General features: G+C 50.2%; 1 protein-coding gene across 1 annotated transcript; it reads right to left on the reverse strand.

Moving 5' to 3' along the window:
• Positions 1-43,946: 43,946 nt before the first annotated feature.
• On the reverse strand, positions 43,947-45,538 carry LOC144893930 (uncharacterized). Its single transcript, XM_078785156.1, has one exon. The coding sequence runs from the start codon at positions 45,460-45,462 to the stop codon at positions 44,227-44,229; it is 1,236 nt and encodes a 411-aa protein (XP_078641282.1). The 5' UTR covers positions 45,463-45,538; the 3' UTR covers positions 43,947-44,226.
• Between the last annotated feature and the right edge of the window lie 19,462 nt (positions 45,539-65,000).

Raw genomic sequence — 65,000 nt, forward strand, 5'->3', positions numbered from 1 at the left:
TCCCTATCTCCTCTCTGTCTCTCTCCCTATCTCTCTCTGTCTCTCTCCCTATCTCTCTCTGTCTCTCTCCTATCTCTCTCTGTCTCTCTCCTATCTCTCTCTGTCTCTCTCCCCATCTCTCTCTGTCTCTCTCCTATCTCTCTCTGTCTCTCTCCCTATCTCTCTCCGTCTCTCTCCCACTCTCTCTCTCCTTCTCTCCCCCTCTCTCTCTCTCTTCTCTCTTCTGTGCCACCCCTCCCTCTCTCTCTCTCTCTCTCTCTCTCACTCCTCTCTCCCTCTCTCCACCCTTCTCTCTCTCTCCTTCTCTCTCTCTCTCTCTCTCTCTCTCTCTCTCACCACCTCTCTCTCTCTCTCTCTCTCTCATCTCACCCCTCTCTCTCTCTCTCACCCCTCTCTCTCTCTCTCTCTCTCTCTCTCACCCCTCTCTCTCTCTCTCTCACCCCTCTCTCTCTCTCTCTCTCTCTCTCTCACCCCTCTCTCTCTCTCACCCCTCTCTCTCTCTCTCTCTCTCCCACCCCTCTCTCTCTCTCTCTCTCCCACCCCTCTCTCTCTCTCTCTCTCTCCCACCCCTCTCTCTCTCTCTCCCACCCCCTCTCTCTCTCTCTCTCCCACCTCTCTCTTTCTCTCCCACTCTCTCTCTCTCTCCCACCTCTCTCTCTCTCTCTCCCACCTCTCTCTCTCTCCCACCCCTCTCTCTCTTTCTCCCACCTCTCTCTCTCTCTCCCACCTCTCTCTCTCTCTCTCCCACCTCTCTCTCTCTCTCTCCCACCTCTCTCTCTCTCTCCCACCCCTCTCTCTCTCCTTCTCTCCTTCTCTCCCCTCTCTCTGTCTCTGTCTCTGTCTCTGTCCCACCCCTCCTTCTCTTCTCCCACCTCTCTCTCTCCCTCTCTCTCTCCCCGTCTCCCACCCATATCAAGTCAATGAAGCCTTTGTCACCCCTGTGTGAAGCGGGGCCATCGCCGTGAAATATAAAACACACAGGAAATGGTACATTGTGCCGAGGCGCGGCGGTGATGGTCATGGTTAACCCTCGGCCAGGCAAAGATCCCCGGAGGGTTAAACAGCACGGTGAAGTCTGCATGGCCGTTTTGTGCGTTGCTCTTGTGGGGATGGTAGCCTTCGTGAGGATGGTCACCCAAGAGGTAGAAATCTAACCAGCGACATTCATTTTGAGGCTACTCGAGTTAGATCTTTGCGATTATTGTCAGTTGTTCCTCCCCGTTTATAATCTATGATTCTGCGCAGTGCACTTTATTCTTCCAAAACTAAACCATAAGAGTGTATTTTTAGCATGTTTTCATGTTCCATGTGTTAGCTCTTACACGAGCCTAGATTCTGTATACAAAAAAAAAAAGAAAAAAAAGTGACATCATATATGTAATTTATACTGTATTATTATGTTTATTGTAGGTATTTTGTTTTGGCACAAGTGTTTCCTTCTTCAGGAGAATGGACTTTTAAAAATACAATACTGTTGTGAATTTTGGGGTAGAGTGATATATAGATCAGGTAGATCTGTGTCGATATCATGCTCCCGACTCATGTGAAGAAGAACAACCATTTTGATGTACATAAGTAGAGGACATGTCTAGCCCGGATGTCGGATTAAGCTCGTATATTTGTGGTCATACAAGGATGGCCTCGTGTTAACTAGAGTAAGGATTATGCTAATTCCCCTGTGTGTGAGACCTTGTGATTTATCCATTGTCCCTTATGGCACTACACCAACAGACACTAGGTACGCCCAATAGCAGCACACACACTAATTAAATTCCCCCCACAATAAAACTCACCGGAAGTGCAGGCAGGAAGCGCCCACACATTGCGCCAACATGGCGATAAAACATCGAGCAAGCAGGCAATAGACACGCCCAGAGGGCAGCGATTGGACGAGACACCACCAATTGGGAGATGAGGCAGGATGAAGCCCGCCGATTGGTAGAGGGTGGGGCAAGAATCCTCCCTCGGATTGGTGGAAGGAAGGCTGAGAAGGAAGCCGAGGACCGATTGGCGAAGACCACAGAGGACGTGAGAGGCGAGTGACAAGCGACGCACTGATTGGAGGAGAAGTGCCAGTGACGTGACGAGTTGACGTTAAAAATACGAGGAGACCAACATTTTCCCTCTTTCGCTGCACCCTCCCTTGTTCTGGACCTTCTCCCTGCACTTGACGTTGCCCCTTGCATTCTTGACCCTGGACCCTTGCTTGTTGGGTGAAGATGGACGGTGGAAAGATGGTGGAACGCTGACGAATCTCCTCCCCTGCGTTCATGTGCGGGACCTCACAAGCGATCACGCGGGGACGCGAGGCTTGCCACCGCAGTGTGCGCTGGCCTGGCAGCGCGGAGCGAGAGGTTCGCGCCAACGACCCAAAATTCAAGCAATCCAGGCAATGGAGAGAGTAAAAGCAGATATCATTCTATTGCAAGAGACCTATGCCACAAAGAATTTGGCAGCTGAATGGTGTAAAGTTTTATAGGACAATGGTGGCTGAGTGGGGTTTCCACACCCAAGGCTGGTGTTGCCATCGCTTTAAGTCCCAGGTTTCCCACTCAGTGTTGTTTATAGGGAGATCTGTAAGGCACATTTGATAGCGGTGGAGTTCTACTGCAATACACAAAAGCTTATTATAGTAAATGTGCATGCACCAAGTGAACATATAGAAAGAAGAATATTCTTTTCCACATTGCGGGACTTTGTAAAGGGACTGGATCCAGCTGCTGTCACCTGTATCGCACGGGATTTCAACTGTACAATTGATCCTTTAGTTGACAGGAATGGACATGAACCCCACGGCGCTTCTGCGAAGGTGTTAGAGAGCCTCATCAAGAACTATTGTTTTGAGGATGTGTGGAGGTTGCAGCATCCAACTTCACGGGCCTACACATGGTGCAGATGTCATGATGGCGTCATATCAAGGGCAAGGCTGGACAGGATCTATATCAATTTAAGCCAATGCTGAATGTGGTGTCCACCAGCCAAATACTCCCAACAGGGTTTTCAGAATATAATTTAGTCTCGATGTCCTTTAAATTACCCCTGACATCAGTAGGTAGCGCGTACTGGTCACTCAATACTCGTCTGTTAAGTGATAAGAAATTTAAGATGCCTTCCGAACCGTGTGGGGGAAAATTCGGTCCTCTAAGCTTGAGCATGCCAACCTTCGCATATGGTGGGACCTTGCAAAGTGTCAAGTTAAATCGTTTTGTCAACAGCATAGTTTGTATACTACTAAAATGCAACGTCTCTCAATTGACTCATTAAAGGCTGAAATTGCAGCATTGGAACAGAATCGCAATGGGGCTGGAAAAGATTTTGGATGTGATTGGTCACCATGGACAAAAAGGTGGTTACTGACCGAAATGGTGTGGCAGCGGGCAATGGGTACCTTGGTGCGTATGAGGATGAGTTACTTGACTTTGGATATGCCAAATAAGGACTTATTTAGCATGCAGAATTTGGTCAAAAACTCTCAGCAAACTAATAAGCTCTGTAATGCTAATTGGTCAACGGTTACCTCCCAACCGGAGATTAAGGCAGCCTTGGAAGTGTTTTACTCTGACTTGTACTCTGCCCAGAGTATCAGCAGTGAGGCGATACAGTAGTTGATTGCCAGGCTCCCAGAAGTCGAGGAGAACAAGAAACACACACTGGAATCGTTAATTTTGCCTGATGAACTTGAAGCAGCCATGCGAGGCATGAAAGATGGTAAAGCCTTGGGGATTGACGGGCTGCCTGGAGAGTTTTATAAGACGTTCTGGAATCTTGTGGGACTCAATCTGATTGAAGTCCTTGACGAAAGCGTTCGTGTTGGAGAACTTCCTCTGTCATGTAGAAGGGCAGTCGTATGCCTTTTGCTGAAGGCTAGGAACATTCAACTCATTGAGAACTGGCGACCTGTTTCCTTACTGTGTACTGCTACAAAATCTTGTCGAAAGTGTTAGCAAACCGGCTGAAAGAGGTGGTCAGCTCTGTCATACAGCCGGATCAGACCTACTGTGTTCCTGGATGGTACATGCATGATAATCTGTTTCTGGTAAGAGATATTATTTCCTGTAAAAAGTATGTGCCTGCCAGTTTTGGATTATTGTTTCTGGATCAAACAAAGGCTTTTGATCGTGTTGATCATGCATACTCATTTTCGGTTCTTAAGGGGATGGGTTTTCGTGAAACCTTCATAGTGTTGCGGTTTTGAGTTTGTACAATAAAGGTTAATTTCCCCCTCATAGTTTAGTCACACTACAACATGTAGCCTCGCGATAGTTCAGTTATGTCTTGGTAAATGTAAGCATAGTCCTTTTCCTGTTAGTTTTGCGTTGAATAGAATAATGAGAGTTAGGTCCTTCCATTGCTTATGCCGCCTCGATACTGTTGTTTTTGGCGCAAATTAACACGAGGCAGGCCTGACAAGTCGAGGCAAGACCGAAGGAAGGCAGAGGAGAAGCCGACAGTAAGCGTGAGCCGCCAATCAGGGCTCGAAGGGAGTGGCTTAGCACTGCGTCAAAAGGCGTGGTTAGAACATTCGATGAGGGTGAAGGGTGTGGCAATAAAACCCTTTGCGCAAAGCCCCCACCCCAGAAGTTCTGGGGAGAGAGGCGCTTGAGTAGTTATGGGAGAGGCGCTTGACAGTTGAACAAGTTCTGAGGAGAGGTGCGCTGAAAGAAGCCAAACGGGTTTTGAGGGAAGAGGCATTTGAACACGTTAATTGCTCGGTTGAGCTTGAGGCATATCCTCTCTCTTGAGTTACGTGAGTGAGAGCACGCCGTTGATTAATAGGGCTGTCAGGAACCGCCGAGCCGGGCGAGTGATGCGCATATTTTCCCGCCTACCTGCTCTGCCTTTGTTCGAGAGATGCGCTGCAAGGATCCCTCCCGCCGCCTGCTTGCCTTCATCGAGGGACGTGCTGTGACCGGGGAGGGCCACGCCGGGCGAAGCTGTTCCTGGACAACCAAGCCGGAGCGTTCAGTGCCTGAACACCATCCTTTCTTCATTTCCCCCTGTGAGTGTGATCGGGCCCGTGTCTGGGAATAAGCTAAGACTGTTTAAGTTCTGCTCTGTGTCTCTTCGCCTTGTACATAATAATAATTAAACCTGTGTTCTTCCTTTTATTCGACCGTCTCGTCCCTTCCATCTATTGACTAAGCATGGTACGAATACAACCACTCTAATCGGGTTCCAATACCAGGTAACTGCACGGACCACGTGGTATGCCATCCACTCGGACGTACTCAAATTACGCGTGGTTCGTGCGAGACTTGATCCCCGCTTCCGCGGCGATGTGAGTACTTAGGTACGTGCGAACATCATCCCGAAACCCTGTCTCGCGTCCGACCAGAAGTGGCGATTCAAGTCTCTCTGTTGCGATGACCCAAAAAGAACGAGGGGCTTAATCTCCCCTGGGTAAGGGCAGGAGGATCGCGCGTAAACTGTAACATTTGGTGTCAGGAGTGGGATTTGGAACCCTGGAAAAAAATTTGGACACCAAATTGTACATATTGGCCGTAACATTTGGTTTCCGGGAGTGGGATTGGACCTGGAGTGCGCTTCACGCACTCGAAATTACGAGCGAATGAAATTTCATTTAAAAAAAAAAAAAAAAAGACAAATTTATATTCGTGCCATGGCTCGCCAAGGCGGTCGAATGCTGGGGGTAGAAATAGAGGAAGAATTAATGACCCAGGACCTGCAGGAGAGACAGTTGGTAGTGGAGGAAGCCGAAGAGGGGGCGGTTGCTGGCGGAGAAAATGGCGGTGCCTCGCACGTGGCCGCGGCAGCCGAGCCCGCTGTGCGAGCCTCATCTGGCCTTGAATTGCTCCTAATCCAACTGATTGCGAAAATGGACAAATCAAAAAGGGAAATAATTGATGCCCAAAAGGACGAAATGCGGGGACTAAAGAATGACATGAATAAAATAATGAAAGAATGGACACCCAAGGGGAGTCATTAAAAAAGATGAGGGAGGAATCCATGTGTGACATGAAAAAGGCGGGGGAGGACATTGGGCGCATGTTGAGCGGGAAGGTCGTGGTGGCGCGCGACGAGGTGAAGCGATGTGAGGAACGCGTGGGGAGCGAGCTTGAGTGAGGCACAGCCAAGTTGATCGGGGGTCTGGAGGAAGCGACGCGGGGTGTAGAAGAACCGACGGTCGCCGAATTGGATGAGAAAATTTCATGGGCGCCGGCGGCGGCAGTCGTCGAGCTAGAAAAATAAATAATTGGGGCCGAAGAGACGGCAGAAAAAGTGAGCAAGTCGCGGGAGAAAGAAAATGGAATGCGCATAAAGTTTGCATTTACACCATGATGCCATGCTTGCTAACCCCAATAAAGGTTTGCAGGTGCTGGCGAAGAAGCCGGAAAAGGAGGTCCCCATGGTGAGTAGAAATAATGGCGCGAATGTGTTTGGCGCAAACGGGTTTTTGGCGCGCTTGGGACAAAGACGAAACCCGGGCGGTCGCGGAAGGTCCATTGTGCGGTGTACGAGGGTGACTGGTGCGCGGTACAAGAGAGAGTGTGCGCCGAGGTGTGAGAGAGAAAAGTGTGTGCCAGAGTGTGCGATGATTGAGTGTGCGAAGGAGTGCACACCCGAGAGTGTGGAAAAGGAGTGTGTAACGGGAGAGTGTGTTACAGAGTGTGTGCAGGAGTGCACACCCGAGCGTGTTGCAGAGTGTGTCCAGGAGTGCACAATCGGGGGTGTTACGGAGTGTGTAACAAAAAGTGTGCGCCAGGGGGTGCGATGATTGGGTGTGTAACAGGAGAGTGCACACCCGTGGGTGTTCGACTGTGTGCGGGAAGAGTGTGCAACGGAGTTTGTGAAAGGTGTGAGTGCGGTGTGTGAGGGAGAATGCACACCAGAGAATGTGGAAGGAGAGTGTGCGATGACCGAGTGTGTTACAGAGAGAGAGGGAGAATGCACACCAGACTGTGTGTGGGGAAAGTGTACAGTAACGGAGTGTATGGGAGGTGCGGGGGGGCCTGGGTGTGCGAGTGCGGAGTGCGTCGCGAGCAGTGAGGACGCGGCTCAAGCATCGACACCGACCGGGGTAGCGTTTGGCGGGACGGATAGCCGACGTGAGCCCTCGGTGAGTTGTGTGCAGCAGGGACCGGCGGGGATCGGTGCCGCGGCGGGTTCACAAGGACCGACGTGCATGATTCGTGCCGGCCCCGCGCACTGTATGGTTGGTGCCGTGCCGTGGCAGCAAAGGCAATCGGCGAGGTTCAAAGGGAGGTAGGAGATTTCGGAGCCGCGCACCTTGGCAGGTGCGGTGCTCCGGCCGTGGGCGGTTGGGTCACCATGCGTGGGACCGCGAGGCCCCGCGCAGGGATGGAGCCCTGAACGTCGGCCCGTCCATCCCTCCCCCTTCGGATCGAAAATGCTGGACGGACACCCCATACAGGAGACCAACCACCCGCATGGATCGCGAGGCCCTGCGAGGCCGAGCCGTGACAATGTACATCCACTTGGAGAGGCTCAAGTGTAGCGGACGGATGAGAGTTGTGTACCCTACGTGGGGGAATGGTAGCTTGACCATTCCTCACACGACCAGGGCCCATGAGCATTAGTTTACGGGGATGGCAGTGACAGGCTCATGGGGGTGCCGCAATGGTTACCTCCATGGGGCACCGAAGCTAGCCGAGGGAGGGCTAGGATAATGATAGGGAATTAGAAGACCTTAGGGACAGAGATTTAAGTAGTGACACTGTACCTATAGTGGGGACGTAGGTAGCTTAGGTGGTTGATAATGACGAAGGGAGTGCACAGTGTAAAGGGATGGCAGGGAAGCACAAGAGTAGGGGAAGCAGTTAGGTAGATGATGCTGTGTATGTGAGGGATTGTGTCGAGTAAGACCAATGGAATTGTGTTTGAGGTGTGCGAGGAAAGAGGTGTGTGAGCACAAAAGGGTGCGACATAAATGGTGTGTGAAAGTAAAAGTGTGGAATGCTTGGTGTGGAATAGAAGGTGTGGAATGCATGGTGCGAAAGAGTGAATGGGGGGAGATGGAACCCATTCACGGATGCCCGGGGTGGGTCGTGTAAAGCCAGGTAGAGGGTATAGGCAAGATTTGTATGGATATTGACACCTGTCGTGCAGGCAGCAGCAAGTAGTGCTTTGTAGGGTGCGTGAGACTGTGGAATGGCTGGGCGTGTGGTTTAATTGGTGCGTATGGTTGTTGGGGCACTCCGCCACTGGTAGTCTGTCAGCCAGGTGAGGCCGCAGGTAGGCTCTGGGAGCCAGTTAGAGTCAGAGTAGTGTTCAGTGGGGCCCGAGGATCCTAGGAGAAGGACCCGGGTAGCCCAATGCCAGAGAGGGCATCAGAGGGGTGAGAGAGCCAGGAGGGGCCTTCCCCGATTTAGGGTAGTCGCAAGGAGCAAGGTAAGCTCGGGTGGAGACTCCAGTGGCAGAGGTGCACAGGTAGTTGGACCTGCTCGTGGAGCCACACGACCCAGCCCCGAAATTGTGCAAAGGCACAGTAGTGAAAAATTGGGGAGTGAGACCCAAATTGGATGGCATCACAGGATGGCCAATGGGAATTGGTTTTTAGAACCACATCGTTTAAAGATGCCAATTGGCAGGGCATGACCCCCGGGTAGTGTAACCGAGTTAATGTTATTAGAGGATAGGTAGGATGAGAAATCTCTTCGCACCATCCACATCCACTCACCAAGGGAAACGGAACTCCACACCAGGTTTTGTAAACTGTTGAGTAAGTGAGACGCATCATGACGTGGAAGTGTGACATTGTGTGTAATTCCATCTCTTCCTTCTTGGGAGGGATTGGAAGACAAATTTGATTCAGAGGGGGATATGGGAGACAAGACGTAGAGACAAATTTGTAATTTGTAAATACATGGAAGGGCAAGGGTAGGTTAGGCTGACATGGGGGTGGGGGGGGGGGGGTACGAACGGTTAGGAACGAGCTTGCTCCGCTCGCTCTCCCACGCCCCTCATGTTGCATTGCCTTGTATTGATGTGTACCCTTGCATCCTTTCCTTTGCTAACTGTGCTTTGTCTTCCTACCCACCCATGGACCCATTTTGGAGGGGAGTGTGCAGGAACACTGAACTGCGCAAATGCACCTGGCTACACCTGTGCGGCACCCCTGCTGCATTTTGCTGCACCACAATACACCTTATGGACCACACATTCTGTGGCCTTGCCTTTTTGCTGAGCAGTCATTTGCTGCAAACTTACCTTGCACCTGCGGACCACTGGTCTTAAGTGGCGTCGATGTCATGCAGTCGGACCACATGAGATTGGCCCTGCTGGCAATAAAAATGGACACGGTTTGTACATTGTATTCTGATGTGCCAGGAAAGAAGACCTTTTAGTTTTTTTATTATTATTGCACACCGAAGATGAAGCAGGAAGCAAGAAGATGCAGCCAAGCAGCAAATCTGACATTTAAGTATGACATTTGAAATGTGAACTTTTTGTGAAATGTGTATTGGTGCATTGGTGCATTGCTGTGTTTTCTCCCCTCCAAACTTCTTTCCAAGAAGAACAGGTCCTGGGTTATATAAATGTAAATAATTAGGTTTAGTGTTGTAAATAAGATGCTACCCACTGGCTTTATGTTTAGTTTCAAAACAAATCCGCAATTCGGTTAGCTGTGGGTGTGAGTCGGTTAGAGTTAGTTACACAACGCAGTAGGTGGGACATATCTAGTGTTGTAAAACTGTCACATACAGGGAGTTAGATTAAATGTTAGAGGGGAACCACATCTAAGTGTCACACGTAATTTAAAAACTCGTCCCAAACCTTTCTCAAAACCAGTCGTTCTCACTTGTGTGGGTTCGACTCGGGGACGAGTTTGGCAAGGAAGAGGGGCAGTGTTGCGGTTTTGAGATTGGAACATTGAAGTCATTAAAGGTTAAAGGGTTGCGTGCCCCCCCCCGCCCCCCCCCTTGGTCACACGAGCAACATATAGGCCCATTTGTAGTGTAGTTATGTCTTAGTATGTGTAAGAATAGGCCATTTCCCCTCTTAGTACCTGCGTTGTGCAAAGACAGGAGAGTAGGCCCCATTCATTTTGCGTCCACCCTTAAATTCTACCTCTATGGGCGTGATCCATCCCGCGTCCCATTTGGCTGTCCCCGAGTCAAGCTAACACGAGGCAGGGCCTCGGAAGGTGAAGGAGGGGCGCGGGGTCGGGGTGAGCGGCGTGGGGGAGACGGTAAGAGCCACCAGCCAATCAGAGCTCGAGCGGCATGGCATGAGAAGGCGTGGTGAAACGCGTCTGGTGAGTTCCAGAAGGTTCGCGGGGCGTGCCTATATAACCCGCTGCGCAAAGCCCTCAAAAGGACTTGCTCGTGAAGGACTGGCAGAGGATAAGCGTGTTGCAAAGGACTTGCAGAGAGGGAGCTTGATAAGAGGACTCGCATGCATACGGCAGTGGCAAAGGACGGGGAGAGAGAGAAAGAGAGGAGAGACGGAGAGGAACGTGCATCACTCACCGTTGTTGAACTTTGACCTCGCATGAGTACGTGCGCGCCAGGAGATAAAAGAAGAGGCGTTGAACCGTACAAGTACGCGGGCGTAGCCAGACGCGCCGGTAACGCATATAGCGCTTTTCAGCCACGCGAGTGAGCGCGGCCATAGCCGCAAGTGAATAACCGCCAGCCGCACAAAAGTCCGCTCCCTACCATTCGCCCCGTGATAACCCGCTCAGTTCAGGCGACACGCGGCGAGCTCCTGCTTTCACCTACTTCCATCTCCAAGGGACGTGCCGGGGGCCGGAGAGAGCTGCACGGGAGCCATCCCTGGATTTACATTCAAGGTTAGTTACGACTGTATGCAAGAGTCAAGCCAAATTTGAAGCTTGTTACCTCCACCACCGAAGGTGGATGGAGCTTTTGTTTTCACCCGTCTGTCTGTTTGTTTGTCACATGCAAAATCGAACATTTTCCAAGTATATTTGTCGGATCAGATTGTCGGACCAGACCAGAATGACAGAGGACGAGATTTTTTTTAAGTGACTCTTCTCCATTGAGTGATGGGACCAAAAGTGAAATATCGCACGATGTTTCAAAAAGTTGTGAGCGAGTTGTGACAAAACTTGGTGGATGAGTTGGTCAGGTGACAAGAACAAGCCGATTCGATTTTGGTTCAGGTCCTAATCCAGACCCGACCTGCCAGTGAGATACAAAACAAACTGCTCAGTCTGGTGGAGGTACGTGTTCGACTGAGTGTATTTCTAGTTATCTCTGCCACTCAAGGTGGATGGAGGTTATGTTTTCACCCCCGTCTGTTTGTTTGTTTGTTTGTGAACAAAATATCTCAAAATGTTGTGGACAGATTCGGACGAAATTTGGCAGAGAGGTAGCTTATGTCACAAGGACGAAATTATTAGATTTTGGTGAAGATCCGGATTCGGATTCGGCTAGTGGAGTGATTCTTTAAGTGATTCTTCACCATTGGGATATAGGACCAAAAACGATACATAGCAGGATATCTCAAAAAGTTATGGACGGATTTGGACGAAACTTGGTGGACCGGTTGGGTGTGTGACAAGGACGAATCGATTCAATTTTGGTGAAGATCTGAATATGGATTCGGATATGAGAATTATTTAATGTTTAAAGTGATTCTTCACCATTGAGTGATGGGGCCAAAAACGACATATAAGTGACGAGTTATGAGTAAACTTGGTGGACAAGAACAAGCCGATTAGATTTTGGTTCAGGTCCGAATCCAGATCCGGTCCATCATTGAGATACAAAATAAACTGTTTGGCCAGGTGGAGGGACGAGTTCTACTGAGTGCCGTTCTAGTTCCAACTGTTCTTTAATCCTATTGAAGTGCGGTGCTATGCGCATGACTTGTTTGCCAAGGAGAGAAGCAACAACGCGGGTAACCAAAAAGAGTCTTTATTCGAAAGCTCAACTATAGCACTGAAGTGCTCGGGGCTGCGCGCCCCGTGTATATCCCGAGGCCACGCCTACCCCTCGGGCGTGGCCGACACCCTCTTGGTGCGCGCAATGATGTCACCGCGCTAGCGAGCCATCGTGTCCGCCACACTATAAACAAATGGTAAGTGGGAATTGTATTGTATTTGTTAATTCTAGTGTTGATCACTCAATTTTTCTCTGAAACGTTTGAACTTTTGATGATGACGATACATCTGTGGGATAAATTCTTGCCTCTTCCTTACAAATATTAAACTGCAGCGCGGTGCCATGTGCGCTACTTGTTTAGCAAGGAGGAAGCGGACAACGCGGTAGGTTCAAAGAGTCTTTTTTACAAGAGCTCCACTGTAGCACTGGAGCGTTCCGGGCTACGCGCCTGGTGTATATCCCACGGCCACGCCTCCCCCTAGGGCGTGGCCGCCGCCCACTTGGCGCGCGGAATGATGCCATCACGCCAGTGAGCTTTCGTGTGTGCCACACGTGCCCCCCCAGAATTCCCGCGCATCTGGAGGGCCAGTTTGCGGGGCAAACGGATGACCCTGCCGAAGCGCACTCTCGCGTCTGGGGTGCCTCCGGCCGCACCCGGGATGGGTGCCGGACCGGGGGGCAGTGGGGCTGGGCGGTGCCAGGGGTCCGCCCGCAGGGGGGCGGCCTCGACGCGGGGGCCGAGCCACCGGCGGTGGGTGGTCCACGTCGAGGTGGGCCGGCTTGAGGCGATCCACCGAGACGCGGTCGGGAGTACCGCCAATGTCCAAGGTGAAATGTTTCACCCCGGTCTCCAGCACCGGTCCCCGGTCTTCACCCCGGAAAGGCCCGTCGTACGGGGGCCACAGTGGTGTCCGATGGGCGTCGTGCCGGATGAAGACGTATTCCGCGTTGCGAAGCTCCGGGGCGACGTGCGTAGGTGGGTGCCCGTGGTGCGCCGTCGGCACCGGGGCGAACCTCCGGGCAGTCTCATGGAGCGCTCCTGCGCCGCGGACCATGGTGCCGTGGGGTCGGGGAGGAACTCGCCCGGTACCCGCAGCGGTTGACCGAAGACCAACTCCGCCGCGGATGCGCGCAGGTCGTCCTTGGGCACCGTCCGGAGGCCCAGCAGGACCCAGGGGAGCCTGTCGACCCAGCCGCCGTCGCGGAGGGTGGCCCGGAGCGCGGCCTTCAACGAGCGGTGGAACCGCTCGCACAGGCCGTTGGCCTGGGGGTGGTAGGCCGTGGTTCGGTGCAGCTGGACCCCGAGCCCCCGTGCGACCGCCCCCCAGAGCTCCGAGGTGAACTGGGGGCCGCGGTCGGACGAGATGTCTGAGGGGGCGCCAAACCGGGCGACCCAGGTGGCAATGAACGCCTGCGCGACGTCCACCGCCATTGTGGATGCCAAAGGCACGGCCACCGGGTGGTGCGATCCACCATGGTCAGGACGTGGGTGAAACCCCGCGAGGGGGGCAGAGGTCCCACCAGGTCCACGTGAACGTGGTCAAACTGACGTTCCGGCACCGCAAACGGGGCCAATGGGGCCTGGGTGTGTCGGTGCACCTTCGCGCGCTGGCATGCGAGGCACGTCCTGGTCCAGCCGCGGACGGCCTTCCGGAGGCCATGCCAGACAAACTTGTCGGCGATCAACCTCTGGGAGGCCCTCGTGCCCGGGTGGGACAGGCCATGGATGGCGTTGAAAATCGGGCGCTGCCAGCCCGCGGGCACGATGGGGCGAGGCCGCCCGAGGGAGACGTCGCACCAGAGGGCCGCGCCCGCGCCGTTGAACGGCACCTCGGTGACGCGGAGGCCCGTAACGGCGGTCCGCAAGGCCTGGACGTCGGGGTCGGCGGCCTGGTCCGCCGCCATCCGGGCGTAGTCGATGCCGAGGTGGACCGCGTGGCAACGGACCGGGAAAGGCAATCCGCCACCGGGTTGTCCTTCCCCGCGACGTGCCGGATGTCCGTCGTGTATTCGGACACGGCCGAGAGGTGACGCTGCTGCCGGGCCGACCACGGCTCGGCGACCTTGCCCATCGCGAACACCAGTGGCTTGTGGTCGACGAAGGCCGTGAACGCACGGCCCTCGGGCAGATGGCGGAATTGCCTGACCGCCAGGTGAAGCCCGAGCAACTCGCGGTCGAAGGTACTATAACGGCGTTCGGGCGGGCGAAGCTGCCGGCTGAAGAACGCCAGCGGTTGCCAAGCTCCGCGCACCCATTGCTCGTGCACCGCGCCCACCGCGTAGTCCGAGGCGTCGGTGGTGAGGGCGATCGGTGCATCGGGCGCCGGGTGCGCGAGCATGGTGGCATTAGCCAAGGCGAACTTCGCGCCCACGAACGCCGCGTCCATCTGCTCGGTCCAGGTAACGTCACCTTTGCCCGGCTTCCCTCGGAGGGCCTCGTGCAGGGGGCGCAGGAGCTGGGCGATGCGGGGCAGGAACCGATGGTAAAAGTTCACCATGCCCAGGAACTCCTGGAGCCCCCTGATCGTGCGGGGGTGCGGAAACCCCTTCACCGCCTCCACCTTGGCCGGTAGGGGGACGGCCCCGTGCCTGGTGACGCGGTGCCCCAAAAAGTCGATTTCAGCGACACCGAACCGGCACTTGGCGTGGTTCACGATGAGGCCATGCTGGCCCAGGCGTTCGAAGAGCGTGCGGAGATGGTGGAGGTGCTCTTCGCAGGACGCGCTTGCGACGAGGATATCATCCAGATAGACGTAGACGAAATCCAAGTCGCGCAAGACGCTGTCCATTAGCCGCTGGAACGCCTGAGCCGCATTCTTCAAACCGAAGGGCATCCGAAGAAATTCGAGGACAGACAGACACTCCTGTTTTATTATGTAGATAAATGGATGAGGTGTGTGTGTGTGTGTGTGTGTGTGTGTGTGTGTGTGTGTGTGTGTGTGTGTGTGTTTGGTTTGTGTAACTAATCAATGAAACTAATCTATAAATGCTTGAAAAACTACCATGAAAAAGTGAAGTTTTATTCTGGTATTTAGAAATTCTGGATCATTGACAATTCCAAACCGATAAATCGACAGTGTCCACAACATTAATAACAAGGGTAAAGCAAAATGTCTTTCAACTTTTGATTTTTCCACATTGTAAACAAATATTCCACATGACAAGCTAGTAACCGCATTGGACAGAGCAATAGATGAAGCATTTGCAGGAGGTAATAGAGTATACATTAATGTATGTCAAAATAGAGCACACTGGTCTGTAAAGGATAATCAATATTCATGCAGTTTTTCAAAAAGTAAACTCAAAGAAAGTATTCGATTTCTGCTAAATAACAGTTTCTTTACATTTGGCAACAAGATACTCCAGCAGACAGTGGGCATACCCCATGGGTTCAGATCCCAAGATACTCCAGCAGACAGTGGGCTACCCCATGGGTTCAGATCCCAAGATACTCCAGCAGACAGTGGGCATACCCCATGGGTTCAGATCCCAAGATACTCCAGCAGACCCTGGGCATACCCCATGGGTTCAGATCCCAAGATACTCCAGCAGACCGTGGGCATACCCCATGGGTTCAGATCCCAAGATACTGCAGCAGACAGTGGGCTACCCCATGGGTTCAGATCCCAAGATACTCCAGCAGACAGTGGGCTACCCCATGGGTTCAGATCCCAAGATACTCCAGCAGACAGTGGGCATACCCCATGGGTTCAGATCCCAAGATACTCCAGCAGACAGTGGGCATACCCCATGGGTTCAGATCCCAAGATACTCCAGCAGACAGTGGGCTACCCCATGGGTTCAGATCCCAAGATACTCCAGCAGACAGTGGGCATACCCCATGGGTTCAGATCCCAAGATACTCCAGCAGACCGTGGGCATACCCCATGGGTTCATATCCCAAGATACTGTTACGGACCCCAACGTCGGCCTCTCTCCCCCTTACCGAGGGGGGATTAATCCCCTCGCTTATGAATGACCGACGTGGCCCCGGGGGTATGACGCCACGCCTCATGGTCCCGGGTGTGTGTGTGTGTGTGTGTGTGTGTGTGTTCCGTATATTAATTAATTACGTACTATTCAAATGTACCTTTTAACTCTTTAGACTGCTGAGACCCCTTAGAGGCTTAGACCTTGGAAGACCCTTTAACACTTGAGACCCAAAAGTCCCAGATAACCCAAAAGTCTCCGACGACCCAAAAGACCTCCCCTCCCCCCACCCGAGGACGCAAAACACCCAGATAACCCAAAAGTTATTGACCCAAAAGTCCTCAATGACCCAAAAGACACAAAAGCTCCCGAAGACCCAAAAGTCCCCTCGGACCCAAATTACCCAGATGACTCAAAAGTCTTTAATGACCCAAAAGTTTCCGAGGACCCAAAAGTCCCCAAGGACCCAAATTACCCAGATGACTCAAAAGTCCTTCATGCCCCAAAAGACCCAAAAGTCCCCGACGACCTAAAATACCCCCCTGAGTCCGGCAGGCAGGTATGTTACAAGGTCATGAAGACCAATGAAAATTTGGACCAACGGACCCCCTAGTCAGTTGAAAAAAATGGGTTCCACAAAATATATATTTCTCGATTTTTGATATGAAGTTCCTTGGATATTAATAAATGAAATGAGACCGATCTCATTTGCATTGCAAATTGTGTTAACTTCGGCCATATTTCAGCGCAGTATAACCGGACTAGTAGGCAAAGGAGGTGGTGCCACCTCGGAAATTGAAGCAAAAGATCACGAACTGAGCAACGATCTATTTACCTTTATTTGCATAAATATTATTTTTCATTTTACCCTCAAGGTACTCTGCGGAACGTAGTCACGAGGAACATCATCTGAGGGACAATGTCACTTCCATGTTGATGAGTGCAGGAGGCAAGCCACGCCTCTGGCACCATGATTAACCAATGGGATTCCTCCATACTGTCATCGCTCAAGCTCACGCACATCTATCTATAATTCCAGTAATCTCTGTGTGTATGTGTGTGTGTATGTGTGTCTGTGACCGCTGTTTCTCGACAACCACGGGTCCGATATACTTGAAACTTGCCAGATATATTGCTGGGGACCTGAGGATGTGCCTTTTCAAGGTTTCATATTAATCGGAGAAGTAGTTACCGAGCTATGTCCAAAAAACGATTCAACCAATCAGAGAGCAGCAAGCTATCACGTGTGCCGAACGTGGCGAACAGACTCTGCCTCGGACGGCACATTTGAGAGCGTATTAATTTATTTCACGTTGGCAAACTATGTTGGCGCTATGTTGGCGTTAAACTATGTTTTAAAACTAATTAAAACTAATTTGCGATTCATCGTAACTGCGATATGCGACCTTCCGGACAGTCAAATGAGGACGTCACTTCCGGACTTACGGATAGTCATAGTGACGCTGAACGTGGCGAGCAGCCGCTGCCTCGGACGGCACATTTGAGAGCGTATTCATTTATTTGACGTTGCAATCTGTGTTGATTGTTGTAAGGTACGATCGATTGTAGTACACGTTTATAATAACTCTGCCGATACAGGCCCGATTAACTGCAGCGCCATCCGAGCTGCGGCGTCGGGACGATACATTCATTGTACGGTCACATCACGCACTTACGGGCACGCCCATGGTGGGCGAAGACATTTTTTTTTTTTTTTTGGCAAGGAACGGGCACCCACGTACGGGCACGTCCTAGTCTATCTATAATTCCAGTAATCTCTGTGTGTATGTATGTGTGTATGTGTGTGTGTCTGTGACCGCTGTTTCTCGACAACCACGGGTCCGATATACTTGAAACTTGCCAGGTATATTGCTGGGGACCTGAGGATGTGCCTTTTCAAGGTTTCATATTAATCGGACAAGTAGTTACCGAGCTATGTCCAAAAAACGATTCAACCAATCAGAGAGCAGCGAGCTATCACGTGTGCCGAACGTGGCGAACAGACTCTGCCTCGGACGGCACATTTGAGAGCGTATTCATTTATTTCACGTTGGCAAACTATGTTGGCGCTATGTTGGCGTTAAACCATGTTTTAAAACTAATTAAAACTAATTTGCGATTCATCGTAACTGCGATATGCGACCTTCCGGACAGTCAAATGAGGACGTCACTTCCGGACTTACGGATAGTCATAGTGACGACGTACTGATGCTGAACGTGGCGAGCAGACGCTGCCTCGGACGGCACATTTGAGAGCGTATTCATTTATTTGACGTTGCAATCTGTGTTGATTGTTGTAAGGAACGATCGATTGTAGTACACGTTTATAATAACTCTGCCGATACAGGCCCGATTAACTGCAGCGCCATCCGAGCTGCGGCGTCGGGACGATACATTCATTGTACGGTCACATCACGCACTTACGGGCACGCCCATGGGCCCATGGGCACGCCCATGCATGCATGGGCGAAGACATTTTTTTATATTTTTTTGGCAAGGAACGGGCACCCACGTACGGGCACGTCCTAGTTTAAATAAACACAGGAGAGGAGGCCACGCAGTTGGAAAGTCCAATGCTGCGGGTAAGAGTTGAGTGGATGATATTTTGCTGTTTTATATATTTTTTTCTTTGCAAATATCATACAAGAGCTGTAGTAACGGAAGGAAGTAAATACAATAAACATTAAAATCACTAGGGCATGCCCGTACTATATATATATCTAAAATTATATCCCCCCCCCCCCCCCCTCTATTTACATGAAATGGTTTGGTCCATTCGCAAAGCCAAAGCGAACGGCTTGCGAGTACGGTGACAATCCCCCCCCCACCCCCCCTCTATTTACATGAAATGGTTTGGTCCAAAGCGAACGGCTTGCGAGTACGGTGACAATCCCCCCCCTCTATTTACATGAAATGGTTTGGTCCAAAGCGAACGGCTTGCGGAGTTTGGTAAAGAAATCGCCATAGCGTGCACAAACGCGCAGGAAAGCGAAAGAATCGCAAATTAGTTTTAATTAGTTTTAAAACATAGTTTAACGCCAACATAGCGGCAACATAGTTTGCCAACGTGAAATAAATGAATACGCTCTCAAATGTGCCGTCCGAGGCAGAGTCTGTTCGGCACGTTCGGCACACGTGATAGCTCGCTGCTCTCTGATTGGTTGAATCGTTTTTTGGACATAGCTCGGTAACTACTTCTCCGATTAATATGAAACCTTGAAAAGGCACATCCTCGGGTCCCCAGCAATATACCTGGCAAGTTTCAAGTATATCGGACCCGTGGTTGTCGAGAAACAGCGGTCACACACAAACACACAGACACACAGAGATTACTGGAATTATAGATAGATACTGTATTCGTTAAAATTGAAATTTATTCAAATCGAGTGTGTAAATCATTTCCACAGTTTAACTCTCGGGTCCCTGAGCAAAACCGAACTTCGAGCCTGAAAGATACAGGAGCCTTCACCACGGGGCTGGGCGTGCTCTGCGTACGGGCTCACCTGTTCCCTGGGTTTCAGGCTCACACCTGTTCCCATTGAACAGCTATCCTTAGTTACTATGAATGGCACCTGTTCTATTTCAGTCGGCCAAGCCAGTCCAGAAGTGACGAAAATAAACAGAATGAAAAGTTTTTTGTTTTGTTTTGTTTTTACAAAGCTGCACATTATTACCTCCGCCACCAAAGGTGGACGGAGGTTATGTTTTCACACTTGTCTGTCTGTCTGTCCGTTTGTCTGTGAACAAAATGTCTCAAAAAGTTGTGGACGGATTCGGACGAAATTTGGCAGAGGTGTGGTGTATGTGACAAGGACGAAATGATTAGATTTTGGTGAAGATCCAGATCCGGATTCGGATTCGGCTACTATAATTTTAAGTGATTCTTCACCATTGGGAGATCGGGCCAAAAACGATACATAGCAGGATATCTCAAAGTTTGGGACGGATTTGGACAAAACTTGGTGGACCGGTTGTGTGTCTGACAATGACGATTCGATTTTGGTGAAGATCTGAATATGGATTCGGATATAAGAATTATTTAATTTATAAGTGATTCTTCACCATTGGGAGATAGGTCTAAAACCAACATATAGCAGGATGTCAAAAAGTTATGGATGGAGTTAGACGAAACTTGTTGGACAGGTTGTGTGTGTGACGAGGAAGAATCGATTCAATATTGGTGAAGATCTGGATCCAGATCCAGCTAGCAGATTTTTTAAAGTGATTCTTCACAATTGAGTGATATTGCCAACCAGTCGGAGGTATGATCTCTACTGAGTGCCAGTCAAGTTAGTTATGTAGTTAAACTACAAAGGATATGCAAGCCTGGTGCTGGCTTAATGATTAAGGTGGCTGCCCTTAGATCTTAGGGTCCTGAATTTGAGCCCCTGTCAAAATCCGTTGAATAACACCAGGTGGGTTGATTCAGTCTGCCATCCTGCCGAGGTTGGCAAAATGAGTACCAGCTTACTGGTAATGGGGAGCACTGCATCAGTGGCAAAGCCGCACCCCCAGACAAATGATGCAGCTATGCGGCCATAGGCTGCATACGAACCACCACCAAAGGATATTGTTACAGACACGACTTTGATGTTATGGTGGGCCGAGCGGAATGGCCGCCGTGTCCGCACAAGTTACCCGATTATACTCGAACCTTGGCCGAGTCGCGCTACGCTAAATCAATTGAGGAAAGGACACAACGGCTGGGTTTAAAATGACACGACACCAGGGATACGGTTCTCAAGACCTCCGGAGGAGGTTATAATATTGCGGAAGGTTAGATTACAGGGATGATAGAGAGACAGCATAGAAAGATAGGCACTTAATTACGGTCTTATAGTAGCCCCGACAGACGACAGATAAACAGGACAAAACTGACTCACACGGGGATTGATGGCAAGGAAAGCGGGTAGTCGATGGCTCAAGGTGCACTCTTGGCTCAGGGACAGAATCGACCCGGTCCGGTCCAGAGATGCGGGGAGGTCGCTCAGCGCTCGGAGGTCGCGACTTGTCTTTCCAAGCTGGGGGCGCATCTGACCTCACATCCGGTAAGTGGCGGCGCATATCCGGCGGGGAGTGACACGCCCTCGGCTAGTTAGCTCCGCCCCAGATGGAATCGGTCCACCCTTCTTATTGGGTGCGGGGGGGTTACCGGCTCCGCCCTTGACGAGGAGCTGACAGCCAGCCCCTTCGTGGTAACCCCGTGGGCGCACATGGCAATGGCGGCTAACCAAGCCGGAGTGAGGACGCACACTCCCCGCGCCGCGCCGCCCCCAATCTCCTCTGTTGTTGTAGTTGTTGTTATTGTTGTTGTTGTTGTTGTTTCATGGGGAAGATGGGAGGAGGTAAGGGGAGGTCCTAAACTCACTACTGGTGCCATACAATCACATTCTGGTGCAACGAAGAGTCAGAATTAATGGAAACGAGTCCTTAACTGACATAGACTAAGAATAACTAGCAAGATGTCCGAAAGTTGTCCACGTGAGATGCGGTGGACCTGGGCACGACATTTAATGGGGGAAAAAGGGGAAGGTCGGTTCTACAGAGTGTTATTTACAGGCAATGGGACTAGGGAATGGGGGATTGGGGATAGTTGGGGAGTATTGGGGAAATAGGGGAATATTTACAAGCGGATATGGAGGCCAAATACCATATCCGCAACATTGCACCCTTCTCTACCCTCGGGGCGTCCCGACCCGATAAATTTTTACCTATTTTAGTGTGGCACTCAGATGTAGTTCCCTCTACTATTAACTCTACCCTGAGTGCGACAGTTTTACAGATGTTCACAAATGAGTAAATATGTCCCCCTGCGACGTTGCACCCTTCTCCTCACAGAAACACACCCACAGGATAACCGAATCGCGGAAAGAATTCTCAAACTAAACATACAGCCGGTAGGGAGCATTATTTACACAAGACTACGCTGATATTTACACTACGATCCAGGACCTGTCTTTGGAGGAACACATGCAGATGTTATGCATAGAGAGAGCACGCATGCCAGCATCGATACACCAACCCACGAGTGCTCTGTGGCCTTACGGCCTTTAATAATGTGCAGAGCACCCCTTCCAAGCACCAAAAGCACCACCCCATCACACAGTCAGCACCATCCGGTGCAGTCACCATTGTTCATTAAAATAAAAACAACAACCCCTAACCCTGCAGGTGTCTCTTGCTCTTCATGTGGTGCACTTGGCCTTCTGGCTTCTTTCAAAAATAAAGAAAGGCGCCAACCGCGTCCATTTCTGTATTGTGGCCTTCAGTGGTGTCAACTAAAAGTGGTTCACCTGTATGGCATAGGTGCCATGTTGACCCATAGGTCCATCCACGGGTGGTGCTTGGCCGCAAAAGAACTGCGGTCCATTGTGGGTGGCCACCAACATTGCGGTCCATATGGTGTATCGATCCAGGCAGCAAGCAGCGAAAGTGCAGGCCCACAACTGCGTAGCCAGCACCTCTCTCTCCTCTCTCCTCTCTCTCTACCCCAAAGCCAGATCCTCGGAGGTGGGAGACAAAAGAAGAAGACAAGTGAGTAAGGTGGTAAGGGCGCAAAAGTGCACGCAATATAAGATGATGCACACTGGGGGCACATGGGAACCAGGTGAGACAGGTACGTTCCTATCGTACGCCCCCCCCCCCCCACCAGGTAACCTACATGGCCCCTCCCTTACCCCTTACTGTATCCACATAACGCAACACTACCCATAAACATCTACTTTACAAATCAACAAACGTCCCTACTGTCTTCCCCGTTCCTCCCATATACCAAATTCGTCTTCTCTCCCTCCTAACCAATCAAATTTGCCATTTTCAACTCTCATCAAAATTTGCCATCTCCAACTGAACATCAAAATTTGCCATTACCAATTCATCATCAGTCCCTCCTAGGGAGGGAGAGATGGAATCACCCCAATGTCTCATCCACGTCGTGATGCGTCTCACAAATCCAACAGCAATCCTTACTTCCTGCAACACAAAACAAAGAAAACACAGGTGTGGAGTCATCATCATCACCTCAGGTAAGTGGCTGCGTATGGTGCGACAGGTTCATCAATCCTAACTATTTCTTAAATGACTTTAACAACTTTACACTACCCGGGGTCTTTCTCCTGCCACTCCATTGGCCAACTTACACTATGGGTTCTAAAAACCAATTCCCATTGACCAACTGTGGTGCTTTTCAATTTGGGGTCTCACTCCCCCGATTCATCTCCCGGTGCCCTCGCACAATTTCTGGGCTGTGGCGTGTACCTCTCCCAGTGGGTCTACCCACCTGCACACCTCCACCACTGCAGTTGCCTCCGAGCTTACCTGCTCCTTACCCTAACCTAACTACCTGGGGAAGGCCCTCTGGCGCTCTCCACACTCGGTGCCCTCTCTGGCACTGGGCTACCCGGGTCCATCCTCCGGATCCTCGGGCCCCATCCACAACTCTACCGGCTCCCAGAGCCCACCTGCGGCCTCACCTGGCCGACATCCTCACAGTGGTGGAGTGCCCAACCAACTACACACACTAACAGGCTACACGCCCAGCCATTTCCACAACACTAATGCACCCATCCACAACACCATTCTGCAACCGCACCACAAATGCCAATATCCAACCACAATTTACCTATACCCTCTACCTAACACTTACACTACCCGCCCCGGGTACTCGTGAAAGGGGTCCACTCTTCCCCCATCCACACCTTCGCACCATGCACACCACTCCGTACCACTTACTCCAACTCTCTCCACACACCTGTACTTGCACACCTGTGCTCTCACACCTGGTGCCACCTGCACCCTTCTCTCCCCAAGCGCATTCGCGCTGATCCACACACTCACTACTCACACACTGCTCCACACACCTGTCCAGTTGCACACCTGTGCAATCACACCTGTTCAATCCTCACACACACGGCATCATCTCAGCTAACTACTCCCCTCTGAAACTTGCGCTTCCCAGTCGTCCCTTTAAACTATTGCGCTCCCACGTCATTATAATCCATACTAATCTACCTGCGTCCCCACTACAGGTGTCAGTCACTAACTAAACTTAACGTCACCTAATGTCATCTTCGCTAGATCCCTACAATATAACCTAACCCACCCGGGCTAGTTTTCACTGCCATACACCCCATAATCTATTGCGCATTTGCCCTACTATGGGAAGGGTGGCAGGGATGCCAGCCTTACCCACCGGGCCCATCGCTCACTACCAATTTTGCACATCAAATTTCAACAAATTAAAAATTTGCCAATCACTACCCATCATCTGCCAATCACTACTGCCAATCATCAAATTTTGTTTTTCCCTAATTTTGGGTCCAAAACACTAACCTCATCACCCAGTCTACTCACTAATGCCTCTCGGTGCGCCAATTCCTGTCCAAAGCCCGGCTTCGTAAAGCCAAGCCATGAATGCGGGTTGTTCTGTGCCAGCGGCTGGATGCGTCCGGCACTCGGTGCAGGGACGGGGGCTTACCCGGGCCGAGATCCCACGCACCATCTCGGCGTGGAGCCATCCAATGTCCCGATCTCGACCTGCCGGAATGCCTCAACAAAAAGTGGTCGCCATGACGACCCTTTCTATCGGGCTGCCCGCTCCGCCTAGTGGAGCACGGACGCGGCCGTTCAAAGCGAGGCCCAGCACGCACCAAGGGCCCGATTCGGCTAAAAGTCGCTCTAACCTCTAAACCGGTTACCGTTGATGCTTCACCTGGACGCTTACACCCCGCAGCCCGTTCCTTGCTCACACATCCAGCCGTTTCCATGCTCCTCGTACCTTTCCTTACACACCCAGGTACACCCATTCCACTCACACGCTTGGTCACACACCTGACCACCGTACACTTTGGCACACATTCGTTGGTCGCACACCTCACCAACACACCTCTTCGCGCCCCCTCCTCTGTCACCTCCTCTGTGACAATCACAGGTGTGCTCTCATTCGCACACCCAACCACGTGCCTCACCACCAACTCCAGCGTGCATTCCCACTCACGCTCTACCATTCCAGGTGTGCATCCTTCCATCCCAGGTGTACATCCTCGCTCACCTGTCACAACCAACTCACTCTCCTTGTCACTCTCACTACTCTCACCTCCATTCTTGACAGCGCACTCACCCTTACTCTTGACAGCGCACTCTTTCCTCATGCACCCGTCCGTTACACACCTTTCTCGCACACACACTCCCGTTACACACCTTTCTCACGCACACTCTCCCGTTACACCCTCTGTAACACTCACCACAGGCGTGCATTCTTCCTTGCCTTTGACAGCGCACTCTTTCCCCATGCACCTGTCCGTCACACACCTTTCTCGCGCACACTCCTGTGCACACTCTCCCGTCACACCCTCTGTAACACTTACCACACCGCGCTTCCATGTGCTCCCTCGCACACACGCTACGACCGACTCACTCTCGCCAGCACCCTCACTCCTTGGCACGCACTTTTTCCTCACACACCCCAGAGTCGGACTTTCTTGCACACCTCCTTTTTCGCACACCAGACCTGTCGCACACTTCACCAACGGCCTCTCACGAACACCCGGGTCTATCTCGACCCCCAAGCTTCTTAAATCCCCTGGCGCATCATACGCACGACCATATTGGTCACCACTTACACCGGGTCCTCTTCCTCTTCGCTTCTCCTCCATCACCTGCGAATCCCTCATCCGGTTAATGAGCACATCATCACGATCCAAACACAGACTTTGGACCAATTCTTTTATCTCCTCTTTTATCTCTTTCTTATCCTCTCTCCGTCGCTTCTTAATTTCGCTCACCCCTTCTTCCACTTCTTCTAATTTCTGCTTCACCTCTTTTATTCCCCGGTACGTCTCCTCAAGCTCGTCCTCCAAGGCTACCTTGACCGTTTCCATGTGCGTCCTCACCTGCCGGTCCTTCGTCTCCATTACCTCTATCACCTCGTCCAACCTCGTTGTCAGTCCCTCACGTACCATCTGACATTCCCTCTTCGTCGCTATCAAGTCATCTTTTAGTTCTTTCTGTGTCGCTTTTAACCCTCCTAATACCGCAGTGTTCCTTTGAACCTGCTCCGTTAGTCCTTTTTGTCCCTCCGTCAGCTGTTCCACCTCCTGCGTCAGGTCCTCTATGCCCCCTTGCAATTTTATAGTCCCCTTTCTCACCTCCTTCTCCATGTGCTCCTTACAGTGCCTCACCTCCTCGCGCACTCCTCCGACCTCCTCACTCACTCCTCTCCTGATCTCCTCTCCCATCACTTGCATCTCCTGCCCAGATGCCACCCTCATCTGCTCCATTTCCTCCCTGTGAGCATCCAGTTTGGTTTCTACCCCCATTCTAACCCCCTCTATCTGCTGCCCCATTTGTTTAACTTCCCTTTCCGCTTGGTCCCTCATGTCCCTCAATTTGCCTTCCGTCCTGTTTTCTAACCCCTCTAACCCCTTTTGCATCCCTTCCATTTGATTCTCTTGAGCGGCCATTCTGTTTTCTACCCCCATTAACCCATTTTTCACCTCTTTTATCCCGTTGTCTAACCCCTCACCGGTACCCCTCGCTTCGTCCCTCATTGTCCCCATTTGGTTTCCCAACCGCTCACTATCAGCCCTCATTCCCACAATTTGGTCTCCCATTCGTTCCATAAGGGCCCTCATTTGCAACATAAAAAGGTTTGGATCCACCAGGGGCGCTGCCACGGTCGCGGGCGCGGTCGCCATGACCAGCGAGGCGCCATTTTGCGCGCCCGCAACGTCGGGCGCAACGACGCTATTTTGTGCGTCTGCTACCCTCACTGCTTCGCTCTCCTCATGTCCCTCAATTTGGTCCTGGATCGACCCTGCCTCACTCTCCTCTACCGGACCCCAGCCGACTTGGTCTGCCATAGCGCGACTTTCAAAATTCGGGTTTTTATATTTTGTAAAACAAAATCAAATTTCGCCGTTATAATTTCGAGCGCGTAAAACGCGCTCCGGATCGAATCTCACTCCTCGACACCAATTGTTACCCTCATGGTACAATTGGTGTTCCAAAATTTGGGCTAAATTAATTTAGTCCCAGGTCCGAATCCGACACTCCTGACACCAATTGTTACGGACACGACTTTGATGTTATGGTGGGCCGAGCGGAATGGCCGCCATGTCCGCACAAGTTACCCGATTAAACTCGAACCTTGGCCGAGTCGCGCTACGCTAAATCAATTGAGGAAAGGACACAACGGCTGGGTTTAAAATGACACGACACCAGGGATACGGTTCTCAAGACCTCCGGAGGAGGTTATAATATTGCGGAAGGTTAGATTACAGGGATGATAGAGAGACAGCATAGAAAGATAGGCACTTAATTACGGTCTTATAGTAGCCCCGACAGACGACAGATAAACAGGACAAAACTGACTCACACGGGGATTGATGGCAAGGAAAGCGGGTAGTCGATGGCTCAAGGTGCACTCTTGGCTCAGGGACAGAATCGACCCGGTCCGGTCCAGAGATGCGGGGAGGTCGCTCAGCGCTCGGAGGTCGCGACTTGTCTTTCCAAGCTGGGGGCGCATCTGACCTCACATCCGGTAAGTGGCGGCGCATATCCGGCGGGGAGTGACACGCCCTCGGCTAGTTAGCTCCGCCCCAGATGGAATCGGTCCGCCCTTCTTATTGGGTGCGGGGGGGGTTACCGGCTCCGCCCTTGACGAGGAGCTGACAGCCAGCCCCTTCGTGGTAACCCCGTGGGCGCACATGGCAATGGCGGCTAACCAAGCCGGAGTGAGGACGCACACTCCCCGCGCCGCGCCGCCCCCAATCTCCTCTGTTGTTGTAGTTGTTGTTATTGTTGTTGTTGTTGTTGTTGTTGTTTCATGGGGAAGATGGGAGGAGGTAAGGGGAGGTCCTAAACTCACTACTGGTGCCATACAATCACATTCTGGTGCAACGAAGAGTCAGAATTAATGGAAACGAGTCCTTAACTGACATAGACTAAGAATAACTAGCAAGATGTCCGAAAGTTGTCTACGTGAGATGCGGTGGACCTGGGCACGACATTTAATGGGGGAAAAAGGGGAAGGTCGGTTCTACAGAGTGTTATTTACAGGCAATGGGACTGGGGGATTGGGGATAGTTGGGGAGTATTGGGGAAATAGGGGAATATTTACAAGCGGATATGGAGGCCAAATGCCATATCCGCAACAATATGCAATTAATATGTCATCCAAACACGTCACCTCTAGGGACCAATGAGGTATTGGACTTCATGGTCTGGCTGGCTGGGAAAAAAATGTGAAGATCTGGCGCCATGCTCAGGCCTTGTGCCCAAGGGGAAAGCTTTACTCATTCAGTTAATTTTCTACCTGGGATCTCCACAAAAGTAACATCCAAACCTTCCTACAAACTCTGTCTACTACTCCAGTGAGTTACTAATTCCAGCACAAAACCAGCGAGCGGTCTGCATTGGTGGCACAATATTTCTTCTTCATCTCCTCCTCTTCCCTTTATAAGGGGTGAGGTCCGATGGCACCAAGCTTCTGTCATGCCTTGACCATGATACTCCTCCGCTTTTTTTTTCTTTTTTTTTTTTGTATACTGAATCGAGGCTCGTGAAAGAGCTGACATTTACTTCACAAACAAATCAACCAGACAAACAAACTATATAAAAAGAGGGAGCGGAAGACAAGAGAAGGGGAAGCACACAAACACTTGAGAGCACACAACATTTAAGAGCAGGGAGATGTGTGGGAGGGAGAGGGCTTGGGGGGAGGAGGCGTGGGAAGGGGGGGGGGGGGGGTAGGCATGACTCAAGCACTTAATCATAACTTACATGACTTATGATCAATCGTAACTCTTTGTCAAACACCCCCCTGATTTTTGTACTTTATATCGTAAACCATGTTTATTTATCAAAAATTGTAAAATAGTGGATTTCAATCGTATGATAATTTTGGTAGTAACGCAAATAGACAATATCTAACCAAAATTTCTTTCTCTACTTATCTTTGCAGAACATCAACCATCGCAAACTGCCACGTCCAAGAAGTGTCATTCAACCTACATCTGAGGACGAGGCTGGGTGTATGAAAGATACTCCCAACTCAAACACAGCTGACAATGACATAACAGCTGGAGTTCCAACACACCACACTCCCACGAAGCCACATCAATTGCATGACCACACCTACAGCATTAATGAAAGTCCAAGGAGTGTCAAACGTAAACTTGACAAAATGCATGATCAAGTTACTTCTCTTCAGAAACGACTCGAGAGCTCGCAAACGAAATCATGCCGACTTTGTAAGAAGGTAAACACCCTGAAGTCTGTTGTGAAGACACTGAAGGAGAAGAATCTGATGTCAGAGCGTGGGATAGAAATGTTGGAGAAAACATGTGATGTTCCCTCAGAAATAATGAAGCGACTTGTGAGGGCAAAATCACGACTACTGTGACATCCCGAACATCATTGAGCTGTCTGCTTACAAGAACTCTGCCATCACCTACATTGCTGGTTATGTTGTGAAGATGACAAAGCAATGCCCGTCTTGTGAGGAGTGTGCTGCTGCCTTGATTACTGGAGAAGTTATGGAGGGCAGTTTCTTAGAAAAGAAAAATAGGGGTGGATTAGTCAGGCCTGCTCCAGATGTTGTGAAAGTTTGCGAGACCACAGAGAAATGCATTCAACGGCTGTTGAGCGTGACAGGTCGCAACCTTCGACAAGCATTTGGCATCTCCCATGCAATTTCATGTGCAGTGCTAGGTGAAATTGGTTACCGCGCAGTATTTGATTCTCTCTCCGAGCATATGTTTGATTGTGAAGCAGACAATAATCATGTATTTTACCTCATCAAGAGTGTGGCTGCATCATATGTGAAGATACGGATGCATCACCTTGCTAGGCAGATGAATAAAAAAATCTGTGGACCACTTGTTCGAAAGGAATTAACAAAGTCAGTCTTATTTAAGCACCAGTGGGCTGTCGTGGGATGAATATTTTTGTTGTAATATCCCTTCACTTATAATTTACTTTTTAAAAAAATACAAAGGAGTGGAATTTTTCTCCATTTCTCCATTCTCCTTAGATAAGTAAGTTGTATTTTTGTTTTACATGTACAACCATGTACCAATATTAATATTCTGCATATAGATATGAAGGTATTTCATTGAATAACCTTTTTTTCTTCATTTTCTGAATTTTATTCTGTGCAGATTATGCCAGAACATGGGTTTACTGAATAGGAACTAAAGTGCAATAGAACCACCTTGAGAACCACCTTTAGAGGCCATTTTCCCAGCAGAGCAGGGGTTGGCTTTTTCCGGGCACCGTGGTCTCCTTTTTGAAGCAATGTTTTTATGGCCGGATGCCCTTCCTGCCGCCAACCCTGTTGGTCGCTTTTTGCGACACTCAGGGAATTACCAGTTAACTGGTACTCAATTTGCGGACCTCGGAAGGATGAACAGGCCGAGTCAACCCCCCTGGCGTTAATTCAGCGATCGACCGGGATTCGAACCCAGGATCCTGGGATCCCAAGCCGGCACCCCAACCGCTAAGCCAACACCAGGCTAAGGAACTAAAGTGTAATGTTCTTCCATTTATAATGTTCCCATTCTCTTCGACTTTTCAGTGCAAAATATTGGCTATTAATGACTAAGTCTGTTTTAAGTGAACAAAGATAATAATCAATATTGCCAGAAAAGGAATAACAAGGTTTGATGCGAGGTGATTGTTCTGCCCACAACACACCATTGCCATTAAAGCCACAACAGTGCAAATACTGCCTGAATACCATCTGAACTTGCAGGATTCTCTTGCATCTTGAAGCAATGCTCACTTGCTATAAAATGCTATGCGATAAAAAAAAGGATGTGGAGGTTATTTGTGTTTTTAAAGTCACCTGTGTAATGATATTTATGATTGAAGGAATCTGGTCATGGGTGACCTGATTTCAAAATGTACATTGTCCACAATACTAAGTACACTTTTTCTTATATTTAATAGTGTAGATTTGTGTACTTTTTAAAAATTTATTTTACGTTAAGTTTTCACTCATATATCAGTGCAGGAAGACGTAAAGTTTTCACCCATATATCAGTGCAGGAAGACGTGAAGTTTTCACCCATATATCAGTGCAGGAAGACGTAAAGTTTTCACCCATATATCAGTGCAGGAAGACGTAAAGTTTTCACCCATATATCAGTGCACGAAGACGTAAAGTTTTCACCCATATATCAGTGCAGGAAGACGTAAAGTTTTCACTCATATATCAGTGCAGGAAGACGTGAAGTTTTCACCCATATATCAGTGCAGGAAGACGTGAAGTTTTCACCCATATATCAGTGCACGAAGACGTGAAGTTTTCACCCATATATCAGTGCAGGAAGACGTAAAGTTTTCACCCATATATCAGTGCACGAAGACGTAAAGTTTTCACCCATATATCAGTGCAGGAAGACGTAAAGTTTTCACCCATATATCAGTGCACGAAGACGTAAAGTTTTCACCCATATATCAGTGCACGAAGACGTAAAGTTTTCACCCATATATCAGTGCACGAAGACGTGAAGTTTTCACCCATATATCAGTGCAGGAAGACGTGAAGTTTTCACCCATATATCAGTGCAGGAAGACGTGAAGTTTTCACCCATATATCAGTGCAGGAAGACGTAAAGTTTTCACCCATATATCAGTGCAGGAAGACGTAAAGTTTTCACCCATATATCAGTGCAGGAAGACGTAAAGTTTTCACCCATATATCAGTGCACGAAGACGTAAAGTTTTCACCCATATATCAGTGCAGGAAGACGTAAAGTTTTCACCCATATATCAGTGCAGGAAGACGTGAAGTTTTCACCCATATATCAGTGCAGGAAGACGTAAAGTTTTCACCCATATATCAGTGCACGAAGACGTGAAGTTTTCACCCATATATCAGTGCACGAAGATGTAAAGTTTTCACCCATATATCAGTGCAGGAAGACGTAAAGTTTTCACCCATATATCAGTGCAGGAAGACGTGAAGTTTTCACCCATATATCAGTGCACGAAGACGTAAAGTTTTCACCCATATATCAGTGCACGAAGACGTGAAGTTTTCACCCATATATCAGTGCAGGAAGACGTAAAGTTTTCACCCATATATCAGTGCAGGAAGACGTAAAGTTTTCACCCATATATCAGTGCACGAAGACGTAAAGTTTTCACCCATATATCAGTGCACGAAGACGTGAAGTTTTCACCCATATATCAGTGCAGGAAGACGTAAAGTTTTCACCCATATATCAGTGCAGGAAGACGTGAAGTTTTCACCCATATATCAGTGCACGAAGACGTGAAGTTTTCACCCATATATCAGTGCAGGAATACGTAAAGTTTTCACCCATATATCAGTGCAGGAAGACGTAAAGTTTTCACCCATATATCAGTGCAGGAAGACGTGAAGTTTTCACCCATATATCAGTGCACGAAGACGTAAAGTTTTCACCCATATATCAGTGCAGGAAGACGTGAAGTTTTCACCCATATATCAGTGCAGGAAGACGTAAAGTTTTCACCCATATATCAGTGCAGGAAGACGTGAAGTTTTCACCCATATATCAGTGCAGGAAGACGTAAAGTTTTCACTCATATATCAGTGCAGGAAGACGTAAAGTTTTCACCCATATATCAGTGCAGGAAGACGTAAAGTTTTCACCCATATATCAGTGCAGGAAGATGTAAAGTTTTCACCCATATATCAGTGCAGGAAGACGTAAAGTTTTCACCCATATATCAGTGCAGGAAGACGTGAAGTTTTCACCCATATATCAGTGCAGGAAGACGTGAAGTTTTCACCCATATATCAGTGCAGGAAGACGTAAAGTTTTCACCCATATATCAGTGCAGGAAGACGTAAAGTTTTCACCCATATATCAGTGCAGGAAGTATGTGCCCCCCGGCAAAGATTGACAAATGCAAGGGCATGTGAGATTTTTTTTCTTCATTTTGGTTGTCAACTTGTGAGCTGGAAAGGAACTAGCCTTCTGATGGATCCCTCCCTCCTTGTCTTGTATATTTGTGAGCAGTAAAGGAACTTGCCTTATGAGGGATGGAGGGACCTTAAAAGAATAGTCAATTTGTAAGCTAATAACTTTTTTCTTTTCAGTTAGCCACCCACAAACCACCATTCATTCCAGTGGTACTGATTCCCCCTGACAAATTAACCCTTGAACCACCACTGTTATTGAGCTGGTTCAACTCTGAAATAGATTTTAGCAAGTGCTAATGTCATTTTGTTTGTCAGTGTTGAATAGCTAGACATTTTCATAATTCTGAATATTTTATGGACTGTCAGAGTTTGTTTACAATCAGGCCGCAACCAATATTGATGAAATTATATAGCATTATCCATCTTTCCTTGTAAAACTTACTTTGTTATGCCAGAAACAGAGATAGATGTGTATATGTAAAATGTGTTTTGCCAAACCTTGCTCTTCCACAACTTGCCCAATATTGCCAAAATTGCAATAATGCAATAAAAGAGCCAGGTCACGTCTCATTCAATTTGAAATCGATGTATTAACAACATATACATTCATTTTCTGTATTTGAAGCTATGATATTGAATGTGATTGGTTAATGCCGATGTGTCACATGCAGGGAAATGGAAATGGATAAATGAGAAATATAAATTTTTTCATTGTATGTCGGTGATTTGTGTAATTGGGCTCTTTCATGCGTTGCATACTGTGAAATGGATAACAAGAAATTAGCTTCTTGTATATGTCAGTGTGAGAGAGAGAGAGAGATGGAGAGAGATGCAAGATTATTTTTTTACTGTGTAAAGAAACCAGGAAATACAAAATAAATTTCTGTAAAATTTTTCTTTTGAGAAAAACCATGCACCATAAGGAGTAGGATTTCCCTGGATTCAGTCTGGAAAATGATGAGAAAAAAGTACCCAATTCTGCCAACAAACACAACCCGTGTCATTCCGTCCCCTTGGTGACACTCCTTGAGGAAAAGAGAGACTGACTGTTTCTTCCTTTTATTACAAGAGTACAGAAAATCAGTTATGTTCAGTCATAAAGAAACAAAACACAATAAAAATGGTCTCAAGGAAAAGTTATTATCAAATCATCATCATCAAGTGTGCATATGACATCATTAAAAACCCATTTTTCTTTAAAACATGTTAAATTCTTGTTCATTTTAAAAAACCGGTATTCTAGCTTTAGTCTTGCATTTACAAGAGCCTTAAGGGTGAGCAGTACATCATATGACGAGTCAGAAGCGTTTCCCATTTTTTTCTTCCTGGATTTATAAATTGCAAACTTGGCCTGGCCAATTAAAAAATTCATTAAAACCACATTCCTAAGGGAAGACGGTCCTAAAACACCATAAATAAAAACATTGTGATTGAAGAGGGAACCAAGCTTCACAAAGCGTTCCTGAAGGAATGTAAAAATAGGTTGCAATCGTTCACACTCAAGGTATATATGCGGTAGGGTTTCAATGGATGCACAGAAAGGGCATAGATTAGAGTTAGCAGTAGAAAACCGGTTCAGTAAAACATTATAAGGTAAAATCCAGTGTACAAGTTTCCATTGAATATCTCCAACATACTTTGGAGTAGGCAAGAGATAAAAACTTCGCCAATTGGGGCAATTGGGTGGTATTGGGGGTAAAACATCCCGCCATCGAAGCCTCGGGTGCTCAGAAAATGTTTTTGCGTATAAAATTTTAACGTACGCGTTGTACAAAGTTTTCTTTGGAAAGGCGGGAAGGGATAATGCAGTATCATCAGGGCTGTTCAGGCCAGGGGACAGATTAAGTGGCGGGCTGAAGACTAGGAGTTTGGGGAAGTCACCCGCTGTTTCCTCGGGGGAAGGGCCAAGTTCCTCGCAGGTATTACGATACGTTGTGGATATCCCTTGAAGGAACCGAGAGATGATCCTGACAGATTTTATTCCGGTTTTTTGTGCCACAGCGGTGCGAGAGGACGCTGGCGCTGCATGTTCGCCGCTTCTCCGACTGGATGGATGTACAGGGTCTGCTTCTACTTTTCTGACCTGACATCTCACACCTGTCCTGCCTTTTCTTGATTGTGGATTGGATTGGATTTGTGGACTGTGGACTTTGTGGATTGTGGACTTTGATTTGTGGATTGTGGACGCCGCCATGGCGTCGTGTATGGGGAAGCTGGTACTGTTTGTTCTCCAACGGAAGGCGCACGTGCCGCGTGTTCTCCGGCTGGATAACGGAATCTGCTTTTGATGGTACGGAATACGGAATCGAAAGGCCCGCTCCCGTTGTTTGTGCAATTGCCGTTGCACAAAAGGCCGTTGAAAGGCCGTTGTTTGCGGCGGTGGCTGTGGCGGTGGCCTTGTTTGCCGGTGGCCTTGTGGTCTTGGTGGCCTTGTGGTCTTGTTTGCCGCTGTGGTCTTGATTAGCGGCTGCAGTCGTTTGCCGCTGCGTTTGCCGCTGCGTTTGCCGCTTTGCCTCCTCGACCTTGGCCTCGTACTCGTCCCTTCGCTCCTGCCTGGCATGGCTCTGAAGTACTCCGCCGCAAGGCTTCTTCTGCTCAATACCCGCTCCACCCCATCATGCATCTCTGCCATCAAATCAAATGGACTCCTCCGACGACCCAGGTACATTCACCGTGGCTCCGGTCGTAAGTTTGTTTATTTGCAATCAGGTCACTCCATCCCCGTCCTCTGGTCGGCTCAGCGCACTCTCGCTCTTCGTCCCAGCGCACCTGGTCACAGCAACCCACACGATCGCACCTCCTGCCTACGAACCCTGGCTAAATCACCTGAATTCATCCCTGCTGTTCAAAACAACATCAAGCTCACCCTGTTCAACACCCGGTCCCTCAACAATAAATGCCTCATCCTGAACGAATACATCCTGGATAACAAACTGGACTTTCTCTGTCTCACCGAAACCTGGCAACAACCTCTGGACTACTACACACTCAACCTCACCACACCCAATGGATATTCCTACGTCAATAAACCACGCTCGGAGGGCCGAGGTGGTGGAATTGCCGTTATCCACCGTCAAGACATCAAGACCAACCTCATCTCCATCTCATCTGCTCCATCATTTGAACACCTGGCTTTAAAACTCTCTGGTCACACGCAGTCAGTCATGGCTGTCGTCTACCGCCCTCCCAAACCACACCCATCATTCCTGTCTGACTTCTCCTACTTTCTGACCCAGCTATGTTCCCTCTCCCCCTCAATCCTCCTCCTTGGTGATTTCAATATCCACATGGACTCCACTGACTCCACAATAACCACTGACTTCACTGATTTACTCACCTGCTTTAACCTCACTCAACATGTCGACTTTCCTACCCATATCCGTGGTCACATTTTGGACCTTGTCTGCTCCACTGGATTAAATTTGCACCATCTCTATGGCTCCGACCTCACCCTCTCTGACCACTTAGCCATCACTCTGACCATCAACATCCCCGCCCCAACACCAAGGCATTATCGCACAATCAACTTCCGTAAGCTAAACGCTCTTTCACCTACCTCATTCTCATCCACCCTCTCTGAAAAAATGTCCACTTCTCCCTTCATTGACCTCCACACCCCTTCCGACCTCACTGACTACTACAACCACACTCTCTCCTCCTGCCTTGACCAGCTTGCGCCTGTAAAAACCAAAACAGTTTCTTTCACCCATTCTGCTCCCTGGTTTACCCCTGAACTCCACCTGATGAAAACTCGTGCTCGCCAACTTGAAAGACTCCGCAATAAAACGGGTCTCACAGTTCACTCCCAAGCCTACAAGGACCACATACAACACTACAAAGATGCCCTCTCCCGCGCCCGCTCTGCCTACTACTCTCAAATTATCCACTCTGGCTCCGGAAACCCAAAAGCACTCTTCTCGACAATAAACAAACTCCTCCGCCCCCTGAACACCACCACCCAGTCATTCACAGTAGACAACTGCATCTCCTTCCTCTCTTTCTTCCAACGCAAAATTGACAACATCTACAACAGCTTGACCACCGCCGCACCCGCTCCCCCTCCAACCACCTGCCCCCCCTTGTCCTGCCATCCCCTGTCTCGGTTCTCCCCAATCTCTCCTACTGACCTCTCTGAACTCCTCATAGGAATGAAAACTGCCACCTGCACTCTTGACCCCATCCCCTCCAGCTTTGTCAAAGCCTCCCTCCCTGCTCTCTCTCCACTTATCATTGCAACAATAAACTCCTCCCTGTCTACAGGCATCGTCCCACCTTCCCTCAAAATTGCTGCTGTTACCCCCATTCTAAAAAAACCTGGTCTAAACCCTGACACCCTAAACAACTTCAGACCCATCTCCAACCTACCCTTTCTGTCAAAAGTTTTGGAACGCGCTGTAGCCACTCAACTCAAACATCATCTCTCTGCCAATAACCTGTATGAAACATTCCAATCCGGATTCCGCTCCAACCACAGTACTGAAACTGCTCTCCTCAAAATCACCAACGACCTTCTCCTCTCCTCTGACGCTGGCAACCTCAACATTCTCGTCCTCCTCGACCTCAGCGCTGCCTTTGACACCATCGATCACACTATCCTCCTCACCCGACTTGAATCCACCTTTAACGTTACCGGCACTGCCCTCTCTTGGATTAAATCATACCTCTCTGACAGATGCCAGTTCATCTCCATCAATAACTGCAAATCCCCCACTGCTCCCCTCCCCCAAGGTGTCCCCCAAGGTTCAGTTCTTGGCCCCCTCCTCTTCATCCTTTACCTGTCCCCGCTCGGTCACTTAATCCGCCGTCATGGTCTCCAATTCCACTGCTTCGCCGATGACATCCAGCTTTTCATCTCCACCAAGTCCGTCTCCACCGACACCCACTCTATCCTGACAAACTGCATCACTGAAATAAAATCCTGGCTTCAAATCAACTTCCTCAAGCTTAACTGTGATAAATCTGAAATAATCATCATTGGCCCAAAAACGCTCACAAAATCCACCCATAACTTTGCCCTCAACATCGACGGTATCCCAGTATCCACCTCCCCTCACATCCGGGATCTTGGCGTCATCTTTGACCAAACCCTTTCCTTCGACAAATACACTAAACAGATCACAAAGTCAGCCTTCTTTCACCTGAAAAACATTGCCCGTCTCCGCTCATCCCTCTCCTCCACGGCTGCAGAAACCCTCATCCACGCCTTCATCACCTCCCGTCTGGACTACTGCAATAGCCTCCTCTATGGTTCACCCTCAAAAATCACCAATAAACTCCAATACATTCAGAACTCCGCTGCCCGTCTACTCACTCATTCCCGGACCCGTGACCACATCACCCCCGTCCTTTACAAGCTTCACTGGCTCCCCATCCCCCAGAGAATCCAGTACAAAATCCTCCTCTTGACATACAAAGCCCTCCATAACCTGGCCCCATCCTACCTGGCTGACCTCCTCTCCAGACACACTCCCACCCGCAACCTCCGCTCTGCTGGTACCAACCTCCTGACCCCCTCCATCCGGACCAAATTCAGATCCTGGGGGGACAGGGCCTTCTCCATCGCTGCTCCCACCCTCTGGAACTCACTACCTCACACCATCAGAGACTCCTCCTCACTCACCACATTCAAAACATCACTAAAGACCCACCTGTTCAACGCTGCATTCAACATTCAACCCACAGCATTTAACCCCTGACTATCTCTTCTCCTTCTCCCTCCTTTTGCTTTAAATATTTCCCTATTGATTCTTGTCTTTTTGCAATTGTTGTTTTCATGTATTGTTATGCATTATGTTTGCCACTCTGTCAAAGCGCCTTTGGGCTTCTGGAAAAGCGCTATACAAAATAAATGAATTATTATTATTAATTATGAGGTCTTTCACTCGCAGCAGCTTGGCATCAACAAAGCGTTGAACGAGTCCCCTATTATTCAAGCTGTTTTCCAGGAAGGGGTTGTAGCATAGGGGCTCATTCAACAACATTTCCATGTTGTATGTTGCCATTTCACGGGAAAAGGACAGGGCTTGCCAGGCGTTCATCACCCCTTGGTAAAAGGTGGGCAGCAAGGATGAATCGATTTGATGAGGGTTCATCAAGAAAAGTTCTCGGTCGTAACCCAGCTTGCATGTAAGCTGTAATATGCAGTTAGCCAGAGGCCTCCAGAGTAGGGCTTCATCTCCATATACAAGTTGGCGCACGATATGAAGCCGGAAGACCATAATCCGGCTGCGGATATCAATAAGACCTTGGCCACCTTCAGTGAGTGGTAAGTATGCCACGGGGGGTTGGAGCCAGTGTTTCCCGCTCCAGAAAAAGTCGACAATGCTCTTTTGCAGTGTAATAAGAAGGCTCCCGGGCGGTTGTAGGCATATCATCTTATGCCATAGCATAGAGGCGACAAGATTGTTAATGACGAGAGTTCTTCCGCGGTACGAAAGTTGAAAAAGAAGTCCTTTCCAGCGGGCCAGTTTTGCCATTACCTTGTCTGGTAATCCCACCCAGTTCTGCTGCTCAAAGGTGTTGTCTCCGAGGAAAATACCGAGGTATTTAATGCCATTTTTCTGCCAGTTCACTCCTCCTGGTAGGACAATTGGCGGGCAATCTCCAGGTCCTATCCAAAGGGCTTCACTCTTCTTCCAGTTTACCTGGCCTGAACAAGCCTGACAATATGTTTTTAGTGCCTGAGCCACCGCAGTGACGTCAGCACTATTTTTTATATAAATACAGACATCATCTGCATAGGCAGAGACTTTTAGCGGTGTGGTAAGAATTGATCCAGTGAAGCCAGAAATGTGCATACGTAATTGGAGCAGAAGAGGTTCGATGGCAAGAGAGTATAAAAGTCCAGATAGCGGGCAACCTTGCCATACTCCCCGTTGTACAGCAATGGGGCTACACAATACTTGATTAATTTTAAGAACACTGGATATATTACAATACAAAAGTTTAACGTACGAGATAAAAATAGGTCCAAACCCAAAATTCTCTAAAACTCTAAAAAGGTATATGTGGTCAATACAGTCAAAGGCTTTTCCTTGGTCAATAAAAAACAGACCAACATTCATATTAAAATTGTTACAAAACCGAATGGTATCACGGATAAGAAAGATATTATTAAAAATAGTACGTCCAGGAATACAAAAGGATTGATGTTCTCCTATTAGTACATTCATAAAAGGTTTCATTCGATTAGACAAGGCTTTGGCTAAAATTTTATAATCCGTACATAAAACAGAAATAGGACGCCAGTTCTCTATAAGTTGAGTGTCCGCTTTCTTAGGAATTAAGGTGGTGACTGCTCTCCGGCAACTCCACGGCAGTTGTCCATCCTCTAAACATTCATTCAATACCCGCAGTAGGTGAGGTCCAATGGTGTCCCAAAAAAACTGGAAAAATTCACTTGTCAGCCCATCCAGTCCAGGGGCTTTATCAGGTTCCAAGGCCTTCAAGGTAGCGGTGAGCTCAGGTAACCTAAGAGGATCCTCCAACTGCTGCTTCTGATCCTCCGCCAATTTTGGAAGGTTAGAAACAAGTTCCGATATTGCATCCTGGTTAATGTCATGCCGCATAAACCGTTGTTTAAAATGTTTCCGGGCACATTCCCTGATTCTGCCATCTTCATAAAGGAGTTCCCCATCATGGAGCAAGCGTGTAATCATTGACGAAGAGGCCCCCCTTTTAAGGCTGAAGAAGAATTTGGTTGGAGCATCAAGGTCGTGTATGTACCTCATCTTCAGGCGCAATAAAGCATTTTGTGCTCGCCTTTCGGATATGGAATTCAGTAAGGCCGTTTTTCCATGGATTTGTTGCCTCATTCCCTGGTAGCTCACACTTGCGGTTCCCTGAAGCTGTTCCTGTAATTCCAGGATTTCATCTTCAAGTAAGGTTGTGGTTTTTCTTTCCTCTTGAACACCATACGCACGATATTGTTGGCAGAACAGTCTGATGTGCGTTTTGGCATTATCCCACCATTGTCTGAGGTTTGAGAAATTCCCTTGGGAGGCAACCAGAATATTCCAAATTTCCGGAAAAATGTCCTTAAAGGTACTATCATCAAGTAAGTTGTTATTAAATTTCCAAAAAGCACTCTTGTGTTTCGGGCAGGGGGCAGAAATTTTGAGAAATGTTGCGCTGTGGTCCGAGAATCCTGATGGGCAAATTTTGGATGACAGAACGAGGCGTTCAAGTGGAGGATTAATATAAAACTTGTCCAAGCGAGCAAGTACAATATTACCCTGAATGCATCGACACCATGTGTATTGCCTGATTGATGGGTGCTGTACCCGCCATATATCTGTCAAATTCATTTGTTTTAAAAATTTGGTGAGAGGGATTGTGGAGGCAGGATGGGGCTCTGCACTGTTCCTGTCTAGTTGGGGTTGGAGGGTGCAGTTAAAATCTCCACCAATACAAACATGATTGTCTTGGTTTTTTAGGGCGTTTTGGCTGTCGAGGGACGTTAGGTGTGTCCCAAGGTCATTAAAAAAAACTCGCCGAGCTACAGGCGTACTTGGGGCATAGATATTAAAAATAGTATAGAATTTTCCACAGTAGTGGAATTCTAGGGATGCTAGGGATCCCTTGTGTATTTCGTCGAATTTAAGCGATGAAGGCGAAAAGGAGGGGCTAAGAATTATTGCGATACCGCCTTTGCGGGAGTCACCGTTACTAAAGAAGGACAGGCCGGGGAAGAGCCTACACCACTCTGCGACACAGCAGTCGTTGGCATGGGTCTCTTGTAAGAGGGCAATGTCAACTTTCTTCTGTAATAAAAAATCCCTTACTTGAACTTTACGGACAGAGCTACATCCTCCGTTAATATTCAGGCTACAAATGGAAAAACTCATTACAGCTACAAGGAGGAGTGACCACCACTCAATTTTTTGATAGCAGTTCATTCTTAGCTTTTTGCAACCACTTCTTTAAACGGTGACGTTGGGAGGAATTGAAATTAAAAACGTGGGGCCGTTTTACCATCAGTCTAGCGGAATGTATAAAATCAGGTAGCTCCGGAAAAAAGGTTTCTATTACAACATTCCTTTTTCGGAATGTGTCCTTAAGAAACCTTTTTATCTCGGAGGGAGGGATTGGAGGGATTTCTTCTTCCTTGAGGCTACCACATTCACTAACAGAGTCATCTATATCAGATGGCTCAGATGGTGTGTCACACTGGTTTTCATCATTTATCTCCTCACCGTCATCACATCCCTCCACGTTATCGGATGGGGCATAGTCCATAGAGGGGGGGAACGGGGAGGGAGAGAAATGAGCCATCTTCAGGGGAGTGGGGGGAGGGGGGGGGGTACTAATTTTTGCGGTTCAACCATATCAGTTTCTAGGTCAGTAGACAAGGGCGAGGATTCATCCACATCTATGTCCTCCAATACCGAGAAACGATTTTCTGTGACGAGGGACAAATCTAGGGCAGAGAGGAGGGGCTGTCGGTTTTCAGTTGTAGGTTTTTTAAAGAGATGACCGTTTTCATCTGTTGTTTGCAGATGTCTTTTTCCTTTTGGGCAGACTAATTGAAACTCGTCCTGGTTAGTGGGAAGAGATTGCAAGGGTTTGGGGGGAGGGGGGGGGAGGGAGGACGTGATCATCGGGAGGGGATTCCCATCGGCTACCACGGCGGGAGAGGTAGGATCAGTTATAGCAGGCAACAAGCTGTGATTGGACGATGTCGCCTGGGGGGTGAGATCTATAGTTAACAGGAGATGGCTGCAATTAGATCCTTCAGTAGAGGGAGGGGCTCCTGTTTCAAGGGGAGGGGAAGGGGGTACGGCGGGGGGGTTTGGATCGGTAGTAGGAGGGCTTGGGTCGGTGGTGGACAGATTGGGATCAGTGGTGGTAAGGCTTGGGTCGATGGTGGGAAGGCTCGGGTCGGTGGTGGGAGGGTTTGGGTCGGCGGCGGGAAGGCTTGGTTCGGTGGTGGGAAGGCTTGGTTCGGTGGTGGGAAGGCTTGGGTCGGTGGTGGGAAGGCTTGGGTCGGTGGTGGAAGGGTTTGGACCGGTGGTGGGAAGGTGGGGGGGTTGCTTATTCCCGGTTCGGAGGGGAGGTTGCACTTGTGGAGAATTCTCTTTTCGGGGGCAGTCATGCTTAACATGCCCAAATTGTCCGCAGCCAAAACATTTTAGAACGTTGGTGGACACGTACACTGTATATTCGTTCTGTTGATGTTTTAATTTTATTATAAGGTTTAAATCCTTCTGGGAATTTTTTAAAATCATAAACACTTGCCGCCGGAATGAAACCACGTGCCTTAAATCGTTGTTTCGTGACCCGAAGGGAATCATGGAGATACGAGACACGATGGTACCGTATCGGGACAACTCTTTAATTAGTACATCGTCGGATACAAATGGGGGGCAATTGGATATCACGACTTTTATCGCTGGGCTATCTAGTGGGGAAATCATTACAAATAAATCTGGATCGATTGTCAAACCCTGTTCGACAATTTGTGGGACACAATCCACGTCGGACAAAAAAATAACGATCCGCTTGTTCATCCGCGAAGCGGCAACAACCTTGTCGATCCCGACAACACGACCGGTTGCGAGGACAACGTCCTCGACACTAACCTCACGTTCCGGAGGTACACAAAAGAACCCGTGCTTACGGGTCAGGCTCTGAAAGGCCGTAAATCGAGATAGTGCAGCTGCCATGCTGGAACAGCTGCACTTACAACCCCTCCCCAACTCGGGGGGGGGGGGGGGGTGAATATATAATACAATCTTCCCTACCCGAACTCCGGGAATGGGAAGCAATCAGACCTCTCCGATTTCCCTAACTTCGGAAAAGGGAGGCAACAAAACAAACTGAAGGAAGGATAAACGAAAGGAAAAAAAGGAAATAGAGGTTTAAGATGAAGGAGCAAACACCGATCGGGCGACGCCCAAAAACGGCGAACCCTTACCAGCGATCACCCTGTGCTCTCCGGCTCTCTATCCCGTCTCAACGTATATGGGAATCACCAGGAAGACTCCACGAACAGGTACAAGGACACAGAGGGGGGAAAACGGGGGGGGGGGGGGGAGAGGGAATGGAGCAACAACACAGAGCACTCACAGGCCTCCACAAGCAGACGCCATGACAGTACAACCAGCATACAAACGGCCAGCAGGTGGCGACAGAGAGGAGAGAGAGAGAGAGAGAGAGGGAGAGAGAGAGAGAGAGAAAGAGAGGGAGAGAGAGAGGAGAGAGGGAGAGAGAGAGAGAGAGAAAGAGAGGGAGAGAGAGAGAGAGAGAGAGAGAGGGAGAGGGAGAGAGAGAGAGAGAGAGAGAGAGAGAGAGAGAGAGATGCTCACAGAATTTATTTTCATGCTCGGAATGAAAATCAAAGACAAAACCATCGCAATGAAAGTACAAACACCAAACAAATCTGTAAATTAGGAATCCCATGGAAAACCCTGAAGATCAACATTAGAATCACTACCAGATTTAAAAGTACAAGTGAAATTCCCAATTTTCCATACAAAACATTTTCATGGAACTCTTTCGACCTTGGCTGCCAGATTTGTTTGTTTCAACTGGTTCATCAATCTTTCTCCGTTACAGGTAATCCCCCATGTTCATGCGTAGCGTACGCTTTGCACTGGAGGATGATTTCTCCCCAGTGTGTATTCGTCCATGTTTTTGTAAATGTGAAGATCTGGTAAATGATTTGTCACACACAGAACACTTGTATGGTTTCTCCCCGGTGTGTATTCGTCCATGTTGTTGTAAATTTGATGATTGAGTAAATGCCTTGTTACACACAGAACACTTGTATGGTTTCTCCCCGGTGTGTATTCGTCCATGTTGTTGTAAATTTGATGATTGAGTAAATGCCTTGTTACACACAGAACACTTGTATGGTTTCTCCCCTGTGTGCATTCGTCCATGTTGTTGCAAATTTGATGACCAAGTAAATGCTTTGTTACACACAGAACACGTGTGAGGTTTCTCCCCAGTGTGTATTAGTTCAGGTCTTTGCAAATTTGATGATTTGATAAAAGCTTTCTTACACACAGAACACTTGCAGGGTTTCTCTTCTGTGTGCAGATGATCCGGCAATAGCAATGGAGAATGAGCAGGAGATGGCAGAAGTGCTGGAGGAGAGTAAGGTGGTGTTTGGGAAGCATTGCCTGATGATGAATCTGAATATGTTGCATTCCTGGAGACCCAGGCGTGTGTGGTTTGGTGAGGCAATTGTGAGCCTGGTGGTGAGGAATTGTGAGCCTGCGTTGGGGGTAATAGAGACACAGGTGGAATAGTTGGAGATACTCCTTCGCTTCCTGACTGGGGCTTCCACTGGACGATGGAATGTCCACCTGGAATCTCCGCACCTTCATCACTCATCAGTTCTTCTTCGATGCTCCTCCTTGTTTTGATAGCTGACAAGCATTTCACGTTTCCACCGCTCAGAAGGTACACCTGGCTGGAAAGCTGAACACGTGACACCCACGTTGTTGAAGACAAATGACGTACGAGGCAGACAAACCTTCCCGAGGTGTAATCACGGAAGTGAAGAAATCCTCGGATAAACCTGTACAGTGTTGGAGACACGGGTGACACCGTCACAATTTCGGTCTTTGAGGCCGGCCGATAGGCACGAGGTTCTCCTGACCACGTGGCCCTTGACTTGGTTTGTCCGCACAATGTGGGCGCTTTCAGGATGAACTTTAGCCGGGGAGCGTTTGGGTGCGTGGCGCCTTTGGGCGCCCCGGTCTGATACTGCCGCCCACGCGCAGAACACCATGTGAGTGCACGTGGGTCCCGGCGGTCCCACTGGCCTAGCGCTACCATGTTTAGACAGCGAGATCCGTCCCCGGGCACCGGCAAGCCAGGCACGGTAGGACACCCGCGGAGCCCCGGCGGGCCAGGGGCGCGCGAGCCTACGCGTTAGCATGCTACGGCGGAATCAACGGCTTCGGCCACGGCCGGGCCGATACTCGGCCCGGTCGCACCGGAAATGAACTGGTTCGACGCCCGCACTAGAGAGGTCGCGGGCGACTGAGATGTTTTAACAAATAATTAATTAATTTGAGACGTCCGATTTCTAGTGTTTGGAAATTTGGAAGAGCTTGACCCTAGCCTTTCCCATGCGAGGGCAAGGAGGAACTTAACACTTGACACTTAAGCTTAGTTTGAAGTACACCCTGCCAGCGCCCACGGCGGGACGGCAGGGCAACCAGAGTCCAGAAGGGACGAGGTTCTCCTGACCACGTGGCCCTCGATCTGGGAAGCGAGAGGCGTTCCATTAGTGGACGCGCCCCTCACGCCCGACTTTTGGGCGGCCCCGGCAGGCCGTTTGTTTTGACGTTCCGTGACAGGCCCCGCACCCCCACCTCAGGGCCGACCGGGCGACCGGAATGAATCCCGGTGTCCCGATCCGAACCTTCAGAGCGGGCCGGCTGCACTTTCCGTCCCTGCGGTCCCAAATACCGGAACCACCCGCATACCACTTTATTTGACAAAATGAGGTGCGGCCTACAGCCTTAGAGAACCAACCCTATATAAGTCAATACCTCCAACGAGAGGGTGGTGGGAGTGGGTGATGGCAGAGGGTGATGGGGGAGGGTGATGGCAGGGTGATGGCAGGGTGATGGGAGGGTGATGGCAGGGTGATGGGGGAGGGTGATACCTCCCAAATACCAGAACCACCCGAATACCACTTTATTTGACAAAATGAGGTGCGGCCTACAGCCTTAGAAAACCAACCCTAAATAAGTCAATACCTCCAACGACACAGGTGCGCATTCGTGCCGCGTGACGTGGTGATGTCATCGCGCTTTCACCTTAAAAGATTTATTTGATATTTTGATATAAACCTTAGAAAACCAACCCTACAGAAGTCAAATGGTCCAATAAAGGGTGATGGGAGGGTGATGGCAGGGTGATGGGAGGGTGGTGGGAGGGTGATGGCAGGGTGGTGGGAGGGTGATGGCAGGGTGATGGGAGGGTGATGGGAGGGTGATGGCAGGGTGATGGGAGGGTGATGGCAGAGGGTGATGGGGGGGGGTGATGGCAGGGTGATGGCAGGGTGATGGGGGAGGGTGATGGGGCCTCCCTATAGAAGTCAGTATCTCCAACGACACAGGCGCGCATTCATGCCGCGTGACGTGGTGACATCATCGCGCTTTCACCTTAAAAGATTTATTTGATATTTTGATATAAACCTTAGAAAACCAACCCTACAGAAGTCAAATGCTCCAATAAAGGGTGATGGGAGGGTGATGGCAGGGTGATGGGAGGGTGGTGGGAGGGTGATGGCAGGGTGGTGGGAGGGTGATGGCAGGGTGATGGGAGGGTGATGGCAGGGTGATGGGAGGGTGATGGCAGGGTGATGGGAGGGTGATGGCAGAGGGTGATGGGGGAGAGAGAGAGAGGGAGAGAGAGAGAGAGAGAGAGAGAGGGAGGGGGAGATGTGTGATATGTATTCGTTCCACAGAGTAAATCATGAATAAAATGACCCATTTTGATTGCAAAAATGGCAGTGGAAAATGGGGAGAATTGAGAAATCCTGGGGAAAAAATTTCAACACTTAATTAAGGGGGATAACTTATGTCTGCCCCTCCCCCCCCCCTTTTTTAAATGTTTTTGTTTTTATTAATACACGTCCGTAGTTATGGCTGTCTGGCGTGCGCGTTCAAAGTGCTAACCAAGATGGCGGCGTGCGGACCCTCTGCGACGACACAGCGGTGTGCGCAGAGTGAATGGAGATGATCCTCCTACCTCTATTGATCCTCCTCCTACCACTTCCCTCTGTCCTCAGCCAACTCTCTCCATCCTTTCAACCACCTCCACCTTACTGAAATCCCTCTTCGCACAATCCTCCCATCTCAACCATGGTCCACCTCTTTTCCTCCTACTTTCTTCCCTAATCCCATCATCTCTCTTTGCCGTTCTCTCTTTCCCCATCTGCACTTAATGTCCAGCCCATCTCAGCCTGTATTTCACCAATCTCCATGTCAATCTCATCTTCACACCAATCTCCTCCCTCAGTTCATCCATCCTCCTTCTATCCACCCTCTTCCGCTGCCCGGCCCACATCAATTCGGTCTTCTCCATACTCATCTTCAGCCCATGCTTCCCAAATGCCTCCTTCCACTCCCACAGTACATAGTACTTCCCACCTTTTCTCTACCACAACAACCTCCTTATGGTATCCCTCATGTTCACCTTCCTGCTTACCAGGTCCATCACCATGGTAAACAGGAGTGGGCTGAGAGCGTGTCCCTGCTTCAAACCGATGTTCACATTGAAGTCCTCTGACATCCCAGGACCAACCAAAACTTTTCCCTTCCTTCCCTTGTACATCCCTTCCACCAACCTAACTTCTGCTTCCGGCGCACCCATCCATCTCAGTGTCCCCATCACCATCTCTCTCGGGATAGTGTTGTAGGCCTTCTTCAAGGCCACAAAACCCAATGCCATTCCTTGCACCTCCAACCTCTTCTCCACCAGCTGTCTCAGCATGAACATCCCATCCGTCATCCCCATACCCTTTCTAAACCCATGCTGCTCCTTCTCCACAGTCTTCCTTATCCTCCCATCCAGAATCCTCTCCAGCACCTTCATGACATGACTTCGGAGCGTAATGCCCCTGTACTTTCCCGGATCTTAAACACCGCTCTTTGCCTTCCATATCAGCACAATTAACCCTGTCCTCCAATCCTCCGGATTTATACCGTCTCTCAAACATACTGTTGAGGTTTTGCAATAAAGAACAACCCCGCTAGTTAATTACAGGACAACATGTAGCCTGCATTAGTCAGTTATTTCTTATTAAATGTAAAGATTAGCTCCCTTCCCATTGTGTAGTAATTAAAGCAAATATGCGTTGAGTTTAGGCAGGATTCAAACCTCGTATAGTGGAAGGAAGACGCTGGTTCATGTGCAAGGAGGCGTGGCGACAAGCACAGTCCACGTGATCAACCGCGACTGTGGTAGGTGTGGCTAAAGGAACCGCCCATGTCACCACCAGGTAACCAATGAGAGGGTGTGGACACGTCACCAACAAGCAGCCAATGAGAGGTCGTGGATGCGTAAGCAGCCAATGAGAGGTCGTGGATGTGTAAGCAGCCAATGAGAGGTCGTGGACACGTAAACAACCAATCAGGTCTGGACTCTTCCCCAGGAAACTTCACTAACAAACCGACCAATGAGAGAGACACGCAAAACAACCAACGAGAGGCCGTGGAACATTCTAGGGAGCTTTTCTACCCGATATAAAACCCATGCCCATCGCACTTCGAGCTCTCTCTGCTCTGTCTCACTGCCCTCTCTCGTCGTGGTTGTTCAAGCTGGCTGTCCGACGTGCTGGTTCGTCCTGCCTGCGGTGAATCGTTCCCAGACCTGGAAACCCCAATTTTACCGGCGCAAAACGGGCCCTCGCCAACGCCACGCTGCTGGCCCACCCGGTACCATGGACGCCTCCGACTACGCCGTGGGCGCGGTCCATGAACAATGGGTCAACGGGGCCTGGCAGCCGCTCGCGTTCTTCAGCCGGCAACTCCTGCCCAACGAGTTGAAGTACAGCACCTTCGACCACAAGCTCCTCGGGCTGTACCTGGCCATCCGCCATTTTCGCCACCTCCTGGAGGGCCGCCCGTTCAAGGCTTTTGTCGACCACAAGCCGTTGGTTTTCGCCATGGCCAAGGTCACGGAGCCGTGGTCGGCCCGCCAGCAGCGCCACCTCTCCGCCGTGTCGGAGTACACCACGGACATCCGGCACGTCGCCGGGAAGGACAACGCCGTGGCCGACTGCCTTTCTCGAGCCGGCACCAACACCGTCCACCTCGGCGTCGATTTCGCCCTAATGGCAATGGACCAGGCCACCGACGGCACGGTGCAGGTGCTCCGGGTGGCGGACACGGGCCTCCGCTTGGCTGACATCCCCTTCGCAGACACGGTCCTGCTGTGTGACATCTCCCAAGGCCGACCTCGCCCCGTTGTGCCGGTCACCTGGCGGCGTCGCATTTTTGCTGTACTCCACGGCCTCTCTCACCCGGGCCGGAAGGCGTCCCAGAGGCTGGTGGCGGCGCGTTTCGTCTGGCATGGGCTGTGACGGGACGTCTGTGACTGGGCCAACGCCTGCACACCCTGCCAGCGGGCCAAGGTCCACCGTCATACCCAGGCTCCGCTGGCTCCCTTCACCGTGCCCGAGCGACGGTTCGACCACGTCTACGTGGACCTGGTGGGTCCCCTTCCCCCATCGCAGGGGTTCACCCACCTGCTTACCATGGTGGACAGGACCACCAGGTGGCCGGAGGCCGTGCCCCTCGCCTCCACCACCACCGCCGACGTGGCCCAGGCGTTCATCGCCACCTGGGTCGCGCGTTTCGGTGCACCAGCGGACATCTCGTCGGACCGCGGCCCACAGTTCACGTCCGAACTATGGGGCGCGGTCGCCCGCACGTTGGGTGTTACCCTGCACCGCACCACGGCCGACCACCCCCAGGCCAACGGGTTGTGCGAGCGGTTCCACCGCTCCATGAAGGCCGCACTCATGGCCGGCCTCCAGGACGATGGCTGGGCCGACCGGCTCCCGTGGGTTCTTTTGGGCCTCCGCACGGCTCCCAAAGAGGACCTCCAGGCGTCCACCGCCAAGCTGGTGTACGGCCAGGCCCTCCGCGTACCGGGCGAGTTCATTCCCGACGCCACCAGCCCCTGGTCCGCCGCGTGCCAGCGCACGGACTTTCAGGAGGCCGCCCGACGTTTCGCCCGGTGCCCACGTCCCGCCACGGCGACCCCCAATCCTACGTCCCCCCAGCACTCCGCACGGCGGAGTACGTCTTCGTGCGCCACGACGCGCACCGGGGGCCGCTCCGGCCACCATACGACGGACCTTTCCGGGTCCTACGACGGGACAACAAGTCCTTCATCGTCAACATCGGCGGCCGGGCGGACCGGATTTCGCTGGACCGCCTCAAGCTGGCCCACATGGACGTTGGCCAGCCGCCACGGCTGGCTCTCCCACCGTGGCGCGGCGGCCCCCCATCCACTGCACCCCCCGTCCGACCACCCGCCACCACACCGGACCCCCCCCCCCCCCCCCACGACTGGCCGGGGGTCGTTTCGGTCGGGTCATCCGGACCCCCCTCAGGTTGACCTTCCTGGATCAAGTCCATTCTGGGGGGGGCGTGTGTAGTGACCCATGGGTCCCCCAAGCGAGACCAGCAACAGAATCTCCTTGCTCCAGCCGGTGACGTAACTGGCGGGCAAACCACGGCGCCGGGGTGGCCGGTCACGTGACCACCAAAGCGTGCCGCTATAATCATTTGCACCTGTCGGTCACGTGACCACCAAAGCGCGCCTTGCCTAAGAGGCGTGGCTTTCGGTTTCGGTTGTGCTTTCTGGTTTTGATATATATGCAGCCCGATAAACGGGCTTTTCAGAGTTCCCGAGTGGGTTTTTACAATAAACATCTTCTCGGACGAGTCTGTGTCTTGCCCGTCACTTCGTCCGTCTCAAGCAAGGGCCCGGCTCTTCAGTAGAAGCAATATGCACGAAATTACATAAATCCTGCGGCGATTACGGGCAAACTGGTTGGCCTTTTCCTGGAATTGGTGCAGTTGACAACGTAAACGTTCCTGGCGGTTCTTTGTGTATCCCGACGTTATATTCAATCACACATTGACGTTTTCTTAATTTGTCTTATATTATTCCCATGTGCGTGGCAGTGTGGGTCGACTTCGACAGGGACAGTGTAATAGACCATTAAACAATAACAACCATAACAATGCAGGCTATGAGTGGGCGTGGTTTGGGGGTTTTATTCATTGATTGCTTTGCAATTGTTAGTGGCGGACGTGTCTTTCTTGTTGGTGAACGCTTTCGTTCGTCAAAGCGAAGCTGCCTTTCTTTTCGTCGTGCTTCACGGATCAATTCAAAGAGGAAAGGTGCTGGACGCAGGACGAGTTGTTTCTTTGGAGTTTGGAAGAGGTAAGAATATTGTTCGCTCATTCTCGTTGATATCCCGTTGTACATTCCGAAGAGAGATTGAGACTGAGAGAAAATTTTTTTTATCGCCATTTCGGTTTACATATTTAAGTTTCGTCCGTGCCATATCTCTCCTCCCTCCTCGAATCTACCTTCACACCTGCGCACTGGGTTCGAGCTCCGAATAACACTAACAGAACGTGTCGCCAGAGGCGTTGTGTTTTTTGGATTTCCGTGCGTCCGTGCGTGCGTACGTCTGTCCATCATAGGTTTTCGTCCTTTCTGAGGCGTCTTTCGCTTCTCATCGAATTATTCATTACATTCATTCATTCATTTAATGATCATTACGCTCATTCTTACGCTCATTTAAACGTTCATTAAACATTAAACGTTCATTAAACGATTACGAAAATAAAAACGAAAAACATTACGAAATTACGTTCACACCGTCACATCAAACACTACCGTGAACACATTGTCACAACATCGTCACAATGAAAACGTCACAATGAAAACATCGTCACAATGAAAGCATCGTCACAAACGTTACGTTACGTAATTCAAACCGTGAACACATCGAATATTGGAGAGTACATTTAATTACCCAAATTTGAAACACTGTGCAATAATATTTACCGATATGAACAGTGATGTGGCTTTTATTGATATTTTACAAATACTGTTTCGTTTTTGTTGATTTGATGATTTGCGTGTGATATGATTTAACGGATGTTTATATAAATCGTATAAAATAAAAAAGCCTTCAATTTATGGTATTTTGCCTTTTCATTTGGGCCTCCCAATTGAAGCCCCGCCCATGGGGCGGGTCCCGTTGCTCGTATATATATGACAATGTTATATTTGCTAGTATATATCTAGTATATATCCGTTGCTAGTATATATCTGAGTATATATATTTGGCAGTTTAACCGGGTATATATACAGTATATATATACTCCGTTGTGCGGAAGACTTCCGTTGAACTTGGGGACGACTCAGAAGAAGACCTTTGTTGGTCGAAAGCTTGTCGACAATTGCTTATATATATATATACACCTGACACACACACACACACACACACACACACACACACACACACACACACACACACACACACACACACATATATATATATATATATATATATATATATATATATATATATATATATATATATATATATATATATATATAGTGAAACCTTGACTTACGAGTTTAATTCGTTCTGTGACCGAGCTCGTAACTCAACTTGCTCGTTTCTCAAATTAAATTTCCCCATTAAAATGAATTGAAATGCTATTAATCCGTTCCAGCCCCCCAAAAACCACACCAATTTCTTTTTGAAATATACAGTATATATAAAAATATCTCGCGCTTTATATTTCACCTGTATGCAGCATACAAGTTGGCAGGATGGCCTGGACTGGAGGTACGCACACTTGACTCTAAACTGTCCAGCCTGGGTTTGAATCCCGACCCAGCTATAACCTGTCATGTCGGTGTTTCACAGGCAGGGTGATTCATCAATGTGTGTACCGCTAAACTGGGCGCCCCGTTTGCGTCCCATTAGTTGATGGATGTTAAGGATCTCACCGTGTCTTCCACAAAGAAAAGGCGAGCTATCGCCGGCACTCTGAACAAGTTGTGGCCTGGCATGCTCTTCTCCTCTGCCGTTATATACGTCCTCCTCGGCATCTTTTTCCAGAAGAGCCCTGTCTTGTCACATCAAAGTCGTATCTGTAACAATTGGTGTCGGGAGTGAGATTCGAGGCCCGACCAAATTTTGAAGGAAAAAAAAAAAAAACGAATAGAGGAAAAAAAAAAATTTGGTCAAAATTTGGAGCGGCCGAAATTTGTTTTGTTTTACGAAACTCGAATTTTGCAAGTCGCGCTATGGCGGATCAAGACGGCTGGGGTCCGGTAGGGGAGAGTGAGGCAGGGTCGGTCCAGGACCAAATTGAGGGACGTGAGGAGAGCGAAGCAGCGAGGGTAGCAGACGCGCAAAATGGCGCCTCGCTGGTCACCGCGCCCGTGACCGTGGCAGCGCCCCTGGTGGATCCGAACCTTTTTATGTTGCAAATGAGGGCCCTTATGGAACGAATAGAGGGCCAAATGGGGGTAATGAGGGACGAAGCGAGGGGTACCGGTGAGAAGTTAGACAATAATTTTGAGGAGTTAGACAAGAAAATTGGGAAGTTAGACAATAATTTTGAGGGGTTAGACAACGGGATAAAAGAAGTGAAAAATGGGTTAACGGGGGTAGAAAACAGAATGGCCGCTCAAGAGAATCAAATGGAAGGGATGCAAAAAGGGTTAGAGGGGTTAGAAAACAGTATGGAAGGCAAATTGAGGGACATGAGGGACCAAGCGGAAAGGGAAGTTAAACAAATGGAGCAGCAGATAGAGGGGGTCAGAATGGGGGTAGAAACCAAACTGGATGCTCACAGGGAGGAAATGGAGCAGATGAGGGTGGCATCTGGGCAGGAGATGCAAGTGATGGGAGAGGAGATCAGAAGAGGAGTGAGTGAGGAGGTCGGAGGAGTGCGCGAGGAGGTGAGGCACTGTGAGGAGCACATGGAAAAGGAGGTGAGAAAGGCGACTGTAAAGTTACAAGGGGGCATAGAGGACCTGACGCAGGAGGTGGAGCAGCTGACGGTGGGACAGACGGAGTTAGTGGAGCAGGTTCAAAGGAACACTGCGGTATTAGGAGGTTTAAAAGCGACACAAAACGACATAAAAAACGACTTGATAGCGACAAAGAGGGAATGTCAGATGGTACGTGAGGGACTGACAACGAGGTTGGACGAGGTGATAGAGGTAATGGAGACGAAGGACCGGCAGGTGAGGACGCACATGGAAACGGTCAAGGTAGCCTTAGAGGATGAGCTTGAGGAGACGTACCGGGGAATAAAAGAGGTGAAGCACAAATTAGAAGAAGTGGAAGAAGGGATGAGCGAAATTAAGAAGCGACGGAGAGGGGATAAGAAAGAGATAAAAGAGGAGATAAAAGAATTGGTCCAAAGTCTGTGTTCGGATCGTGATGATGTGCTCATTAACCGGATGAGGGATTCGCAGGTGATGGAGGAGAAGCGAAGAGAAAGAGGACCCGGTGTAAGTGGTGACCAATATGGTCGTGCGTATGATGCGCCAGGGGATTTAAGGAGCTTGGGGGTCGAGATGGACCCGGGTGTTCGTGAGAGGCCGTTGGTGAAGTGTGCGACCGGTCTGGTGTGCGAAAAAGGAGGTGTGCAAGAAAGTCCGACTCTGGGGTGTGTGAGGAAAAAGTGCGTGCCAAGGAGTGAGTGTGCTGGCGAGAGTGAGTCGGTCGTAGCGCGTGTGCGAGGGAGCACATGGAAGCGTGGTGTGGTGAGTGTTACAGAGGGTGTGACCGGAGAGTGTGCGCAAGAGTGTGCGCGAGAAAGGTGTGTGACGGCCAGGTGCATGAGGAAAGAGTGCGCTGTCAGAAGTAAGGAAGAGTGTCCACCTGTGGTGAGTGTTACAGAGGGTGTAACGGGAGAGTGTGCGCGAGAAAGGTGTGTAACGGACAGGTGCCTGAGGAAAGAGTGCGCTGTCAAGAGTAAGGGTGAGTGCGCTGTCAGGAATGGAGGTGAAAGTAGTGAGAGTGACATGGAGCGTGAGTTAGTTGTGACAGGTGAGCGAGGATGTACACCTGGGATGGAAGGATGCACACCTGGAATGGTAGAGCGTGAGTGGGAATGCACGCTGGAGTTGGTGGTGAGGCACGTGGTTGGGTGTGCGAATGAGGGCACACCTGTGATTGTCACAGAGGAGGTGACAGAGGAGGGGGCGCGAAGCGGTGTGTTGGTGAGGTGTGCTACCAACGAATGTGTGCCAAAGTGTTCGGTGGTCAGGTGTGTGACCAAGGCTGTGAGTGGAATGGGTGTACCTGGGTGTGTAAGGAACGGTACAAGGAGAATGGGAACAGCTGCATGTATGAGCAAGGAACGGGCTGCGGGGTGTAAGCATGCAGGTGAAGCATCGACGTTACACGGGTTAAAGGTCAGGTCGACTTTTAGCCGAAGCAGGCCCTCGGTGCGTGCCGGGCCTCGCTTCGGCTAAAAGTCGACCTGACCTTTAACCCGTGTAACGTCGATGCTTCACCTGCATGCTTACACCCCGCAGCCCGTTCCTTGCTCATACATGCAGCTGTTCCCATTCTCCTTGTACCGTTCCTTACACACCCAGGTACACCCATTCCACTCACAGCCTTGGTCACACACCTGACCACCGAACACTTTGGCACACATTCGTTGGTAGCACACCTCACCAACACACCGCTTCGCGCCCCCTCCTCTGTCACCTCCTCTGTGACAATCACAGGTGTGCCCTCATTCGCACACCCAACCACGTGCCTCACCACCAACTCCAGCGTGCATTCCCACTCACGCTCTACCATTCCAGGTGTGCATCCTTCCATCCCAGGTGTACATCCTCGCTCACCTGTCACAACTAACTCACGCTCCATGTCACTCTCACTACTTTCACCTCCATTCCTGACAGCGCACTCACCCTTACTCTTGACAGCGCACTCTTTCCTCAGGCACCTGTCCGTTACACACCTTTCTCGCGCACACTCTCCCGTTACACCCTCTGTAACACTCACCACAGGTGGACACTCTTCCTTACTTCTGACAGCGCACTCTTTCCTCATGCACCTGGCCGTCACACACCTTTCTCGCGCACACTCTTGCGCACACTCTCCGGTCACACCCTCTGTAACACTCACCACACCACGCTTCCATGTGCTCCCTCGCACACGCGCTACGACCGACTCACTCTCGCCAGCACACTCACTCCTTGGCACGCACTTTTTCCTCACACACCCCAGAGTCGGACTTTCTTGCACACCTCCTTTTTCGCACACCAGACCGGTCGCACACTTCACCAACGGCCTCTCACGAACACCCGGGTCCATCTCGACCCCCAAGCTCCTTAAATCCCCTGGCGCATCATACGCACGACCATATTGGTCACCACTTACACCGGGTCCTCTTTCTCTTCGCTTCTCCTCCATCACCTGCGAATCCCTCATCCGGTTAATGAGCACATCATCACGATCCGAACACAGACTTTGGACCAATTCTTTTATCTCCTCTTTTATCTCTTTCTTATCCCCTCTCCGTCGCTTCTTAATTTCGCTCATCCCTTCTTCCACTTCTTCTAATTTGTGCTTCACCTCTTTTATTCCCCGGTACGTCTCCTCAAGCTCATCCTCTAAGGCTACCTTGACCGTTTCCATGTGCGTCCTCACCTGCCGGTCCTTCGTCTCCATTACCTCTATCACCTCGTCCAACCTCGTTGTCAGTCCCTCACGTACCATCTGACATTCCCTCTTTGTCGCTATCAAGTCGTTTTTTATGTCGTTTTGTGTCGCTTTTAAACCTCCTAATACCGCAGTGTTCCTTTGAACCTGCTCCACTAACTCCGTCTGTCCCACCGTCAGCTGCTCCACCTCCTGCGTCAGGTCCTCTATGCCCCCTTGTAACTTTACAGTCGCCTTTCTCACCTCCTTTTCCATGTGCTCCTCACAGTGCCTCACCTCCTCGCGCACTCCTCCGACCTCCTCACTCACTCCTCTTCTGATCTCCTCTCCCATCACTTGCATCTCCTGCCCAGATGCCACCCTCATCTGCTCCATTTCCTCCCTGTGAGCATCCAGTTTGGTTTCTACCCCCATTCTGACCCCCTCTATCTGCTGCTCCATTTGTTTAACTTCCCTTTCCGCTTGGTCCCTCATGTCCCTCAATTTGCCTTCCATACTGTTTTCTAACCCCTCTAACCCTTTTTGCATCCCTTCCATTTGATTCTCTTGAGCGGCCATTCTGTTTTCTACCCCCGTTAACCCATTTTTCACTTCTTTTATCCCGTTGTCTAACCCCTCAAAATTATTGTCTAACTTCCCAATTTTCTTGTCTAACTCCTCAAAATTATTGTCTAACTTCTCACCGGTACCCCTCGCTTCGTCCCTCATTACCCCCATTTGGCCCTCTATTCGTTCCATAAGGGCCCTCATTTGCAACATAAAAAGGTTCGGATCCACCAGGGGCGTATCGGAGAAGATAGGGGAATATTTACAAGCGGATATGGAGGTCAAATTCCATATTCGCAACATTGCACCCTTCTCTACCCTCGGGGCGTCCCGACCCGATAAATTTTTACCTACTTTAGTGTGGCACGCAATGTAGTTCCCTCTACTATTAACTCTACCCTGAGTGCGACAGTTTTATAGATATTCACAAATGAGTAAATATGTCCCCCTGCGACGTTGCACCCTTCTCCTCTCAGAAACACACCCACAGGATAACCGAATCCGGAAAGAATCCTCAAACTAAACATACAGCCGGTAGGGAGCATTATTTACAAGACTACGCTGATATTTACACTACGATCCAGGACCTGTCTTTGGAGGAACACATGCAGATGTTATGCATAGAGAGAGCGCGCTTGCCAACATCGATACACCAACCCACGAGTGCTCTGTGGCCGACGGCCTTTAATAACGTGCAGAGCACCCTTTCCGAGCATCAACAGCACCACCCCACCACCAATCGGTGCAGTCACCATTGTTCAATGATTAAAAATAAATTCGACAACCCCTAACCCTGCAGGTGTCTCTTGCTCTTCTTGTGGTGCACTTGGTGTTACTTAAAAGTGGTTCACCTGTATGGCATAGGTGCCACGTTGACCCATAGGTCCATCCCCGGGTGGTGCTTGGCCGCAAACGAACTGCGGTCCATCGTGGGTGGCCACAAACATTGCGGTCCATATGGTGTATCGATCCCGGCAGCAAGCAGCGAAAGTGCAGGCCCACAACTGCGTCGCCAGCACCTCTCTCTCCTCTCTCTCTACCCCAAAGCCAGATCCTCGGAGGTGGGAGACAAAAACAAGACAAGTGAGCAAGGTGGTAAGGGCGCAAAAGTGCACGCAATGCAAGGTGATGCACACTGGGCGGAATGGCCGTCGTGTCCGCACAAGTTACCCGATTGTGCCCGAATGTTGACTAATCGCGCTACGCTGGCTCAATAGGAAAGAGAAGACACCCGGCTGGGTTATAATGACACAATACGACACCAGGGTTTCGATTCTCAAGTATATTCGTACGGAAAAAGGTTAGATTACAGGGGCTAGAGGTATATTACAGGAAGACAGGCACTTAGACACACTCTTATATTATCCCCGGACAGACGACAGACACACGGGACAAGGCTCACTCACACGGGGTTTGATGGCCAGGAAAGCGGCAGTCGATGGCTCAGGTGCACCTGGCTCAGGGACAGAATCACGTACGGTGGTGTCCAGCAGATGCGGGGAGGTCGCTCAGCGCTCGTGGGTCGCGACTTTGGTGGAGATGCCGGGGAGGTCGCTCAGCGCTCGGGAGGGTGGCGTCTTGTCCTTCCAAGCTCGGGGCGCATCTGACGTCACGTCCGGCGCGGGGCCGCGTATATCCGGCGGGGAGTCACGCCCTCGCTCGTTAGCTCCGCCCCATATGGCATCGGCCCATGGCTTCTCATTGGGTGCGGGGGTTACCGGCTCCGCCCTTGACGAGGGGCCGACAGGGAGCCCCCTTCTGGGTAACCCCGTCGAGCACATGTTCAATGGCGGCCAACCGAGCCGGAGTGAGGACGCAAAGCCGCTGTTGTTGTGGTTGTTGTTGGAGCTTGAGATGATGGGAAGAGATGCGGGGAGGTATGGGAAGGTCCTAAACTCCTACTGGTGCCATATCATCACATTCTGGTGCAACGAAGAGTCATAATTAATGGAAACAAGTCCTTAACTGACATAGATTAAGAATAACTAGCAAGATGTCCTATAATTGTCTACGTGTGGTGCGGGGGACCTGGGCACGACATTTAATGGGGGAATGAAGGGGAAGATCGGCTCTAATGGGTGTTGTTTACAGACAATGGGACTAGGGAATGGGGTAAGGGGAGAGTTGGGGAGTATCGGAGAAGATAGGGGAATATTTACAAGCGGATATGGAGGTCAAATTCCATATTCGCAACATTGCACCCTTCTCTACCCTCGGGGCGTCCCGACCCGATAAATTTTTACCTACTTTAGTGTGGCACGCAATGTAGTTCCCTCTACTATTAACTCTACCCTGAGTGCGACAGTTTTATAGATATTCACAAATGAGTAAATATGTCCCCCTGCGACGTTGCACCCTTCTCCTCTCAGAAACACACCCACAGGATAACCGAATCCGGAAAGAATCCTCAAACTAAACATACAGCCGGTAGGGAGCATTATTTACAAGACTACGCTGATATTTACACTACGATCCAGGACCTGTCTTTGGAGGAACACATGCAGATGTTATGCATAGAGAGAGCGCGCTTGCCAACATCGATACACCAACCCACGAGTGCTCTGTGGCCGACGGCCTTTAATAACGTGCAGAGCACCCTTTCCGAGCATCAACAGCACCACCCCACCACCAATCGGTGCAGTCACCATTGTTCAATGAAATAAAAATAAATTCGACAACCCCTAACCCTGCAGGTGTCTCTTGCTCTTCTTGTGGTGCACTTGGTGTTAATTATTAGTGGTTCACCTGTATGGCATAGGTGCCCCGTTGACCCATAGGTCCATCCCCGGGTGGTGCTTGGCCGCAAAAGAACTACGGTCCATTGTGGGTGGCCACCAACATTGCGGTCCATATGGTGTATCGATCCAGGCAACAAGCAGCGAAAGTGCAGGCCCACAACTGCGTAGCCAGCACCTCTCTCTCCTCTCTCTCTACCCCAAAGCCAGATCCTCGGAGGTGGGAGACAAAAGAAGAAACAAGTGAGTAAGGTGGTAAGGGCGCAAAAGTGCACGCAATATAAGGTAATGCACACTGGGGGCACATGGGAACCAGGTGAGACAGGTACGTTCCTATCGTACGCCCCCCCCCCACCAGGTAACCTACATGGCCCCTCCCTTACCCCTTACTGTATCCACACAACACAACACTACCCATAAACATCTACTTTACAAATCAACAAACATCCCTACTGTCTTCCCCGTTCCTCCCATATACCAAATTCGTCTTCTCTCCCTCCTAACCAATCAAATTTGCCATTTTCAACTCTCATCAAAATTTGCCATCTCCAACTGAACATCAAAATTTGCCATCACCAATTCATCATCAGTCCCTCCTAGGGAGGGAGAGATGGAATCACCCCAATGTCTCATCCACGTCGTGATGCGTCTCACAAATCCTCACAGCAATCTCATTTCCTGCAACAAACAAAGAAAACACAGGTGTGGAGTCATCATCATCACCACAGGTAAGTGGCTGCGTATGGTGCGACAGGTTCATCAATCCTAACTATTTCCTAAATGACTTTAACAACTTTACACTACCCGGGGTCTTTCTCCGGCCAAACCATTGGCCCTCTTACGCTATGGGTTCTAAAAACCAATTCCCATTGGCCAAACTGTGGTGCTCTTCAATTTGGGGTCTCACTCCCCCGATTCATCTCCCGGTGCCCTCGTACAATTTCTGGGCTGCGACGTGTACCTCTCCCAGTGGGCCTACCCACCTGCACACCTCCACCACTGCAGTTGCCTCCGAGCTTACCTGCTCCTTACCCTAACCTAACTACCAGGGGAAGGCCCTCTGGCTCTCTCCCCACTCCGTGCCCTCTCTGGCACTGGGCTGCCCGATCCACACCCGGGATCCTCAGGCCCCATCCACAACTCTACCGGCTCCCAGAGCCCACCTGCGGCCTCACCTGGCCGACATCCTCACAGTGGTGGAGTGCCCAACCAACTACACACACTAACAGGCTACACGCCCAGCCATTTCCACAACACTAATGCACCCATTCACAACACCATTCTGCAACCGCACCACAAATGCCAATATCCAACCACAATTTACCTGCACCCTCTACCTAACACTTACACTACCCGCCCCGGGTATCCGTGATAGGGGTCCACTCTTCCCCCATCCACACCTTCGCACCATGCACACCACTCCGTACCACTTACTCCAACTCTCTCCACACACCTGTACCTGCACACCTGTGCTCTCACACCTGGTGCCACCTGCACCCTTCTCTCCCCAAGCGCATTCGCGCTGATCCACACACTCACTACTCATACACTGCTCCACACACCTGTCCAGTTGCACACCTGTGCAATCACACCTGTTCAATTCTCACACACACGCGGCATCATCTCATCTAACTACTCCCTTCTGAAACTTGCGCTTCCCAGTCGTCCCTTTAAACTATTGCGCTCCCTCGTCATTATCATCCATACTAATCTACCTGCGTCCCCACTACAGGTATCAGTCACTAACTAAACTTAACGTTACCTACTGTCATCTTCGCTAGATCCCTATCAATATCCTAACCCACCCGGGCTAGTTTTCACTGCCATACACCCCATAAACTATTGCTCCTTTGCCCCACTTTTGTGAGGGATGACAGAGTTGCCATCCCACCACATCGGGCATCTCCCACTACCAATTTGGCACATCAAATTTCAACAAATCAAAAATTTGCCAATCACTACCCATCATCTGCCAATCATTACTGCCAATCCTTGGCCAATCATCAAATTTTGCTTTTTTTCTAATTTCGGGGCCAAAACACTATCCTCATCACCCGTCTACTCACTAATACCTCTCGGTGCGCCAATTCCTGTCCAAAGCCCGGCTTCGTAAAGCCGAGCAATGAATGCGGGTTGTTTGGTGCCAGCGGCTGGATACGTCCCGCACTCGGGGCAGGGACGGGGGCTTACCCGGCCCGAGACCCCACGCACCATCTCGGCGCGGAGCCATCCCATGGCTCGATCTCGACCTGCCGGAATGCCTCAACAAAAAGTGGTCGCCATGACGACCCTTCCTATCCAGCCGCCCGCTCCGCCTAGTGGAGCACGGACGCGGCCGTTCAAAGCGAGGCCCAGCACGCACCGAGGGCCCGATTCGGCTATAAGTCGTTCTAAACTCTACCCCGTCTAACGTCGATGCTTCACCTGGACGCTTACACCCCGCAGCCCGTTCCTTGCTCATACATGCAGCTGTTCCCATTCTCCTTGTACCGTTCCTTACACACCCAGGTACACCCATTCCACTCACAGCCTTGGTCACACACCTGACCACCGAACACTTTGGCACACATTCGTTGCTCGCACACCTCACCAATACACCGCTTCGCACCCCCTCCTCTGTCACCTCCTCTGTGACAATCACAGGTGTGCCCTCATTCGCACACCCAACCACGTGCCTCACCACCAACTCCAGCGTGCATTCCCACTCACGCTCTACCATTCCAGGTGTGCATCCTTCCATCCCAGGTGTACATCCTCGCTCACCTGTCACAACTAACTCACGCTCCATGTCACTCTCACTACTTTCACCTCCACTCGTGACAACGCACTCACCCTTACTCTTGACAGCACACTCTTTCCTCATGCACCTGTCCGTCACACACCTTTCTCGCGCACACTCTCCCGTTACACCCTCTGTAACACTCACCACAGGTGGACACTCTTCCTTACTTCTGACAGCGCACTCTTTCCTCATGCACCTGTCCGTCACACACCTTTCTCGCGCACACTCTCCCGTTACACCCTCTGTAACACTCACCACAGGTGGACACTCTTCCTTACTTCTGACAGCGCACTCTTTCCTCATGCACCTGTCCGTCACACACCTTTCTCGCGCACACTCTCCCGTTACACCCTCTGTAACACTCACCACAGGTGGACACTCTTCCTTACTTCTGACAGCGCACTCTTTCCTCATGCACCTGTCCGTCACACACCTTTCTCGCGCACACTCCTGCGCACACTCTCCCGTCACACCCTCTGTAACACTTACCACACCGCGCTTCCATGTGCTCCCTCGCACACGCGCTACGACCGACTCACTCTCGCCAACACCCTCACTGCTTGGCACGCACTTTTTCCTCACACACCCCAGAGTCGGATTTTCTCGCACACCTCCTTTTTCGCACACCAGACCTGTCGCACACTTCACCCACGGCCTCTCACGAACACCCGGGTCCATCTCGACCCCCAAGCTCCTTAAATCCCCTGGCGCATCATACGCACGACCATATTGGTCACCACTTACACCGGGTCCTCTTCCTCTTCGCTTCTCCTCCATCACCTGCGAATCCCTCATCCGGTTAATGAGCACATCACGATCCAAACACAGACTTTGGACCAATTCTTTTATCTCCTCTTTTATCTCCTTGTTATCCCCTCTCCGTCGCTTCTTAATTTCGCTCACCCCTTCTTCCACTTCTTCTAATTTGTGCCTCACCTCTTTTATTCCCCGGTACGTCTCCTCAAGCTCGTCCTCCAAGGCTACCTTGACCGTTTCCAGGTGCGTCCTCACCTGCCGGTCCTTCGTCTCCATTACCTCTATCACCTCGTCCAACCTCGTTGTCAGTCCCTCACGTACCATCTGACATTCCCTCTTTGTCGCTATCAAGTCGTTTTTTATGTCGTTTTGTGTCGCTTTTAAACCTCCTATTACCGCTGTGTTCTTCTTTACCTGGTCCCCCAACTCCTTTTGTCCCACTGTCAGTTGTTCTACTCCCAGCGTCAACTCCTCTATACCACCTTGCAATTTTACAATCCCCTTTCTCACCTCTTTCTCCATGCGCTCCTTACAGTGCCTCACCTCCTCGCGCACTCCTCCGACCTCCTCACCCACTCCTCTCCTGATCTCCTCTCCCATCACTTGCATCTCCTGCCCAGATGCCACCCTCATCTGCTCCATTTCCTCCCTGTGAGCATCCAGTTTGGTTTCTACCCCCATTCTGACCCCTTCTATCTGCTGCCCCATTTGGTTAACTTCCCTTTCCGCTTGGTCCCTCATGTCCCTCAATTTGCCTTCCATCCTGTTTTCTAACCCCTCTAACCCATTTTTCACTCCCTCTATCTGATTCTCTTGAGCGGCCATTCTGTTTTCTACCCCCGTTAACCCCTCCTGTATTTCCCCTAATCTATTGTCTAATCCCTCTATTCTACTCCCTAACCCTCCGATCTGCGCCCCCATGTCCTCCCTCAATTTCTCGCTATTGGACCCCATTCTTTGTTCTAACCGTTGGCTATTGGCCCCCATTTGGCCCTCCAATCGCTCACCCTGAGCATCCATCCGGTTCCCCATTACCCCCAATTGGTTACTCTGCAGTTTGAGGGACGCCTGCATTTGCGCCATAAATTGCTCCATGAGGACCTGCATCTGGGCCATCCCTCCCACTTGTGCAGCGGGTGCGGCCGACGTAGCTATGTGCGAGGCGCCATTTCGCGCGTCTGCTACCCCCGCTGTTTCGCTCTCCTCACGTGTCTCAATTTGGTCCTGGACCGACCCTGCTTCACTCTCCCCTACCGGACCCCAGCCGTCTTGATCCGCCATAGCGCGACTTTCAAAA

This window comes from Myxine glutinosa, chromosome 10 (genome assembly GCF_964187855.1).
Source record: "Myxine glutinosa chromosome 10, kmMyxGlut1.1, whole genome shotgun sequence".
Classification (NCBI taxonomy): Eukaryota; Metazoa; Chordata; class Myxini; order Myxiniformes; family Myxinidae; genus Myxine; species Myxine glutinosa.

Excerpts from the sequence above, each read along its gene's own strand:
- LOC144893930 (XM_078785156.1), bottom strand. The coding sequence starts at position 45,462 with ATGGTAGCGCTAGGCCAGTGGGACCGCCGGGACCCACGTGCACTCACA.